The 62,232-nt window shown below is 43.8% G+C and overlaps 1 protein-coding gene across 1 annotated transcript; it reads right to left on the bottom strand.

The window, feature by feature from the left end:
- Nucleotides 1-30,843: 30,843 nt before the first annotated feature.
- On the bottom strand, nucleotides 30,844-61,831 carry LOC140491820 (hepatitis A virus cellular receptor 2 homolog). Its single transcript, XM_072590214.1, has 7 exons — nucleotides 61,725-61,831; nucleotides 59,043-59,390; nucleotides 52,147-52,227; nucleotides 37,780-37,850; nucleotides 33,877-33,979; nucleotides 31,736-31,760; nucleotides 30,844-31,153 (listed from the first exon to the last, which is right to left on the bottom strand). Exons 1-7 carry the CDS (start codon nucleotides 61,774-61,776, stop codon nucleotides 31,087-31,089), a joined length of 747 nt encoding a protein of 248 aa, XP_072446315.1. The 5' UTR covers nucleotides 61,777-61,831; the 3' UTR covers nucleotides 30,844-31,086.
- Between the last annotated feature and the right edge of the window lie 401 nt (nucleotides 61,832-62,232).

Genomic DNA, 62,232 nt, shown 5'->3' with positions numbered 1-62,232 from the left:
AAAAAACGTCAATTTTTCCTATTCCTCAGATGCTGCCTGACCTGCTGTGCTTTTCCAGCACCACTCTAATCTTGACTCTAATCTCCAGCATCTGCAGTACCCACTTTCTCCTAGTTACCAGTAGTGTCCCTGTTGATTGCATCTGCAGGAAGTGCACCTAACAACTGTGTGAGGGAACTGGAGCTGGAGATTAGATGAGATTAGATTTCCTACAGTGTGGAAACAGGCCTTTCAGCCCAAGTCAACACCGACTCTCCGAAGAATAGACCACCCAAACTCAGTCCCCTACCCTATATTTACCCCTGACTAAGCCACCTAACACGATGGGCAATTTGACATGGCCAATTCAACTAACCTGCACACCTTTGGACTGTGGGAGGAAACCAGAGCACCCGGAGGAAACCCACGCAGACACAGGGAGAATGTCAAACTCCACACAGACAGTTGCCCAAGGCGGGAATTGAACCCAGGTCCCTGGCACTATGAGGCAGCAGTGATAACCACTGAGCCACCGCGCCGCCGCTGGATGAATTTCGGATCATTCAAGAGGTGAAGGGTTTATTGAGAGGAGTTACAGGGAGGTAGTCACACCTGAGGTACAAGAAGAAAGTAGATGGGTTGCTGTCAGGGGATGGAAAGGGAACCAGCAGACAGTGCAGGGAACCCCTGTGGCCATTCCCCTCAATAACATGTGTACCATTTTGGATACTGTTGGGGGGAGAACGACTTAACAGGGATAAGCCACGGGGTACAGGTCTCTGGCACAGAGTCTGTTCCTGTTGCTCAGAAAGGAAGGGGAAAGAGGAGCAGAGCTTTTAGTCATTGGGGACTCCACAGTGAGGGGGACAGATAGGAGGTTCTGTGGGAACAAGAGAGACTCACGTTGGTGTGCTGCCTCCCAGTGCCAGGTTTCATGATGTCTGGGGTCATGTTTTCGGGATCCTTGAGGAGGACGGAGAGCACCCCCAAGTCGTGGTCCACATAAGCACCAATGACATAAGCAGGAAAAGGGATAGGGATTTAAGGCAGACACTCAGGGAGCTAGAGTGGAAGCTGAGAGCTAGAAGAAACAGAGTTGTTATCTCTGGTTTGTTGCCCGTGTCACATGCTAGTGAGGCAAGGAATAGTGAGAGAGAGGAGTTGAACACGTGGCTACAGGGATGGTGCAGGAGTGAAGATTTCACATAACTGGATAATTAGGGGCTCATTCTGGGTTAGGTGGGACCTCGACAAACAGGATGGTCTTCACCTGAACCAGAGAGGTACCAATATCCTGGGGGGAGTGGGGGGGGGAGATTTGCTAATGCTCTTGGGTGGGTTTAAAATAACTCAGCAAGGGATGGGAACTCAAATTGTAGCTCCAGTATCCAGGATGAGAGTAGTGAGGTCAGAACTAAGACTTCGAGGTCGCAAGAGTTCACCGGCAAGCACGAAGGTGGTTTGAAGTGTGTCTACTTCACTGCCAGGAGCATCCTGAATAAGGTGGGTGAACTTCCAGTATGGATTGGTATCTGGGACTTGGATGTTGTGGCCATTTCAGAAACATGGATAGGGCAGGGACAGGAATGGTGGTTGCAGGTTCTGGGATTGAGATGTTTCAGTAAGAACAGAGAAGCTGATAAATGATGGGAGGAGGGGGGCAGGGATAGCATTGTTAATCAAGGACAGTAGCAGAAAGGATGTTTGAGGACTTATCTATTAGGGTAGTATGGGCTGTTTTAGTGTGTTGGTGGATTTGTGGGCGACCATGATGCCAAGGGGTCTGAGTAGTCTGGCAGTCATTTCCGAGATGTCTTTGATATAGGGAGAGTGGCTCGGGTTTCTGGATGTGGTCTTTTTCTGTTTGTTTGGGTTTGTTGCTGAGAAATCGGCAGACTGTGTTCATTGGGTACCCATTCTTTTTGAATACACGGTATAGGTGACAGCAGCTAATGAACTTGAAAGACCCTAAACAGACAACAAGCAAAACTAATGTCATTTACAAAATACCGTGCAAGAACTGTAACAAACACTACATTGGACAAACAGGCAGAAACCTAGCCACCAGGATACATGAACACCAACGAGCCACAAAACGACATGACCCTCTCTCACTAGTATCCTCACATACAGGTGAGGAAAGATACCACTTCAACTGGGACAACACATCCATCCTCGGACAAGCCAAACAGAGACATGTATGAGAGTTCCCAGAAGCATGGCATTCCAACTGGAAACTCTATCAATAAACACATCAAGTTAGACCCCAGCTACCACCCCCTGAGAAAAAGAACAGGAAATGACATCATCACAGGAAATGACATAACCTCAGGGAATTATAAGACCAACCCAAAGAAACCCAAACATATAAATAGAAAGCAGGAATCATGTACACTGCTTTGCCTGAGGCCCACTGAAGATGTTACCAAGTAAACATCTGAAAATGAACCTCCCAGCTCACAGAGCAAACCTACATCCAGAACCTCAACCTGAGCTACAAATCTTCTCAAAAAAAAAGCAATTAGGCAAGATTTAGGATGTATAGGATGGGGAAGGAAACTGCAGGGGATCGGCAAAATTGAAATGTGGAGCTTATTCAAGGAACAGCTCCTGTGTGTCCTTGATAAGTATGTACCGGTCAGGCAGGGAAGAAGTGGTTGAGCGAGGATGCCACGGTTTACTAAAAAAGTTGAAGCTCTTGTCAAGAGGAAGAAGAAGGCTTATGTTAGGGTGAGATTTGAAGGCTCAGTTATGGTGCTTGAGCGTTACAGGTTAGCGAGGAAAGACCTAAAGAGAGAGCTAAAAAGAGCCAAGAGAGGACATGAGATGTCATTTGTGGATAGGATCAAGGAAAACCCTAAGGCTTTCTCAAGGTATATCAGCAATAAAAGAATGAGTAAAGTAAGATTAGGGCCAGTCAAGGAAAGTAATGGGAAGTTGTGTGTGGAGTCTGAGGAGATAGGGGAAGTGTTAAATGGATATTTTTCATTACTATTCACACAGGAAAAAAGACAATGTTGTCGAGAAAACTACTGAGATACAGGCTATTAGACTAGACAGGATTGAGGTTTACAAGGAGGACGTGTAGCAATTCTGGAAAGTGGGAAAATAGATAAGTCCCCTGGGTGAGATGGGATTTATCCTGGGATTCTCTGGGAAGCCAGAGAGAAGATTGCAGAGCCTTTGGCTTTGATCTTTATGTTGTCATTATCTACAGGAATAGTGCCAGAAAACAGGAGGATAGCAAATGTTGTTCCCTTGTTCAGGAAGGGGCGTACAGATAACTGTGGTAATTATAGACCAGTGAGCGTTACTTCAGTTGTGAGTAAAGCTTGGAAATGGTTATATTAGATAGGATTTATAATCATCTTAGAGAGGAGTAATTGGGGATAGTCAGTACATTTTGTGAAGTGTAAGTCATGCCTCACAAACCTTATTGAGTTCTTTGAGATAGTGACCAAACAGGTGGATGAGGGTAAAGCAGTTGATATGGTATATATAGATTTCATTAAGGTGTTTAGTAAGGTTCCCCATGGTAGGCTACTGCACAAAATACGGAGGCATGGGATTGAGGGTAATTTAGCAGCTTAGATCAGAAGTTGGCTAGCTAAAAGAAGGTGGTGGTTGATGGGAAGTATTCATCCTGGAGTTCAGTTATTAGTAAGGTACCACAAGGATCTGTTTTGGGGCCATTGCTGTTTGTCATTTTATAAATAACCTGGATGAGGGTGTAGAAGGATGGGTTAGTAAATTCGTGGATGACACTAAGGTCGGTGGAGTTGTGGACAGTGCCGAAGGATATTATAGGTTACAGAGGGACATATGTAAGCTGCAGAGCTGGGCTGAGAGGTGGCAAATTGAGTTTAATGCGGAAAGGTGTGAAGTGATTCACTCTGGAAGGAGTAACAGGAATAAAGAGTACTGGGCTAATGATAATATTCTTGGTAGTGTAGATGAGCAAAGAGATCTTGGTGTCTAGGTACATTGATCCCTGAAAGTTGCCACCCAAGTTGATAGCGTTCTTAAGAAGGCATGCTGTGTGTTAGCTTTTATTGGCAGAGGGTTTGAGTTTCTGAGCCATGAGGTTATGCTGCAGCTGTACAAAACTCTGGTGCGTTCGCTCTTACGTACAGTTTTGGTCACCGCATTATAGGCAGGATATGGAAGCTTTAGGAAAGAGTTCAGAGGAGATTTACCAGGATGTTGTCTGGTTTGGAGGGAAGGTCTTATGAGGAAAGGCTGAGGGACTTGAGGCTGTTTTCGTTAGAGAGAAGAAAGTTGAGAGGTAACTTAATTGAGACATACAAGATAATCTGAGGGTTAGACAAAGTGGACAGTGAGAGTGTTTTTTCCTCAAATGGTAGTGGCTAGAACAAGGAGGTATGGCTTTAAATTGAGGGGTGATAGATATAGGATAGTTGTCAGAGGTAGTTTCTTTACTTAGTAGGGGTGTGGAATGGCTTTCCTGCAACAATAGTAGGGCATTTAAATGGTCATTGGATAAACATATGGATGAAAATTGAATAGTGTAGGGTAGATGGGCTTCAGATTGGTTCCATAGGTTGGCGTAACATCGAGGGCCGAAGCGCCTGTACTGTGCTGTAATGTTCTATGTTCTATATAATCATTGCTCCTTTAGAGGGTGAGGAGGGCGATTTAGTAAGATGATATGAGGAAATGGCCAAGGTATTGAACAGGTATTGTGTGTCAGTCTTCACAGTGGTGGACACAAATACCATGCCAGTAATTCACAGAGAGATGAAGGTAGGTGAGAACTTGAAATTAATCATTATCACAAAAGGGGTCATGTTGGTCACACTAATAGATTTAAGGGTTGCCAAGTCTCCTGGCCTTGATGGAATACATCCCAGAGGACCAGAAGAGATGATGGAAGAAATAGCAAATGCACTTGTGGTAATTTTCCAACATTTGCCGGATTCTGGGGCAGTTCCAGAGATTGCAAAACAGGAAATGTGATGTCACTGGTTGAAAAAGGAGGTAGATAAAAGATGGGGAATTATAGACTGGGTTAGCTTAACCTCCATAGTGGGGAAAATGCTTGAATTTATCATCAAGGAAGAAATAACAAGACATCTAAATAGAAATTGTCTTGTTGGGCAGATGCAGCATGGGTTCTTAAAAGGCAGGTCATACTTAACTAATCTACTGAAATTCTATGAAGACATTATGAACACAGTAGATGAAGGCGACCTAGTAGATGTGGTGTATCTAGATTACCAAAGGCATTCAATAAACTGCCACACAAAAGGCTGCTTCGTAAGATAAAGATGCATGGCATTAATAGCATGGAGAGAATATTGGTTAAATAACAGAAAGCAGGGAGTGGGGATAAATGAGTGCATTTCTAATTGGTGATCAGTGGCTAGTGGTGTGCCTCAGGGATCAGTGTTGGGACCGCAATTATTCACAATTTATATAGAAGATTTGGAATTGGGGACCATGTGTATTGTGTCAAAAGTTTGCTGATGACACTAAGATGAGTGGCAGAGCAAAGTCTGCAGAGGACTGTGAAATTTTACATAGGGACATAGATAGTTCAAATGAGTGCACAAAGATCTGGCAGATGGAGTACAATGTTAATAAATGTAAAGTTGTCCATTTTGGTCAGAATAACAGTAAAAAGGACTATTATTTGAATGGTTAAAATGCCAGCATGCTGCTATGCAGAGAGACCTGGGTGTCCTTGTGCATAAATCACAGAAGGTTGGTTTGCAGGTACAACAGGTAATTAAAAAGGCAAATGGCATTTTGTCCTTCCTTGCTAAAGGGATTGACTTTAAAAGCAGAGAGTTTATGTTGTAGCTGTGCAAGTTGCTGGTGAGGCCACACCCAGAGTACTGTGTGCAGTTTTGGTCTCCTTGCTTAAGAAAGGATGTCCTGGCACTGGAGGGGCTACAAAGGAAGTTCACTTGGTTAACCCCATAGTTGGCGTATGAGGAGAGACTGAGTAGACTGGGATTATAGTCCTTGGAATTTAGAAGAACGAGAGGGATCTTATAGAAACATATAAAATTATGAAGGGAACAGATATGATAGACGTAGAGAGGATGTTTCTACTGGGAGAAACAAAGGCATGAGAGCATAACCTGAAAACTAGGAGGAGCAGATTTAGGACCAAATTCAGGAGGAACTTCCTCGCCCAGAGGGTTATGAATCTGTGAAATTCCATGCCCAGTGAAGTGATAGAGGCTTCCTCACTGAATGTTTTTAAAGCTAACATGGATAATTACAGGGTGACCCCCATATCCGCGGAATCGTTTTCCAAAGTTTCAGTTACCCACGGTTTATCATGGCCGGAACGTTCCAGAGCCAGGACCAGGGGCTACCACAAAGGTATGTTTCCCATTTAAATGAATGATTTTGCTCCTAACCACAGTTTCAGCTTCAGCGGTAGGGTCTTGGAACATCTCCCTCGCTCACCCCTCTCCCCCGTGAGTATAGGGGTCGGCTGTAATGAACAGTAAAGGAATTAAAGGTTACGTAGAACATAGAACATAGAACATTACAGTGCAGTACAGGCCCTTCGGCCCCCAATGTTGTGCCGACCTGTGGAATCAATCTGAAGCCCATCTAACCCACACTATTCCATTCTCCTCCATATGCCTATCCAATGACCATTTAAATGTCCTTAAAGTTGGCAAGTCTACTCCTGTTGCAGGCAGGGTGTTCCATGCCCTTACTACTCTCTGATTAAAGAAACTACCTCTGACATCTGTCCTACATCTATACCACTCACCCTCATGCTAGCCATCACCATCTGAGGGAAAAGGCTCTCCTTGCCCACCCTGTCTAACCTTCTGATTATCTTATATGTCTCAATTAAGTCACCTCTCAACCTTCTTCTCTCGAACAAAAACAGCTTCAAGTCCCTCAGCCTTTCCTCATAAGATCTTCCCTCCATACCAGGCAACATCCTAGTAAATCTCCTCCAAACCCTGTCCAAAGGTTCCACATCTTTCCTATGATGCGGTGACCCAGAACTGTACACAACATTTCAAGTGCGGCCATACCAGAGTTTTGTACAGCTGCAGCATGACCTAATGGCTCCGAAACGCAATCCCTCTACCAATAAAAGCTAACACACCGTATGCCTTCTTAACAATGCTATCAACCTGGGTGGTAACTTTCAGGGATCTGTGCACATGGACACAAAGATCCCTCTGCCCATCTACACTCCCAAGAATCTTACCACACTGAGAGAGAGGGTAAGTGGAGCTGAGGCCACAGAAAGATCAGCCATGATCTCATTGAATGGTGGAGCAGACTCAAAGAGACAAATGGCCTACTCCTGCTCCAAATTCTTATGTTTTATGGGCCCTAACCCTATTGGACCCTAAACCTAACCCTATCCCTAACCCTAATGAACCCTAACCCTGCCATTCTAACCTTTTCCTATCAAACTCTAGCACTAATATGAATCCAAGCCCAAACCTAACCAACATCCTAACCCTCTCTTGACTAATCCTAAAACTTTTCTGACTAACTTTAGCACAACCCTCACCCTAAATCCTAACTAACCCCTAACCCTTAACCCCAAACCGTAAACCAAGCTTAATCCTATCCTGACTAACTTTAGCACACACACAGACACACTCACACGCACACAAAAACACATGCACTCTCACACCAACACACTCTCTCATACACACACACACACACACACACACAAACACACATCAACCCTATAACTAACCCTAACACACAGACACACTTCCTAAATCCTAACCCCTAAGCCTATCGCAGGTGAACTAACCCTAACCCTAGCCCTAACACTAATCCTAACCTCAGCTCTCAAGCTCATCCTTAACCCTTATACAAGGGAGACTAACCCTAACTTGAACCCTCACCCTATCGTAGGTGAGGCTAACCATTACCCTGACTTGAACCTTAATCCTGACTCAACTCTGATATTAACCATGACTCTAACCCAAGCCCTGACCCTAACTCTAACACAAGACTTAACCCCTGAATTTGACACTAAGCTGTACCATAATCCAAACCCTAACATTTAAACTCTAACCCTAACTCTAAACCCTAACTCTAAAACCCTAGCCCTTATCCAAACCAGAATCCAAACCCTGACCCTGTTCCTGACCCTAATCCCTAAACCCTAACCCAACCCTAAGTGTAAGCCTAACCCTATCGCAGGTGAGACTAATCCTATCCCTAATTTCCTATCACACTAGTTTAAACCTTTCTGAAGCTCTGGCAAACCTCCTGCCCTGGATATTGGTGCCCCTCCAGTTCAGGTGTAACCTGTTCTTTTTGTACAGGTCCCAACTTCCCCAGTAGACATATCAATGATCCATAAATCTAAAACCCTCCCTCCTACACCAGTTCTGTAGCCACATATTCTGTTTGTAGCCTCTCTAATCCTGAGATTACTACCTGGTAATTGTGCTTTTTAGCTCACTACCTAACTCACTCAGTTGTCTTCACAGGACCGTTTCCTTCTTCCTCCCAATGTTATTTGTGCCAATATGGTGAGTGAATACTGCCTGTCTTCCCTCCCATTTCAGGATGTCCTGTACCCACTCAGAGACATCCAGGACTCTGGCACCATGGAGGCAACACATCATCTTAGAGTCTCATTCACAGCCACAGAAACGCCTGTCTGTGCACATCACTATCGAGTCACTCACTACTATCGCTCACCGGATTTTGCCCCACCCTGCACCACACCAGAGGCCTGCTGTTGCTCGTACCATCTGCTGAGAGGCTATTCCCCAAACAATATCCAAAATGGTGTATCTGTTTGAGATAGGAATAACCATAGGAGTCTCCTGCACCACCTACCTGACACGCCTGGTGTTCACCCATCTATCAGGATCTGTGGTGTGATCACCTCCCTAAAGCTAGTGTCTATCATTCTCTCTGCTTCCTGTATGCACCACAGTGAGTCCAGCAGCTTCCACAACCGAATCATATGGTCTGTGAGGAGCTGCAGTTGGTCATATGTCCTACACTCATAGTTGCTGAAAATGTGTTGCTAGAAAAGCGCAGCAGGTCAGGCAGCATCCAAGGAGCAGGAGAATCGACGTTTCGGGCATGCGCCCTTCTTCAGGAATGAGGAAAGTGTGCTAAGCAGGCTAAGATAAAAGGTAGGGAGGAGGGACTTGGGGGAGGGGCGTTGGAAATGCGATAGGTGGAAGGAGATTAAGGTGAGGGTGATAGGCCAGAGTGGGGGTGGGGGCAGAGAGATCGGGAAGAAAATTGCAGGTTAGGAAGGTGGTGCTGAGTTTGAGGGTTGGGGCTGAGACAAGGTAGGGGGAGGGGAAATGAGGAAACTGGAGAAGTCTGAGTTCATCCCTTGTGGTTGGAAGGTTCCTAGGCGGAAGATGAGGCGCTCTTCCTCCAGCCGTCGTGTTGCCATGGTCTGGCGATGGAGGAGTCCAAGGACCTGCATGTCCTTGGTGGAGTGGGAGGGGAAGTTGAAGTGTTGAGCCACGGGTTGGTTTGGTTGGTCTGGGTGTCCCAGAGGTGTTCTCTGAAACGTTCCGCAAGTAGGCAGCCTGTCTCCCCAATATAGCCTGCTTGGCACACTTTCCTCATTCCTGAAGAAGGGCTCGTGCCCAAAACGTCGATTCTCCTGCTCCTTGAATGCTGCCTGACCTGCTGCGCTTTTCCAGCAACACATTTTCAGCTCTGATCTCCAGCATCTGCAGTCCTCACTTGCTCCTACACTTGTAGTTGACCAGTTTCCTCAATGTCACTCTCCCCACCTCATCCCAGATCCAACCCTCCAATTCAGCACCTCCCTCTTGAACTGTCCCACCTGTCCAACTTCCTTCCCACCTATCCAGTCCACCCTCCCCTCTGACCTATCACCTCTGTCGGTGGAGTAGTGGACAGTTTAGAAGAATGTTACAGATTGCAGGATACTTGGATAATCTGCAGGATTAGGCTGAGAGATGACAAATGGAGTTCAATGCAGCTAAATGTGAGATGATGCACTTTGGAAAGAATAACAGGAAGGCAGAGTACTGGGTCAATAGAAAGATTCTTGGTAGTGTAGATGTGCAGAGGGATCTTGGAGTACATAGATCCCTGAAAGTTGCCATCCAGATTGATAGTGCTGTTAAGAAGGCATACGGTGTGTTCGGTTTCATTGGTAGAGGGATTGAGTTCCAGAGCTGCAATATCATGCTGCAACTATACAAAATGCTAGTGTGGCCACACTTGGAATATTGTGTATTGTTCTGGTCGTCATATTTCGGGAAGGGTGTGGAAGAATTGGAAAAGGTGCAGAGGAGATTTACCAGGGTGTTGCCTGATCTGAAGGGAAGGTCTAATGAGGAAAGGCTGAGAGACTTGATCCTGTTCTTATTGGAGAGAAGAAGGCTAAGGGACGATTTGATAGAGACATACAGGATGATCAGAGGATTACGTAGGGTAGATAGTGAAAGTCATTTTCCTAGGATGATGACGTCAGCTTGTACGAGGGGACATAACTATAAATTAATGGGTGATAGATTTAAGACCAATGTCAGAGGCAGGTTCTTTACTCAGAGTGTGGTAAGGGCGTGGAATGCCCTACATGCCAATGTAGTTAACTCAGCCACATTAGGGAGTTTAAACAATCCTTGGATGAGCACATGTATGATGATGGGATAGTGTAGGGGGATGAGCCGTGAATAGTTCATGGGTTGGTGCAACATTGAGGGCCAAAGGGCCTGTTCTGTGCTGTATTGTTCTATGTTCTATGTTCTATCACCATCACCCCTTACCTGCACCTCCCTATCGCCTTCTCAGCTACCTTTCTCCCTGCTCTCCTATTTATCTCTCAGCCCCCTTGACCCCACCCACATTCCTGATGAAAGGCTTATGCCCGAAACATCAATTCTCATGCTCCTCCAATGCTGCCTGACCTGTTGTGCTTTTCCAGCACCACACATTTCAACCACAGATGTAGCTGTCAGGGACACTAGACTGCTCACTGATTTCCCACAACTGGTAGGATGAGCATAACACTGCCCTAACTGCCATCTCTGCACTTGCACACTTAAAACAACGAGACAAGAACTTTACCTTGCCTGTCGTCCTTACATTGATCACTGAAGGTGTCCTGTCGGAATGCACACCCCCAGTCATGATGGCTGCAGAGTGGTCTCCCAGAATTCCTCTCAGTGACATCTCTGCCACCCTCTAAGACGGATTTAGGAAAACAAGTTAAGCCAGTGAATTTTGTTAAAGTGGTAAAGGAAAGCAGTTTGGAGGCTAAAAGGTTGCACCAGAATGTACAGCCTGGTCTATTGTTGGCTGAGAAGAAAGTGCCAGATCTTCTTGAACCATTTGCTTGCAAAGGTAAGATTTACTTGCATAAGCCAGGCACAACAGGTAAAGAAATTACAATATTAGGGCATATGGGATCAATCTTTGACATTGAGAGATGAGGAGACATGTAACTCAGAAGGACTATTGCCTGAAAATGTGCTAGTGTGTGGAATTCATAATGAGATGAGACGGGCTCCATTATACAGAGTGAGGTTGGAATGTCCACTGAACAGTGGAGAAGTGGTGGTGGGAGGACAGGAGAAACTCTCAGCTCCAGGAATACAACTTGTCCTTAGTAACGATATATAGCTAGATCACAGATAGGAGTGCTGCCCACTGTGCTTAAAAAGGTCAGTGGGAAATCAGACAACTGAGGTATTACAGGAAATATACCCTGGGACTTTTCCTGATTGTGTAGTAACATTATCATAAAGACACCTGTTGAAACAGGAGGGAATTCAAAGCATACAGATAAGGTAGTCGAAGTAGAATTATCAGAGGCCATGTTTGGGGTGAGATTGGGGAGAGTGAGGGAGTGCGAAACAGAGAGAGAGAGGAAGATAGGAAGAGAGAGGGACAGAGAGAAGCAGAGAGTTACAGGCAGAGAGTGAGAGAGAGGGGGAGAGGCTGGAAAGAGAGGGAGGGAAAGTGGGAGATACAGAAAGAGGCGGACAGAAAGGGGGGCGGAGACAAAGAGTTAGTGAGAGAGCTTGGGAGTATGAGGGAGAGTGAGGGAGAGAGAGAGGGAGAGAGAGGGAGAAAGAGGGAGAGTGGGAGAGAGTGGGAGAGAGAGGGAGGAAGTGGGAGAGAGAGAGGGAGAAAATGGGAGAGTGAGGGAGAGAGTGGGAGGGAGAGGGAAAGTGAGGGGCAGGGAGAGGGAGAGTGAGGGAGAGTGAGGGAGAGAGGGAGGCAAAGTGGGAGATACAGAAAGAGATGGAAGAAAGGAGGTGGAGACAAAGAGATAGTGAGAGAATGAGGGAGAGAGGGAGAAAGAGGGAGAAAGAGGGAGAGAGTGGGAGAGAGAGGGAGAGGGAGGGAGAGAGGGGGGGAGAGAGGGAGAAAGTGGGAAAGAGAGGGAGAGAGAGTGGGAGAGGGAGAGAAGGAAAGGGAGAGAGAGAGTGGGAGCAAGAGGGAGAGTGAGGGAGAGAGAGGGAGAGTGAGAGAGAGAGAGAGAGTAAGAGACAGAGAGAGAGAAGGACAGGGCAGGGAGAGGAAGAAATAAATGGAGAGACAGAGGATTGGAGAGAATGGGAAAGTGAGGCCGGGAGAGATATGGAGAGAGAGGGAGGAAGAGACAGGGAGAGAGTGAGAGCAATACAGGAACATGGAGGGAGAGTGGAAAAAAGGAGAGAGACAGAGAGAAAGAGAGGGAGTGAGAAGGGTACAGGGAAAGAGGTGTGAAAGATATAGATAGAGAATGGGAGAGTGAGGGAGGGTGAGAGAGATAGAGCTGAAAATGTGTTGCTCGAAAAGCGCAGCAGGTCAGGCAGCATCCAATCAGCAGGAGAATCGACGTTTCGGGCATGAGCCCTTCTTCAGGAATCTTCTTCCTGAAGAAGGGCTCATGCCCGAAACGTCGATTCTCCTGCTCCTTGGATGCTGCCTGACCTGCGGCACTTTTCGAGCAACACATTTCAGCTCTGATCTCCAGCATCTGCAGTCCTCACTTTCTCCTCCTGAGAGATGAAGAGAAAGGTTCCAGGTCTTTCTCCCGAGTGCTCCCTTGTGTTTAAAGTGATGCAATGCCATCCTCTGCTGGCCTAATCATGTATTGCACAGGGATGCTGAGGAGCTCACATTTGAAATTGGAGAACTCAATGTTGAGTCCTCCGGGCTGTAGGCTGCCCAAGCAGAAGATGAGGCGATGTTCCTCCAGTAGGAATGGAGGAGGCCAAGAATGATCATGTCGGAAAGGGAGTAGGAAGGGGAATTGAAATGGGCGGGGACTGGGAGGTCCGGTTGGTCCCTGCGGGCCCGGCTGAGATGCTCTGTGGACCATTCCCTCAGTTTACCTTTGGAATGTAGAGAAGGCCACATTGGGAGCACCTGATGCAGTGAACTAGGTTGGATGGGAGGCAGGTGAACCTCTGTCTCATCTGGAAGGACTGTTTGGGGCCCGAAATGAAGGTGAGGGGAATGCTGTACTGGCAGATTTTGCATGTTTTCTGGTTGCAGGGGAAGGTACCTGGGGGTTTCGGGGTGCTGTTGGGGAAAGTGGCACAGACCAAGGATTCTCGAAAGGAGCGGGCCTTATGGAAGACAGGGGTGGGGAGGGGAAGATGTTCTTGGTGGTTGAGTTTAATTGGAGTTGGCAGAAGTGTTTAAGGATGATGCATTGGATGCGGAGACTGGTGGGATTGTAGGACAAGGGGTCTCTGTCCTTATTGCATTGGGAGGAGGGGTTTAGAGCAATGGATCGGGGAATGGAGGTGGTGCGGTGGAGGGCTATCTGGATGACAGAGGAAGGAAAAGCACGTAGTTCAAAATAGACGGACACCTAGGATCCTCGAGAGTGGAATCTCTCCTCATTCGATCAGATACAATGGAGTCAGAGGAATTGGGAGAATGGGATGAAGTTCTTGCAGGATACTGGATGGGAGGAGGTGTAGTCCAGGTAGTTATGGGTGTCCGCAGGCTTTAAATCCCTAGGCCAGATGGGATTTATCCTGGGATTCTCTGGGAAGCCAGGGAGGAGATTGGAGAGCCTTTGGCTTTGATCTTTATGTCATCATTGTCTACAGGAATAGTGCCAGAAGACTGGAGGATAGCAAATGTTGTCCCCTTGTTCAAGAAGGGGAGCAGAGACAACCCTGGTTATTATAGACCAGTGAGCCTTACTTCGGTTGTGGGTAAAGTGTTAAAAAAAGGTTACAGGAGATAGGATTTATAATCATCTAGAAAGGAATAAGTTGACTAGTGATAGTCAACACAGTTTTGTTGAGGGTAAGTCATGTCTCACAAACCTCATTGAGTTCTTTGAGAAGGTGACCAAACAGGTGGATGAGGGTAAAGCAATTGACGTGATGTATATGGATTTCAGTACGGTATTTGATAAGGATCCCCATGGTAGGCTATTGCACAAAATAAGGACTTTTGGGATTGAAGGTGATTTAGCAGTTTGGATCAGAAATTCTTTGAAGAGGTGACAAGTAGGTTAGACCAGGGAAACCCAGTGGATGTGGTCTATCTAGACTTCCAAAAGGCCTTTGATAACGTGCCACACGGGAGGCTGCTGAGCAAGGTAAGGGCCCATGGTGTTCAAGGTGGGCTACTGGGATGGATTGAGGATTGGCTGTCTGACAGAAAGCAGAGAGTTGGGATAAAAGGTTCTTTTTCAGAATGGCAGCCGGTGACGAGCCGTGTCCCGCAGGGTTCAGTGTTGGGGCCACAGCTGTTCGCATTATATATTAATGATCTGGATGAAGGGACTGGGAAAATTCTAGCAAAGTTTGCAGATGATACGAAGTTAGGTGGACAGGCAGGTAGCACTGAGGAAGTGGGGAGGCTGCAGAAGGATCTAGACAGTTTGGGAGAGTGGTCCAGGAAATGGCTGATGGAATTCAACGTGAACAAATGTAAGATCTTGCACTTTGGCAAAAAGAATAAAAGCACAGACTATTTTCTAAACAGTGAGAAAATTCATAAAGCCAAAGTACAAAGGGATCTGGGAGTGCTAGTCGAGGATTCTCTAAAGGTCAACATGCAGGTCGAGTCTGTGATTAAGAAAGCGAATGCAATGTTGTCATTTATCTCAAGAGGGTTGGAATATAAAAACACCATTGTGCTACTGAGACTTTATAAAGCTCTGGTTAGACCCCATTTGGAGTACTGTGTCCAGTTTTGGTCCCCACACCTCAGGAAGGACATACTGGCACTGGAACGTGTCCAGCGGATATTCACACGGATGATCCCTGGAATGATAGGTCTAACATATGAGGAACGGCTGAGGATCCTAGGATTGTATTCATTGGAGTTTAGAAGATTAAGGGGAGACTTAATAGAGACTTACAAGATAATACATGGCTTGGAAAGGGTGGACGCTAGGAAATTGTTTCCGTTAGGCGAGGAGACTAGGACCCATGGGGCACAGCCTTAGAATTAGAGGGGGTAAATTCAGAACAGAAATGCGGAGACATTTCTTCAGCCAGAGAGTGGTGGGCATGTAGAATTCATTGCCGCAGAGTGCAGTGGAGGCTGGGACGCTAAATGTCTTCAAGGCAGAGATTTATAGATTCTTGTTGTCTCGGGGAATTAAGGGCTACGGGGAGAATGTGGGTAAGTGGAGTTGAAGTGCCCATCAGCCATGATTGAATGGCGGAGTGGACTCGATGGGCCGAATGGCCTTACTTCCACTCTTATGTCTTATGGTCTTATGGAAAGAAGGCAGAGGGTGGTGGTCGATGGGAAATATTCATCCTGGAGCTCAAGTACCAGTGGTGTACCACAAGGATCTGTTTTGGGGCCACTGCTGTTTGGCATTTTTGTAAATGATCTGGATGAGGGCATAGAAGGATGGGTTAGTAAATTTACGAATTACAATAAGGTCAGTGGAGTTCTGGATAACGCTGAAGGATGTTGCAGGTTACAAAGCGACAAAGATATGCTGCAGAGCTGGGCTGAGAGGTGGCAAATGGAGTTCAATGCGGAAAAGTTTGAGGTGATTTACTTTGGAAGGAGTAACAGGAATATAGAGTACTGGGCTAAGGGTCAGATTCTTGGTAGGGTAGATGAGCAGAGAGATCTCGCTGTCCATGTGTATAGATCCCTGAAAGTTGCCACCCAGGTAGATAGCGTTGTTAAGTAGGCACACGGTGTGTTAGCTTTTATTTGTAGAGGGATTGAGTTTCGGAGCAATGAGGTCATGTTGCAGCTGTACAAAACTCTGTTGCGACCACACTTGGAGTATTGCGTACAGTTCAGGTCACCACATTATAAGAAGGATGTGGAAGCTTTGGAAAGGGTTCAGAGGAGATTTACTAGGATGTTGCCTGGTATGGAGTGGAAGGGCTGAGGGACTTGAGGCTGTTTTCATTAGAGAGAAGAAGGTTGAGAGGTGACTTAATAGACATAAAAGATGAACAGAGGATTAAAAAGGGTAGACAGTGAGAGCCTTTTTCCTCAGATGGTGATGGCTAGCATGATGGGAGAGAGCTTTAAATTGAGAGGGAATAGATATAGGACAGATGCCAGAGGTAGTTTGTTTACTCAGAGAGTAGTAGGGACATGGAATGCACTGCCTGCAACAGTAGTAGACTCGCCAACTTTAAGGGCATTTAAATGGTCATTGGATAAACATATGGATGATAACGGAATAGTGTAGGTTAGATGGGCTTCAGATAAAGGGCCGAAGGGCCTGTACTGCACTGTAATGTTCTGTATTCTATGTATGTAGTACATGTCCGTCTTGAGACTGTCACCAGATCTGGAAATGGAGAGGTCAAGAAAAGGGAGGGAGGTGTCCGAGATGGACCAAGTGATTTTGAGGGTGGGGTGGAAGTTGTGGGTGAAGTCAATGAACTGCTCCAGTTTAGCCTGGCTGCAGGATGCAGTCATTGATGTAAAGGCAGAAGAGTTGGGGTACAGTGCGCCTGTAGGGTCTGAAGAGGCACTGTTCGATATAGCCAACAATGCGGCAGGTGTAGCTGGGGCCCATCTGGATGCCCATGGCCAGCCCCTGGATTTGGAGGAAATGGGAGGAGTTAAAGGAAAAGTTATTGAGGGCGAGGACCAGTTCAGTGAGGCGGAGGAGGGTTTTAGTGGAGGGGGACCAGATGGGTCTGTTGGAGAGGAAAAAACAGAGGGCTTGGATGCCATTCTTGTGGAGTATGGACGTGTATACGGCTGGGGGCCAGGAATGTGAAGTTGCTAAAGAGATGGAGGATGTGGTTAGTATCACAGGTGTAAGTGGGGAATGCCTGAACCAAGGGGGAGAGGATAGAGTCGAGGTAGGACAAGATACGTTTGGTGGGGCAGGATCATGCCGAGTCGATGGGTCACCCGGGGTAGTTGGGCTTGTGGATCTTGGGAAGGCGGTAGAATCAGGCAGTACAGCACTGGAGGAGATCACCAGAGGCAATGAGGGCATGGACAGCGCGTTCGACTTTGGCCTGATGAGTCACAGGCAAGGGGGAGGTAGGACATGGTGACAAAGAGTTGGCGTTCAGCCTCTGAGGTCTGTTCTCCAGACTACCACTGCCCCGCCTTTTTCAGTGATCTTGATGGTGAACCAGGGGTTGTTGCTGAGCAAGTGGAGAGCTGCACATTTGGAGGGGCTGAGGTTGGAGTGGGTGAAGGGGATGAAGAAATTGAGGCTGCCGCTGTTATGTTGGCAGTCTGTAATGAAGAGGTCTAGACTGGGTACAAGACCTTCAGGTGGTGACCAACTGGAGGATAAAGGTTGGAGGCGGGAGACCGGGTTGTCCGAGGGAGGTTGGGAGTTTTTGTCAAAGAAGAAGGCACGGAGCATGAGTTGGGGGAAGAAGACCTCCACTATGTGGTAGACCTTCAATTCGCTGAGGTGGGAGCAGAGAGGTATAAATATGAGCCCTTTCCTGAGGACAGACCATTCAGCCTCAGAGAGTTCGCAGTCAGGGAGGGGCCGGGGAATAGTGATTTTGTGGCAAGACTTGGGGATGGGGTTTTTGGGGGGAGTTCCGGGGTGGCTGATGGGGGAGGGGGGGAGGATGATGGTATATGGTAGGTGAGGTTTGGATAGGGTGTTGTAGGGGAATGGATGTGGGAGAGAAAGGAGATTGGCAGGGGGTGGACTGGAGAGTGGGTTGGGGGCCTGGGAAGGGGTGGAGGGGGGATAAGGTGAAGAAGGAGAGGTGGAGGGGTGAGGTGCATTGTGGGAGTGGATAGGTGAGGAGGGAGAGCTGGTGTGCTGGCTGGCTGCAGGTCAGCAGTAGGACCCAGGGCTGACCCTGGGAAATGTAGTCCAAGACTTGCTTGCAATAGCAAGAACTCACAGAATGAATAGCTCACAGCAGCAACAACATAGGTAGACACAATCAATGCCGGTGTGGAGAAATTTGCAATTTCGCTGAAACTTCCTCAGAGTGAAACATGCTCATGTTCAGAAATCTAAGTGTTTCCTCTGCAATGTGGAAATGATTTATCTTTGAGCAGTTATCCTGACATTATATACATTAAATGATGTTAATGGTTGTCAAAACTTTTGATCTTCTTATACTATTGACACGGTTTGTGACATCAGCAACATACAAAACATCTTCATTTTATGAAATTTGCCTTTCGCTCAATTAATTTGGTCACAAAACGAAAGCATACTTTCACTAATATGTGATACTTCAAATGACCCAAGATGGAGTCTGAGACTGAAGAATGTTCAGGTCACATGCTAAAATACAGTGATAATGTTATGAACAAGTCTGTTGAAGATATCCTTTACCTCATATTATTAGACTGACATACTGTACTAGCTATAAGACATAATATTATAAACAGATTTGCAAAATAGTGTCAGAGGGAGAGGCTTATGATTAGCATAAACACTGGCTATTGGCCTTTGTCAGAACTGTAAATTCTAATGTAAATTCTATGCAAATTTGATGTAATGTTATTTAAGTTTAAACATTTTAACATTCATTTTAGAAACACTGACATATATGCATGATTCCTACAACTGAAAAATCAAATGCTACACAAGGTGTATACAGGCCAAAATTAATGATTTATTTACAAATTAATGTAATTTGTATTATGTGACAACATAATAAATAACAAAATGCAATGTTGTCATGCATAAAACGAAGCAAGTCTTTAGTATGCGAATGCCTTTTCTTTCAACAGAAATCAGTCTGTCACAATCTTTCAAAGTAGACAGGCAGGAGGCTGGAAGAACACAGCAAGCTGAGCAGCATTGGATGGTAGAGGAGTCGATGTTTCAGGTGTAACCCTTCTTCAGGACTTGGGGGAGGGGGGAGAGCTGCAGATAAAGGGGTTGGCGGGGACAGGGTGGTGAGGTGTGGATAGGTGGAGGGTATGACCTGGTTGGTCACTCGGAGGTGTCAAGACTATATATTCTTTTTAAATATGATGGTCAATCAAGAACAATGCTATTGAGGCATGTCAAAGATCAGGTACTCTTGATGTGTCTCTAAGGTGAAAACATAAAACTCCAGGGAAGTAGTGGACCTTTATGATAATTATACACCTTGGAGGTCTTGTGGTGCAGTGGGAAGTATTCCTGAGCCTGAAGCTCGAGGTTAAAGTCCTACTTTGGAACTTGGTGATCGCTGAAGGTGCACTTATGGTATGGTGAGACAGATTGATTATCAATCTGCAAATCCTTCCATGTATCATTGGCAAGTGGTAAGATTAAAGGACATATGGTCAGCCAGAGATGGTAGAAGGTTACAGGGCACCACTGCGGTATCTTGTCAACCATAATCAGGACCCAACAAATAGAAATCCATTATTGCCAACACCCACATAGGGCGTCATACTTAAAGAGAGTGAAAATGCCTGTTGTACAATGCTACAGAGTAACTGACAGCAAAGTTATCTGAATACTTCTTTGATCTGCTTCAATATGTACTTTATTTTAACCTCTGTTTAATGTTTTTAAGTACATACTGTGATGTTTGTTTTGGAAATAAGTGCTATCCCTTTAAGAGTGCAGATCAGGTGACTCGGAGCAGGGAGCTTGGGAGCCAGTCTCAGTCCAACTGTGTAGCTGTAAAGACACATAATTCAAGTTTCTACAAGCCTATCGCATGGTCTTTAGCAACTTATAATTAGACCCAAACATAATAACGGACAATGAGACTGAGTCACAACAGCACGGTGACTCAGTGCTTAGCACTGCTGCCTCACAGCACCAGGGATGCAGGTTCAATTCCAGCTTTGGGCAACTGTGTGGAGTTTGCACGTTGCCTGCATGTTTTTCTGCTGGATGTTCCAGTTTCCTCCCACAGTCCAAAGACATGCAGGTTAGGTGAATTGGCCATGGGAAATGCAAGGGATGGTGTTGGGGGCCATATTTGAGTGGTATGTTCTTCAGAGGGTGGGTGAATGGTCTCTTTTCACATTGTAGGGATTCTATGAACTGTATGACTGAAATATACCACCTTTTTCAGAAGAAAGGAAGCAGATCAAACGTTGCCCACGCTTTGAAAATGGCATGAGATTGAGGAGGTCGTGTGGTAGAGTTGCTGGAAAACGGATCAAAATGTCATCAGAAGTGAACTTGGGCTGCAGTTGATGCTGGGGAAGCATAGCACTCGCTAGGGAGCAGGACGAGAGTGGTGGTCGTGCGGGGACTCGGGCTATCACCAACGGCTGAAGAGGGGAATGCTTATCTGGAAGCTTAATGAAAGTTTTTCAGAAAGCATTCTCCAAGCGGACTTGGCTGCATGTGACAACTGACTACTTAGACTCAAAATGGTGGGAAAACAAAACAGTGGGCCAATTCGGAGCAATAGGACCTTGTAACATAGAGACAGAAAATTTGATTGTTTACACCGAGTATTTCAGTTCACATTTGAAGGCAAACAGAGGAGCTGAAGACTTAATGGCAACAGTTTTCTTGAGCACCATTGAGAGCAAGACCTTCATGAATCGAAGGAATCTGGTGCAACCAGAGAAACCTGCAAAGAAGGCAGAACAAGACCAACACAAAGTATTGAGGAATTATTTTACATGGAAGCCACTGATGATCTCAGAATGTTTCAATTTCTATAAATGGATACAAAATGCAGGAGAATACTTCACCTAATTCATGGCCAAATAAACAAATCAGTGAAACACTGGAATTCAGAGGCTTCCTTCTCGATGCTTTGTGGGACTGTTGGGTTTGTGATCTCCAATATGAATCCATTCAATGGAAGCTACTCACAAGGAGAGACCCCGATTTCAAGGCCACTTTGGAAATTGTTATCCCAATGGAGGTGGCCACCAGCGAAACAACACAGTTGGGTATCAATGCCCAGCTGCATAAAGAAGCAAAGTTCAACAGAGTGCAGTAGCAACCCTAGCATGCTGCTGATATGACAAGAGCTGTCGTAAGGAGTCAGCGTGTTGGACTCAAGAGGTTCATCGCTGCAGAGGTAAGTGAGTGGACCATATTGCCTGAAATTGGCAAATAAACTCAAGCAAGAGAAGGTGTCTCAAAAGGACCTACAGACCATAAGACTTAGGGACAGAAATTAGACCATTCAGCCCATCGAGTCTGCTCCATCATTCTTCCATGGCTGCTAAGTTTTCAACCCCACTCTCCCACTTTCTCCCTGTAACCTTTGAACCCCTTGACAATCAAGAACCTTTCTATCTTTGTCTTAAATAAATTCAATTCAGAGGACCCAATCTTTGTGTGCAGAACAACACCCACTCCCACCCATTGCGGACTTGTTCAGTGGACTGGCTGGGAGAAAGAAATTCTCAAAACAGGATCTGTTGCCGGCCTAATTGCAGATGGGGGTCACAAAGGAGACCCAGCCTCTGCTGATAGTGATAGATAGTGACACACAGGGGACTGTTCCCCTACAAGGATCAATGAGGATTCTGGGTAAACCAAGATGGAGGATGGAAAAAAATTGTGGCTGTAAGAGCTGCTCCTTTTTTGAAGTAATTTAGGTGTTGGAGGTGATTTCCTTGAATTTCAGGAGCAGCAATTACTGCTTTATATGCTTTTGCATTGTTTTGGAACTTTGGAGGAACAACAGTCAAAACAACGGCATTTTTAAAAGGGAGAAGGACAGACAATAGGCAGCACATGGTCAGTGAAGGAGAGAGGGGAAGAAACCCACACTGCAAACTGACAAAGCAGTGAATCTGCAGTTACTGCCTTTGCTGTTTGAGTTCCTGTATCTCTGGACATTGGAGTGCATCTAGGAAAAATTAACAAACAGCAAAATTCACAGCTGACCTTGAAGGAACCGGTGTGGGAGAGCTCAGAGTACAGGAACAGATAAGTGCATAGTTTTTAAGTGCAGCCTTGTTGCAAATCTACAATAGTGAGTAGAGTGGGTTCTTTCTTGATTATATGTTTTATTGAGATCTGTCTCTTGATAAATTTTAACAACATAAACCATAAATACTAAGTTAATCTGCAGCTGTGTTTTTTTTTTAAGAGCAATTTTCTGGGTCTGTAGACTGTGAAGGAACAAAGATGGCCTTCAGTGGAATGATGTGCTCTTCCCTTCGGATGTGGGAGTTTAGGGACAGTTTCCATGTTACTGATGATTATGTCTGCAATCAAAGTGTCTTTGATTGAAAATCCTATCAGATCACATGGATCGGTTAGAACGACAGTTTTGAAGCAATGAGGAATTTACAAGAGCAAGTGGGTGTAATGGATGGCAGTTATAGAAAGGGAGAAAAGCTGCAGATACAGTCAGGTAGATGGGTTAAACCCAGGAAAGATAGGAGGAGTAGGTAGGTAGTGCAGGAGTCTTCTGTAGCTATTCCCATCTCAAACAAGTATACTGTTTTATGGAAAATGTAAGGGGTGATGGATGTCAGGAAAATGTTGCATGAACGGCCAAATTCCTGGTATTGAGACTGGCTCTAATGCAATGTGGCGTATATAGGGTTCCAAGCGATCGATTGTGGTAGGTGACTGTCTAGTCAGAGACATAGACAGACATTTCTGCAGTCAACAGTGAAAAGTCAGAGTGGCGTGTTGCCTCCCTGGTGCCAGGATCAAGGATATCTCAGGGTGCCGAATGTTCTCAAAGGGGAGAGAGACCTGCAAGGGATTTTTGTATACATTAGAATTAATGACATAGGAATGGAAAAGGATGAGATTCTGAAGGGAGAATGTAGAAAGTCAGGTTGAAAATTAAAAAGGAGGTCCTCGAGGGTCGTAGTATCTGGATACTCCTGTGCTACAAGCGAGTGAAGGGAAGAATAGGAGGATAGAGCAGAGGAATGCATGGGAGATGGATTCTCATTTTTGTGTCTTTGAAATCTCTTCTGGGGTAGAGGTGACCTGTACAAGAAGGACAGATTACACCTGAATTGGAAGGGGACTAATATACTGGCAGGGGGATTAGCTAGAGCTGCTCGGGAGGATTTAAACTAGTAAGATGGGGGAAAGGGGGGAGACACAGGGAGATAGTGAGGAAAGAGATCAATCTGAGATTGGTACAGTTGAGCAAAGGAGCGAGTCAAATAGTCAGGGCAGGCAGGGACATAGCAGAGAACAAGGTAGGACTTATGAATTAAACTGCGTTTACTTTATTGCAAGAGGCTTAATAGAGAAGGCAGATAAATTCAGGGCATAGTTAGAAATATATGATTGGGACATCATAGCAATTACAGAAATGTGGCTCAGGAGTTGGCAAGACTGGCAGCTTAATGTTACAGGATACAAATGCTACAGGAAGGATAGAAAGGGAGGCAAGAGAGGAGGGGGCTATGGCATTTTTGATAAGGGATAGCATTACAGCTGTACTGAGGGAGGATATTTCCATAAATACATCCAGGGAAGTTATTTGGGTGGAACTGAGAAATAAGAAAGGGATGATCACCTTATTGAGATTGTATTATAGAACCCCCCCCACCCCCCAAATAGTCAGAGAGAAATTGAGAAACAAATTTGTAAGGGGATTATAGTTATCTGTAAAATAACACGGTGGTTATGGTTAGGGATTTTAACTTTCCAAACATAGACTGGGACTGTCATATTGTTAAGTGTGTACAAGAACATTTTCTGATTCAGTATGTGGATGTACCTACTAGAGAAGGTGCAAAACTTGATCTCCTCATGCAAAATAAGGCAGGGCAGGTGACTGAGGTGTCAGTGGGGGAGCACTTTGCGGCCAGTGACCATAATGCTATTAGATTTAAAATAATGATGGAAAAGGATCGACCAGATCTAAAAGGTGAAGTTCTAAATTGGAGGAAGGCCAATTTTGATGGTATTAGGCAAGAACTTTCAAAAGCTGATTGGGGCAGATGTTTGCGCATAAAGGAACAGCTAGAAAATGGGAAGCCTTCTGAAATGAGATGACGAGAGTCCAGAGACAATATGTTCCCGTGAGGTTGAAAGGAAAGGCTGGAAGATATAGGGAATGCTGGATGACTAAAGAAATTGAGGGTTTGGTTAAGAAAAAGAAGGAAGTAAATGTCAGGTATAGACAGGATAGATCGAGTGACTCCTTAGAAGAGTATAAAGAAAGTAGGAGTATACTTAAGAGGGAAATTAGGACAAAAAGGGGACATGAGATAGCTTTGGCAAATAGGGTTAAGGATAATCCAAAGGGTTTTTATGTATACATTAAGGACAAAAGGGTAACTAGAAAGAGAATAAGATCCCTCAAAGATCAGCAAGTCAAGCCTATATGTGGAGTCACAGGAGATGGGGCAGATACTGAATGAGTATTTTGCATCAGTATTTACTGTGGAGAAGGATATGGAAGATATAGAATGTGGGGAAATAGATGGTGACATCTTGAAAAATGGAGAAAGTGAGGACTGCAGATGCTGGAGATCAGAGCTTAAAAATGTGTTGCTGGAAAAGTGCAGCAGGTCAGACAGCATCAAAGGAACAGGAGAATCGACGTTTCGGGCATAAGCCCTTATCACTCATGCCCGAAATGTCGATTCTCCTGTTCCTTTGATGCTGCCTGATATCTTGAAAAATGTCCACTTTACAGAGGAGGAAGTGCTGGATGTCTTGAAATGCATAAAAGTGGATAAATCCCCATGACCTGGTCAGGTGTGCCCTAGATCTCTGTGGGAAGCTAGGGAAGTTGAGTGATAGGCCACTTGCTGAGATATTTGTATCATCGATAGTCACAGGTGAGGTGCCAGAAGACTGGAGGTTGGCTAACATGGTACCACTGTTTACGAAAGGTGGTAAGGATAAGCCAGGGAACTATAGACAGGTGAGCCTGACCTTGGCGGTGGGCAAGTTGTTGGAGAGAATCCTGAGGGACATGATTTACATGTATTTGGAAAGACAAGGACTGGTTCAGGATAGTCAACATGACTTTGTGTGTGGGAAATCATGTCTCATGAACTTGATTGAGTTTTTTGAGGAAGTAACAAAGAGGATTGATGAGGACAGAGTGGTGGATGTGATCTATTTGGACTTCAATAAGGCGTTTGACAAGGTTCCCCATGGGAAACTGGTTAGCAATGTTAGATCTCATGGAATACAGGGATAACTAGCCATTTGGATGCAGACCTGGCTCAAAGGTAGAAGACAGAGGTTGACTGTGGAGGGGCATGGATAGGGTAAATAGACAAAGTCTTTTCCCTGGGGTGGTGGAGTCCAGAACTAGAGGGCATAGGGTTAGGGTGAGAGGGGAAAGATTTAAAAGGGATGTAAGGGGTACCTTTTTCACACATGGAGTGGTGTGTGTATGGAATGAGCTGTCAGAGGAAGTGGTGGAGGCTAGTACAATTGCAACATTTAAAAGGCATCTGGATGGGTATATGAATAGGAAGGGTTTAGAGGGATATGTGCCAAATGCTGTTAATGGGACTAGATTGGGTTGGGATATCTGGTCAGCATGGACGAGATGGACCGAAGGGTCTGTTTCCATGCTGTGAATCTCTATGACTGTATGACTAAGTGACTGCCTTTTGGCATCACATCAGTGCCAGCTCTGTTCCAGAGGACCATGAACCAAATCTTCAGTGGATTGACAGGTATCCGGTGTTAGGAGAAAGTGAGAACTGCAGATGCTGGAGACCAGAGTTGGAAAATGTGTTGCTGGAAAAGCGCAGCAGGCGAGGCAGCATCCGAGGATCAGGAGAATCGACGTTTCGGGTATTCCTGAAGGGCTTAAAAACAAGACACGACCCCCTCTCCCTCGTAGCCCTACACATGGATGAAAAAAGCCACCATTTCGACTGGGACAACACATCTATCCTGGGACAAGCTAAGCAAAGACATGCCAGAGAATTCCTAGAGGCCTGGCACTCCAACTACCATAAGACCATAAGACATAGGAGTGGAAGTAAGGCCATTCGGCCCATCGAGTCCACTCCGCCATTCAATCATGGCTGATGCGCATTTCAGCTCCACTTGCCAGCATTCTCCCCGTAGCCCTTAATTCCTCTAGACAACAAGAACCTATCAATCTCGGCCTTGAAGACTTTTAGCGTCCCGGCTTCCACTGCACTCCGTGGCAATGAATTCCACAGGCCCACCACTCTCTGGCTGAAGAAATGTCTCCGCATTTCTGTTCTGAAATGACCCCCTCTAATTCTAAGGCTGTGTCCACGGGTCCTAGTCTCCTCACCTAACAGAAACAATTTTCTAGCATCCACCTTTTCCAAGCCATGTATTATTTTGTACATCTCTATTAGATCTCCCCTTAATCTTCTAAACTCCAACGAATACAATCCCAGTATCCTCAGCTGTTCCTCATATGCTAGACCTGTCATTCCAGGGATCATCCGTGTGAATCTCCGCTGGACACGTTCCAGTGCCAGTATGTCCTTCCTGAGGACCAAAACTGGACACAGTACTCCAAATGGGGCCTAACCAGAGCTTTATAAAGTCTTAGTAGTACATCTCTGCTTTTATATTCCAACCCTCTTGAGATAAGAGACAACATTGCATTCGCTTTCTTAATCACAGACTCAACCTGCATGTTTACCTTTAGAGAATCCTCGACTAGCACTCCCAGATCCCTTTGTGCTTTGGCTTTATTAATTTTCTCACCATTTAGAAAGTAGTCCATGCTTTTATTCTTTTTGCCAAAGTGCAAGACCTCGCACTTGCTCACGTTAAATTCCATCAGCCATTTCCTGGACCACTCTCCCAACCTGTCTAGATCCTTCTGTAGCCTCCCCACTTCCTCAGTACTACCTGCCTGTCCACCTAACTTCGTATCATCGGCAAACTTCGCTAGAATGCCCCCGGTTCCCTCATCCAAATCATTAATATATAATGCGAACAGCTGTGGCCCCAGCACCAAACCCTGCGGGACACCGCTCGTCACCGGCTGCCACTCTGAAAAAGAACCTTTTATCCCAACTCTCTGCCTTCTGTTAGACAGCCAATCCTCAATCCATCCCAGCAGCTCACCTCGAACACCATGGGCCCTCACCTTGCTCAGCAGCCTCCCGTGTGGCACCTTATCAAAGGCCTTTTGAAAGTCCAGATAGACCACATCCACTGGGTTTCCCTGGTCTAACCTACTTGTTACCTCTTCAAAAAATTCCAACAGGTTTGTCAGGCATGACCTCCCTTTACTAAATCCATGTTGACTTGTTCTAATCAGACTCTGCTCTTCCAAGAATTTAGAAACCTCATCCTTAATGATGGATTCTAGAATTTTACCAACAACCGAGGTTAAGCTGATTGGCCTATAATTTTCCATCTTTTGCCTTGATCCTTTCTTGAACAAGGGGGTTACTACAGCCATCTTCCAATCATCCGGGACCTTTCCTGACTCCAGTGACTCTTGAAAGATCTCAACCAATGCCTCTGCTATTTCCTCAGCAACCTCTCTCAGAACTCTAGGGTGTATCCCATCGGGGCCAGGAGATTTATCAATTTTAAGACTTTTTAACTTTTCTAGCACTATCTCTTTCGTAATGGCAACCATACTCAACTCAGCCCCGTGACACCCTTTAATTTTTGGGATATTACTCATGTCTTCCACTGTGAAAACTGACGCAAAGTACTTGTTAAGTTCTCCTGCTATTTCCTTATCTCCCAAACTACAACGCCATAAACAAACACATAGATCTAGATGTCATCTATCAACCCCTCAGAAAATGAACAGGAAATGACATCACCACAAACCCCAGGAACCCCATCCAGGAGAAAGATATAAAAAGAAAGCAGGAGACAACAGCTTCGCTTCACTTGGAGGTCACCACTGATGATGTTACCTAGCCAGGTAACGAAACGTCTGGATATCAAACCTACAGCTCAGCAAGCAAACCTACACCCTAGAGGAGAAATATATCCAAGTGGAAAGGGAAGGATTAGGCATTGTGTTTGGTGTTGAGAAGTTCACCCATTTCTTTACGGCAACCATTTTGTGTTGCTGGCAGACCACAGGTTGCTCACCTCCATTTCCCATATGGGGTTGCGGTCAATGGTGGCAGCACACTGGCAGTGATAGGCACTGACTCTGTCAGCTTACCCATATGAAATCAGATACTGACAAGTGGAGAAACGCAGCAATACAGATGCTCTGTCAAGATGCTGCTACCAGGGAATAAAGATATTCCTAACTGGAACCTGATAATGGTGTACTTTTCCCAGGGTGACAAGGTGCCAGTGTCAGTGATTCAGATGTCAAATGCCAATCGGAATGACCCAGTTTGAGCTGAGTGTGGACTCTGTCTTGAGAGGGAGGACCAGTCATGGAACCCACCCAGAATTACATAGCCCTTACTTGTCCAGGAGGTGGGAGTTTTCTGTATCGGACGAGTGTTTAATGTAGGATATGAGAGTTGTTATCCCTCCCCTGTTAAGAGGAAAGGTGCTGGAACAAAAGTACTAAGGGCACTCCAGTGTGGTGCTAACGTAGGAGATAGCCAGGAGCTACTTTTGGTGCCAAATGTGATCTTCCAGATCGAGGGGAAGGCAGGGTCATGAGAATCCTGCACATCAGTAAGGAATCCACTGGCATTGTCACCCCCTCCTCCATGGGAATGGTCTCATACACCATGGCAGTGGATTTATATTGATTACATGGGACTGGTAGAGAGATGGATGTTACTAGTGGTCATGGATGCCCACTCCAAGTGGCCCAAGGTGGTGGTCAGGAAGTCAGTATCAGCAGAAGCAACAACAGACCGACTGGATGAAATATTTGCCAAATTCAGGAATCCCGAACAAATCATAAGTGACAATGAGTCAAGAGTATGGTGCTGGAAAAGCACAACAGGTGAGGGAGCATCGAGGAGTAGGAGAATCAATGTTTCGGGCAAAAGCCCCAGTTTCACCAGGAGTGACAATGGTCCACAGTTTGTGGTGCAAGAGTTCAAGGAGTTCGAGGAAAATCACACAGTCAGACACGAGAGATCGGCTCAGTGTCACCCTGTGACAAACAGACAGGTAGAGAGATTTGTACAAACCCTGAAGTGGGTCCTAAAGTCTTCACAAGGGGACGGGTCACTAGGAGGGTGATTTAACAAGTTCCTCAGTGTGTACAGCAACACACCACACGCAACCACACAGTAGCTGCCAGCTTCCTTAATGTTTAACCACCAGCTGATAACCATGTTTGACTTACTGCATCCAGAAGAGACCAGAGAGGTGGTAGAATGAAATCAAGAAGGACAGATCTCTGGAAGGGTGGAAACACTAAGGCCAAGGATATTCCAAAGAGACAGTCTGTCTTAGCAAGAAATTATACGTCTGAAGAGAAATGGCTCCCCGTGGTGGTGGTGGCTCAAACAGACCATTGGCCTATGTGATGCAAACTCAGGATGCACTGGTCTGGATGTGACATGGGCACCATTTAGTCACCTAACCTCACCAATGGGTGGGGGTGAGTCTCAACATTAAGAGCCGGGCTAGATGGAACTTGTGCTGTCAACTGAGCAATTGGTCTCTGAGCCAGGGTTGGGAGGAGATAAGAGCAGCATCACAGCCAATCAGAGAGGGATGTTTCTGTTGAATGCATCTAGAGCTTCTGGAAGTTTTGGAGACTATGTCAGAAATGGGTCCTCAGACAAGGAGACGATCTAGAAACTGCTATCCCCTGACAGACTGATCATGTTGATGTAGACTGGAGAAGGAAAGGCTTGCATAAGGTGGGTGGGAGTGGATGTGGTCATTGTCCCATGTTTTCCAAGCTTTTGTAAATATTCCTGACTATATATACATATGTTGGCTACAATGCCTAAATAATATTGACCAATATTAATGGGAGTTTTTGAGATGTAGTTAGGGGTGCATGCTGCCCCTTTATGAGTGTGGTCAGGTGACCCAAAGGCACGGAGCTCCATGGTCATTCTTGTTCAGACTGTGCAGCTGTAAAGATGCAGAATAAACTGTTTCTGGTTCAAGTTTCTACAAGCCTACCTCTTTTATTAGTTTATAATTATAAACCCAAACACAATACTGTACTCATTTAGTGGATTTTGCTTTCAATGGGCTTGTTGGATTAAATTAATGAAAATAATTGCATTAACTTGACTTGTATTCTCTTGAGTGTAGGACAGTGAGGTCTGAAATTGTTGAGTTTTTTAAAGATGTTTAAAGAATTAGTTAAGACAGATGTGGAAAACCTGATGGGGGTGTCAAACACCAGGGGGCATAGTCTTAAAGTCAGAATTTAGTCAGGATTTGAAAGCAGGATTTTTTATGATTGAACAATTTAGAAGTGTCTCTCCAAAAAGCTGTGAATGCTTAAGAATTTTAAAATTCAAGACTGGAATAGATTTTAAAGGCAATACAAATAAACTGCTCTTCTTATTAAATAGTGGAATAAGCCCAAAGGTCAGAATAGCCTTTCCTTGTTCCCAATATCTCTCAAAGACATATCCTAGACAGAGCATCTGTGGCTCTCCATTCTTCAAACAAGAATAGGATACACAAACATCCATCATGTTAAAATGATGTTTGCCTTATAAGTGGTTCTTGTTTTATCGCTGAAAAAAAACTCGAAGGAATATTGACTGTAAGAGGAAAGAAGGATTTATTTTGTAGCTGGATACTAGGGCACTGCTGTGTAGTGAGGTCCATAAATTCATCATTAAATAGCCAGACTGATCATCCTATCTTAGTCAATAAAAGCTAGCTGAGCCAGTGAAACACACATTCCCATGAATGATTTTGTTTCTAAATTGATGCCAGCATAAAGATATATAGATTGCATTATCTGAATTAATTAATCCTGCCATCTACCTTAAAAGCTAAGTCAGTCATTCAACATTATATACGTTTTCTTCTGCCGCATGATGCATGTGTATTCCAATAGCACTTTTTGCACTGTGGGTACAAACAGAGAGTACAAAAATAAATAAACAGTGTTAAAATGAGTAAAGTATTTGCAAGGTTTGTAACTCAGGTTGACGTTTAGGGTGTAGGTTTGCTTGCTGAGCTGTATGTTTGATATCCAGACGTTTCATTACCTGGCTAGGTAACATCATCAGTGGTGACCTCCAAGTGAAGCGAAGCTGTTGTCTCCTGCTTTGTATTTATATCTTTCTCCTGGATGGGGATTCCTGGAGTTTGTGGTGATGTCATTTCCTGTTCATTTTCTGAGGGGTTGATAGATGGCATCTGGATCTATGTGTTTGTTTATGGCGTTGTGGTTGGAGTGCCAGGCCTCTAGGAATTCTCTGGCATGTCTTTGCCAGGAACCCCATCCAGGAGAAAGATATAAATAGAAAGCAGGAGACAACAGCTTCGCTTCACTTGGAGGTCGCCACTGATGATGTTACCTAGCTAGGTAATGAAACATCTGGATATCAAACCTATAGCTCAGTGAGCAAACCTACACCCTAAATGAGTAAAGTATCAGTGATAAAATTTGCTTTCGAAAGAAATAGTTTAAGATTGAAATTTTACCTGTCATCTTTTTGGAAATCTTTCACTAAAAGACAAAAATACACATCAGTTAAGGAATAGCAAACATTTCCACAGCCTCCATTTTGGAACATATTTTTATTTTGTAGTATCATTATTTTTAAAATGACATCTGTCTTTTATTTTAAAGTAAATGGTGGAATATTCCCCTTCCTGGTGTACCATTGGCAATGGCAAGAAAATTGAAAAAAATGGCGAGAGTGAAAAAACATCCAGGGCGGCACAGTGGCATAGTGGTTAGCACTACTGCCTTACAGTGCTAGAGACCCAGGTTCAATTCTCGCCTCAGGTGACTGACTGTGTGGAGTTTGCACATTCTCCCTATGTGTACATGGGTTTCCTCCGCATGCACCGGTTTCCTCCAACAGTTCAAAGATGTGCAGGTCAGGTGAATTGGCCATGCTAAATTGCCTGTAGTGTTAGGTGAAGGGGTAAGTGTGTGGGTGGCGGGTCAGTGTGGACTTGTTGGGCCAAAGGGCCTGTTTCCACACTGTAAGTAATCTAATCCAATTTTAACTGGTAATTTAGGAATTAGGAGTGGTGCATGTCTTATTTCCCTGCATTTGTATTGCATTGTTATCTTAACTCACCTTATTTTTCCACCTCTTCCAATTCCTCTATTCTTCCATGAAAAGTTCATGAGATGTAACTCACAGAGGGCACCTGGTGGCTGTAGCTCACTGAATGATTGGCTCAGCCACTGCTTGCAGGAGGTGAAGGTGTAGTATAATGTCACTGGGCAATAATACAGAACCCAGGGAGATATTCTTTAGATAGGAGTTCAAATCCTATCGTAACAAATGGCAAAATTTGAATTCAGCAAAGATTTGGAATTAAAACCTAGCTTAAGAGTGACTATGCAACCATTGTCATAAAAATGTAAAAACCGTTATTGCCCTTTAGGGAAGGAAGTCTGTCATACTTACCAGTTTGGCTTGTATATAACTCCAAACCCACAGCAATGTGGGCAATTATTAACTGCCTTTGACAATTAGTAATTTGTGATAAATGGCCTAGCCTGAGATTTCTACAGCTCATGAATGAACAAAACAAAATTTCATCATCCAGCTGTGTGTGCAGCCCAAAGTCCCTTCATACACCTTGAACATCACCTTCCACAATTCTTCACTTATGCAGAAACATCTGAAAATCAATGGCTTCTTGGACAAATTCACACACTAACTCAACTCTTTGACACTGTATATTGGAGTCCAGGCACACCTTTGACTTGTACGGTTCTGTCAGGTTGTTTTGCAAGTAGGATCACACATACAAGTCACGTACTTGCAAAGAATATACCTTATAGTTCATTCTTTTCAGTGTTCACTTATGTTGTGTTTACCTGGAGGTGGTCTGCCTATGTGCTTTGCATTGCTTTTGAGCACAGAGATGAAAATGTGTTGCTGGAAAAGCGCAGCAGGTCAGGCAGCATCCAAGGAGCAGGAGAATCGACGTTTCGGGCATGAGCCCTTCTTCAGGAAGAAGGGCTCATGCCCGAAACGTCGATTCTCCTGCTCCTTGGATGCTGCCTGACCTGCTGCGCTTTTCCAGCAACACATTTTCAGCTCAGATCTCCAGCATCTGCAGTCCTCACTTTCTCCTTTGACCACAGAGGGTCAATATCACTTTTTATGGATTCCTGATGAATGAGGCTATCTGCAGTCAAGAAGTCAGTGCTTAAAATGAGTTATACTTGTCCTTTATGGAACTGAAAGTCAATGATGTGAATGGTGTCAACTTGTCAGTCACCCTGCGTGGACCTACAGAGCAGCTGCATACACGTAACAACCGTGCAGCTTTAGAGTGAACATTGCTCCCAATACGATTCCTGAGCCCTGGTCCTAAAGCTTAGTCATGTCAATTATCATACTACACTGTTGGTCTGTCAAAGCCAGCATTGTTGCAACTGTTGATGCCCCCTCCTCCCATAGTACTGCAATATAATCTTTCTTGGGTGGTGGTGCTGGTTTTTTTGTATAGAGCATCAAGATTTCCATTGTCCTGCTGCACTTGCAATTTCCTTCTGTGCTGAATGGTTTCTGCTACTACCATCAGAATAAGGACCACAATGTAAAAGTTCCAGGTAGAGGCAGTAAATCAGAAGAACTAAGATCATTACTTACACTTCTTCTTGAAGATAAATATAGCTATTCCAGTGAGAAAGATTAAAATCCCCAAGCCAATGCCAGTCCAAACTTGAAGATGTGCAGTTGATGAACTTTCGTCCTGGAACACAGTAAGATTAAGTAACACTTACTTGAAATGCATTCTATATGAAGAGATGTCAATGTAAAATTACAGAGATGTTCATTGTCTTTTCTTTACAATTCACCCTTAAACCAAAGAGATATTTAAAAATTCAGACATTTTTGTCCTCTACTTTACATTATGTATTTCTATTGTCGGGAGTAAGTTGCAAATCTTCTCAAAACTCGCTAAGTTGCAAAGCTTTTTCTCAATAATTATACACCATGATAATTGTATTCACAAAAATTCCACATTTCATAATTTCAGTACTTTTCTAGCCCTTCAAAGTAGGTAGAAAAGAAGTCCAGGTGTAAACCACCACAAGTGGACAGTTCTCACTGACCCTCAATGTCAGATGGATCCCCATCAAATCAAAACAGGCTGATTTTGCAATAGTCCTGTTTTTCATGTACTTTCTACTTTACTCCAATTGCTGGTTGCCATGTCCAATTAACTCTTAATGATTAACCTTTAATGGTCTGGTTTGGAGATATTTTTAAAGCCTAACACTATAGATGTAATACTCCCCACTTACTCTATCAGCACTTTAAGGAACTTGATGCCATCCAGAACAATTTAGCCCAATTAATTGGCATCACATCCATAAACAGCTGCTCCCTCCACCACTGATGTTCAGTGGCAGCAAGCATCTACAAGCTACTCTGCAGAATTTCATAAAGACTTTTTCAGTAGCACTTTCCAAACCCATAATATCTACCACCTAGAAGGACAAGGGTATCAGATACATCGGAACTACCAAACCTGCAAGTTACCTTCCAAGCCATGCACCATTGTGAATTGGAAAGAGTCACACTCCTTCAGTATCACTGAATCAAATTCCTGAAGCTCCCTCTCTAACAGAACTGTGGGTCTACCTTCACTAAATTAACTGCAGCCATTTGAGAAGGCAATTCGCCATCACCAGCAACTAGGGATGGCTCAGTCACCAACATCCATACAACTTGAATGAATAAAAATTATGGTGGTTGTTGGTGTCATTGCAACAAAACTGACTGTCTGGAGCTTTCGCAATGATCCACAATTGAGGAATAGGGGCAACTGGCCATAGCGATTATTTCTCTTCGGAGGTTCATCAGTTTTCAAGGTTCTATGACTGTGTATTTTAATCATGTGCACCAAATACCAGAAATTCAAGTTACACAATGATTTGACGTAGTTTGGGAATTATGGACAAATTGGGCTGAATAGAACACAATGTAGAATAGTACAGCACAGGAACAGGCCCTTCGGCCCACAGTGTTGTGCCAAACATGATGGCAAATTAAACTAATCCCTTCTGCCTGCCCATGGACTATATCCCTCCAATCTTTGCTTACTCATGTGCTTTTTAAAAGCCCTTTAAATGTCCCCATCATATCTTCTTCTACCACTACCCCGGCAATGTGATCCAGACTCCTACTTCTTTCTGTGTAAAAAACTTAACCTTCACAAATCCTTTGAGCTTTCCCAACTTACCTTAAATGCATGCCCTCCAGTATTAGACATTTCATCTCTACAAAAAAAGACTAACTGTATAACCTTATTTATGGCCCCCATAATTTGAGAAAGGCCTACCAGGTCTTCCCTCAGCCTGCAGTGCTTCAAAGGAAACAATCTCAGTTTTTCTAGCCTCTCCTTATAACTTACATCCTCTAATCCAAGCAGCATCCTGCAAACCTCTTCTGCCCCCTCTCCAAAGACTCCGCATTCTTCCTGTATGGCAACCAGAACTGAATGCGGTACTTAACTAAGTTGAATGTGGCTAAACTAAAGCTTTATAAAACTGCAACATCCTTCATGACTCTTATATTCAATGCCCTAACCAATAAAGGCAAACATGCCATATGCTTTCTTTACCATCATATCTACTTGTGTGGCCACTTTCAGGGAGCTATGGACTAGGACCCCAATATCCCTCTGTACATCAATGTTGTTCAGGGTCCTGCCCCAAAGGATCCTTCCACATCCGACAGAAGTTTACCTGCACTTCCACACATGTCATCTACTGTGTCCATTGCACCCAATGTGGTCTCCTCTACATTGGGGAGACAGGACGCCAACTTGTGGATCATTTCAGAGAACATCTCTGGGACACCCACACTAACCAACCGCCCCATGGCTGAACACTTCAACTCCCCTTCCCACTCCGCCAAGGACATGCAGGTCATGGGCCTCCTCCATCGCCAAACCCTGACCACCGGACACCTGGAGGAAGAACACTTCATCTTCTGCCTTGGAACCCTCCAACCACATGGGATCAATGTGGATTTCACCAGCTTCCCCACCTTATCCCAATGACACCAACTTGGCACTCCCTTTTTGAGCAGTCCTACCTGTCCATCTTCCTTCCCACCTATCCACTCCACTCTCCTCTCCAACCTATCACCATTACCCACACCTTCATCTAGCTATTGCATTCCTAGCTATCTTCCCCCAGCCAGACCCCCTCCCAATTATATCTCAGCTCCCATGGCCTACAAGCCTCATGCCTGATGAAGGGCTTATGCCCGAAATGTCAATTCTCCTGTTCCTCAGATGCTGCCTGACCAGCTGTGCTTTTCCAGCACCATACTCTTTGACTCCTGCCATTAACTGTATATTTTTCCCTTAACATTTGATCTCCCAAACTGCAACACCTCACACTTGCCCAGATTAAACACCATTTGCCATTTCTCTGTCCATTTCTGCAACTGATCTATATCCCACTGTATCCTTTGAGAACTTTCTGCACTACTCACAACTCCTTTGATCTTTGTGTCATCTTCAAACTTACTAACCCATTGATCTATGTTTTCATCCAAGTCATTTATATATATCACAAACAGCAGAGGTCCCAAATGGATCCCTGTGGAACGTCACTAGCCACAGACCTTCAGCCAGAAACACCCTTCCACCACTACACCCTGCCTACTATGGGCATGCCAATTCTAAATACAAACATTGCTCCCATAGCTCCCATACATTGTAATCTTCTTAATGAGCCTACTATGAGGGACCTTGTCGAAAGCCTTATTAAAATCCACGTAAACAATATCTACTGATTTAGCCTCATTGATCGGTTTTGTCACTTCCTCAAAAAAATCAACCAAGTTAGTAAGACATGACCTGACCTGCACAAAGCCACATTGACTGCCCTTAATTAGGCTATGCTCTTCCAAATGCACATAAATTCTATCCCTAAAGAATCCTGTCAAATAGCTTCTGAACTTCTGATGTGAGACTCAGCGGCCTATAATTTCCTGAATTCTCCCTATTTCCCTTCTTGAACAGAGGAACAACATTAGCTATTTTCCAGTACTCAGAAACTTCTCCTGGAGCTATAAGGAATACAAAGATCTTGGGCAAGTTACTGGTCATGTCCTCTCTTGACTGTCCCAATAACCTGAAGTTTATCCCATCGGGCCCTGGGGACTTATCCACTTTAATGCTCTTAAAGAGACCTAACACCATTTCTTTCTTGACCTCAAAATGCCCTAGCATGCTAGTATACCTCAAATTAATCTTATATCCTCCATATTCTTCTCCTTTGTGAATAAAGGTATACAAGTTTGTAGAAGTTTTCTGAAATATCGATGTATTGTTACCATTAATTTCTTCAAACTTTATAAAATTTGAACTAGGCTTAATACGGAATATAAATCGCCCAGTGGAGCACTAACATTTCATGTAAATATTGAAAGACTGAAAAACAGTATCCCAATGCATACAATAAAAATGTTCCAACATTTTATATGATTTTGGCTTTGTTTTAAAATCTTAAACCTTTAATGTATACTCACAATATTTTTAACAAGGTTGCTGGTCTCTGCAGGAGGTGTTGTAAAAGCGGAATTCAGATTTCCTGTAATGCCTGAAGAGAAATCATGTAAGTTGAGTTGATACCACAGATAATGTGTAAAGTTTGATGTGAAAATAAAGTGGGACATTGAGAAAGTATTCCACAGGAAGGATCCACAATTGTGCTATTGTCAAATTCATTGTGCAATATTCATCCTAAAAATACATTTCAAACATACATAAAACCTATGTTTCATACAAGCTGTAAAATCTATTAGAGTTGTAGAGTCATAGAGATGTACAGTATGGAAACAGACCCTTCTGTCCAACCCGTCCATGCCGACCAGATATCCCAACCCAATTTGTCCCACCTGCCAGCACTCAGCCCATATCCCTCCAAACCCTTCTGTATCAAAATGGTTAGTTCTCCCTGTATTCCATGAGATCTAACCTTGCTAATCAGTCTCCCATGGGGGACCTTGTCGAACGCCTTACTAAAGTCCATATAGGTCACATCTACCGCTCTGCCCTCATCAATCCTCTTTGTTGCTTCCTCAAAAAACTCAATGAAGTTTGTGAGGCATGATTTCCCATGCACAAAGCCATGTTGACTATCCCTAATCAGTCCTTGCCTTTCTAAATACATGTACATCCTGTCCCTCAGGATTCCCTCCAACAATGTGCCCACCACTGACATCAGTGTCACTGGTCTATAGTTTCCTGGCTTGTCTTTACCGCCCTTCTTAAACAGTGGCACCACGTTAGCCAACCTCCAGTCTTCCGGCACCTCACCTGTGACTATCGATGATACAAATATCTCAGCAAGAGGCCCAGCAATCATGTCTTTAGCTTTCCAAAGAGTTCTCGGGTACACCTGATTAGGTCCTGGGGATTTATCCATTTTTATGCATTTCAAGACATCCAGCACTTCCTCCTCTGTAATCTGGACCTTTTGCAAGATGTCACCATCTATTTCCCTACAGTCTACATCTTCCATATCTTTTTCCATAGTAAATACTGATGCAAAATACTCATTTAGTATCTTCCCCATTTCCTGTGGCTCCGCACAAAAGCCGCCTTGCTGATCTTTGAGGGGCCCTATTCTCTCCCTAGTTACCCTTTTGTCCTTAATGTATTTGTAAAAGCCCTCTGGATTCTCCTTAATTCTATTTGCCAAATCTCTCTCATGTCCCCTTTTTGCCCTCCTGATTTCCCTCTTAAGTATACTCCTACTTCCTTTATACTCTTCTAAGGATTCACTCGATCTGTCCTGTCTATTCTGACATATGCTTCCTTCTTTTACTTAACCAAACCCTCAATTTCTCTAGCCATCCAGCATTCCCTATACCTACCAGCCTTTCCTTTCACCCTGACAGGAATATACTTTCTTTGGATTCTCGTTATCTCATTTCTGAAGGCTTCCCATTTTCCAGCCGTCCCTTTACCTGCAAACATCTGCCTCCAATCAGCTTTCGAAAGTTCTTGCCTAAAACCATCAAAATTGGCCAATCTCCAATTTAGAATTTCAACTTTTAGACCTGGTCTATCCTTTTCCATCACTATTTTAAATCTAATAGAATTATGGTCACTGGTCCCAAAGTGCTCCCCCACTGACACCTCAGTCACCTGCCCTGCCTTATTTCCCAAGAGTAGGTCAAGTTTGCACCTTGTCTCGTAGGTACATCCACATACTGAATCAGAAAATTGTCTTGTACACACTTAACAAATTCCTCTCCATCTCAATCCTTAATACTATGGCAGTCCCAGTCCATGTTTGGAAAGTTAAAATCCCCTACTATAACCACTATTTTTACAGATAGCTGAGATCTCCTTACAAATTTGTTTCTCAATTTCCCTCTGACTATTAGGGGGTCTATAATACAACCCCAGTAAGGTGATCATCCCTTTCTTATTTCTCAGTTCCACACAAATTATTTCCCTGGATGTATTTCTGGGAATATCCTCCCTCAGCACAGCTGTAATGCTATCCCTTATCAAAAATGCCACTCCCCCTCCTCTCTTGCCTCCCTTTCTCTCCTTCCTGTAGCATATGTATCCTGGAACATTTAACTGCCAGTCCAGCCCATTTCTGAGCCATATTTCCGTAATTACTATGATATCCCAGTCCCATGTTCCTAACCATGCCCTGAGTTCATCTGCCTTCCCTGTTAGGCCCCTTGCATTGAATCTTACCATCTAGTCTCAGATCCTAGCACCTCTTCCGCAGACTGACACTTGAGCTATGTACTATTAAGTCTGTGGGAAATGTGTTCTCTGTGGGCGGCACGGTGGCACAGTGGTTAGCACTGCTGCCTCACAGCGCCAGAGACCTGGGTTCAATTCCCGCCTCAGGTGACTGACTGTGTGAAGTTTGCATGTTCCCCCCGGGTTTGCTCTGGTTTCCTCCCACAGTCCAAAAATGTGCAGGTTAGGTGAATTGGTCATGCTAAATTGCCTGTAGTGTTAGGTGAAGGGATAAATGTAGGGGAATGGGTCTGGGTGGGTTGCACTTCGCCGGGTCGATGAGGGCCTGTTGGGCCGAAGGGCCTGTTTCCACACTGTAAGGAATCTAAGAAACCTCATATTCCCACAGTTAAACTTTGGAAATGAGCCAGGAGGCCAGGAATCATCTTATGAATTTGAAGAGAAAATTAATACAATTTCATTATAAACGATAGCGAATCAAATAATTTCTGGATTCTCAGTAAGTGAGACATCGAGCAGTTGAATTGTCAGGAGGTTAGTTCCCAGTAGTAAATGAAGTTGAAACGGGCTGTTTATTACCTTTGCTGTGTAGCTGCCTTGCAGCTCATTCAATGACTTTCAGGGAGTCTTTCTATCTGCAAAGTCATAGAGTCCTACAGCAGGAAGACAGGCCCTTTGGCTCAAACTGGTCCATGCTGATCAAAATGTCCGTCCATGTTAACCCCATTTCCCTGCACTTGGCCCATATCCTTCTAAACCTTCCTATCCATGTATTTGTCCAAATGCCTTTTAAATGTTGTTAATGTACCTGCCTCAACCACTTCCACTGGAAGCTCATTCCATATGCGTAACACCCTCTGTGTAAAAACATTGCCCCTCTAACTTAAAACTGATGCCTTCTAGTCTCGATTCCCCAAACCTGGGAAAAAGACTGAGTGCATTCACCCGATCCATGCCTCTCATGATCCTTATACCACTCAGTCTCCTATGCTCTAAATAAAAAGGTCCTAGCTTGTCCAACCTCTCCCTATAATTCAGACCATTGAGTCTAGGCAGCATCCTTGTAATTTTTTTTCTGCACTCTTTCCAGTTTAATAGCATTGTTCCTATAACAAGATGACCAGAACTGAACAGAATACTGCAACTGTGGCCTCACCAATATTGTGTGTAAATACAATATAACTTCCTAACTTCTATACTCAATGCCAGTGTGCCAAAAGTCTTCTTTACTGCCCTGTGACTCCACTTTCAGAGAACTGTGAACCTGAACTCCAAGATCACTCTGTTCCACCACAACCCTTAAGGCCTTAGCATTCACCATGAAACTCCTACCTGGATTTACTTTCCAGAATGCAAGACTTCACACTTATCAACATTAAACTCCATTTGCCATTTCTCGGTCTACTACCCCAGCTGATCAAGGTCCTGCTGCCATTTCCGATAACCTCTCTTATTGTCCACGATACCTTTTATTTTAGTGTCATCAGCAAAGTTACTAAACACACCTTGTGCATTCTCATCCAAATCATTGATATAGATAAGTAGCAGCAATGGGCCCAGCACCAACCCAAGGTACTCCACTAGTCACAGGCCTTCAGTCTGACCAGCATCCTTCCACTATTACCCTCTGCTTCCTACCATCAAGCCAATTTTGTTCCCAATTTGCTTACTCTGGATTCCAAGCAATCTAACCTTCCAGAGCAGCCTACCATGTGGAACCTTATCAAAGACCTTACTGAAATCCAAATAAACAGTCTACCACCGTGCCCTCATCAACCTTCCTGGTCACTTCAAAGAATGCTAACAAATTTGTAAGATATGATCTCCCATTCACAAAGCCATGTTGACTACTCCTAATCAAATCCAATCATTCCAAATGCATGTACATCTTATCCCTCAGAAACATCTCAAGTAACTTACCCACCACAGATGTTAAGCTTATTGGTTTATATTTTCCAGGCTTTTCTTTGCAGCCTTTCTTGAACAATGGCATAACATTCACTACCTTCCAGTCTTCCAAGACCTCACCCGATGCAAAAATATCAGCCAGGGTACCCACAATTTCTTGAGTAGCCTCTTGCAGTATTCTTGCATATATCTAATCTGGACCAGAAGATTTATCCACTTTCATACATTCTAAAACATCCAACACGTCCTCTACTGTGATATGGACTGTCCCCAAGATATCATCACTAATTTCCTCAAGTTCCCAAGTCTTTATGTCTTTCTCCATGATAAACACAGGGGAGAAATGTTCATTGAGAACCTCGTCCACCTCCTGTAGCTCTAAACATACCATATCCACTCTGGTCCTTAAAGGGGCCTATTCTCTCTCTAGTTATTCTTCTTCCTTTAACATACTTAAAATATCTCTTTAGATTCACCCTAATCTTCCCAGCCAAGGCTATCTCGTGCCCCCTTTTTGCCCTCCTGATTTCCTTCTCCAGTAAACCCATATACTCCCTTGATCCCAGCTACCTGCACCTGAGCCACACCTCCTTTTTACTAGTCAAAGCATTATTATCTCTTGTCATTCAGGGTTCCCTATTCCTGCCAAACTTGCCCTTCACCGTCTTAGGAACATATAGACCTTGACCTCGAGTTATTGAGTTGATTGTTAATGTTTTAACAGCAGGCAACAAATCTGGCAACTCACTCATGATCAAGTCTAAATTCCTTTTTTTCAAATAAGGTGATGTGTTAGGTTGATAAATATCCTGTGCTGTGCCTTTTCATACCTTGAGATTTTGAGAAAGCTAAGGTATTTGTGTTTTATGATGGAGATGCAGTCACATTCGTCCAACACACATTGAGTTTCAACATGATGTTTTCTCAAGGAAAACAGAAAGATCAGTCAGCTGGAATGCTAGAGGTCTTCATATTGATGGTTGAACACTTAACTGAAGTGATTTGTGCATGTCCCAGAAACTCTGGAAGTCTATACTTAATTTTCTTGAGTTTCAGCATTATCTAAAGCTGATACTAACAAAAGTAATTTGAATTTCAGTAGCAATTGTAATAACTGTGTTCATATTTTTAAATGATTTTTAAATTAAGGGAATGTTCTGAGGATGTGAAAAGCAAGAGATAAATGCAGGTTTCCTTTACTAGGTAATAACTGGAAGCTAGGAGAAAGTGAGGACTGCAGATGCTGGAGATCAGAGTTGAGAGTGTGTTGCTGGAAATGCACAGCAGGTCAGGCAGCATCTGAGGAGCAGGACAATCGACGTTTCAGGCATGAGCCCTTCATCAGGAATGAGGCTTGTGGCCCAAGGGAGCTGAGAGATAAATGGGAGGAGAGTTGGGTTGGGGGGAAGGTAGCTGCCTTCTCCCCCACCTTCATCGATCTATTGCTTTCTCAGCTACCTTCCCCCTCAATCCCACTCCTTCCCATTCATCTTTCAGCCCCTGGCCCATAAGCCTCATTCCTGATGAGGAGCTTATGCCTGAAACGTCGATTCTCCTGCTCCTCAGATGCTGTCTGATCTGCTGTGCTTTTCCAGCAACACACTCAATAACTGGAAGCTGTATATTAGTCACAACAGAAACTGAAATTGCTGAAGAAACTCAGCAGGTCTGGAAGCAGCTGTGAAGAGCAAATAGACTTAATATTGCAGGTCCAGTGACCCTTCCTCAGAAGATTTTGAAACTGTATTTCATTAAGATATTTGGCAGAATTAATGCCCTAGACTACAATTCAATACATATTTAAAGCTGAGCTAGATAGATGTTTGGTCTCACTGGGAATCAAGGGATTGGGATGTAGGTGGGAAAGTGGAGTTGAGGCCAAAGATCAGCAGTGATCATAATGGGTGGCAAAGCAGATTTAATAGGCTATCTGATCGAATTGTGCTCCTAGTTCTTACATTTATGTATTCAGGGATTAAATTTGACATTATCTATTGAAACGTTTCAAGATTTAAATATTCTGAAGTGTGATGATGCTGTTCCTTTAAAAAGGTGATGCTGTCCTTGGCTTTTTGTTTCTGAGAGTTTGTAGAAGACACAGACTCCAAAAAGTCTAAGTTGAAGGGTTTTAGGGCCAATCTGGTTATAGCTAATAGATTCTGCCTCAGGAAGAAAGGTATTCAAGTTTTTAAAAAAACCTGTACAATGAAAGGGGAGTGGCCAGTTCTCCCAGTTCAGCCTATCACTGGTTTGGTTTGGTCTGGCTATTCACCGAAAGCAGTCAGGAAGTGTTGATGCTGCTGGACTCAGAAAAGTGGGTCCATGCTGATCATCCATCTCTCTGACTCTCTCCTGTAAGACCCTGGGTTTGATTTACCTGTTGTGCCAAGAGGTGTTTTTTTGGGGATTGTTGCAAGTATTTGGAACAGCATCATGAAGTTGGGACAATTGGATAAGTTAAATTATTTGCTATTCTGTTCACTTTGTTTGTGTTATACTCAGTAATCTTGTAAATAAATTCTGTTTTAGTTAAAACTATGTGGTTTGACCAGCTGCATCCCTCCTGGAATATCCGTGTTACGCCTGCTTAAGACAACTAGCAAGGTTAGGGTCTGGGCTACCTTCTTAAAGTATTTTAGGGGGCCTGGCCTTTGATAAGAGAAATCATTTTGAACTTGCACTGAAGTATGAGTTTCTCACTAAAAGGGATTAACACAACACATAGGTACTTATGGCTATTTTTACAACAGGTGCTAAAACAATGCAACAGTAGACGTTGCTACTAACATTGTGTTGTTAAACGTGTTGCCAGAAGTGATACTGTGGTAAACATGAGTAAGCAGCTGCAAGGCAGGAAAGCAACAACCTCCACTAATCTATACTGAAACCCTGAAGGAATAAAGAGGCTACAGTTGCTTTAATTTTACTCATTCATTCTCGGAATGAAATGAGGAAGATGTCCTGTTTCCTAGTTCCATTCTCAATAAGCACCAGTTCCAGGTATTCTCCCTCCAACTTTTCAATACATCCTGTACTTTCCATTCTCTGAAATGGTGCACACTGCAAGTAAAAGATGATTGAATAACCTACAAGAGCATTGCTCAATGCATTGGGAAGTTTTGAAGCTGATAGCACAGCAGGTAGTACCAACCTGGAAAGTTGCTGTTTGAGGGGATGGAGTGGGGAAGGGCTGACTTGTGCTGGTTCAGACAATAAATGTACTCACATCCTGAAATGTGTGATTTGTAGGACTAATTCAATAAAATGTGCTGGAACAATGTGTCATTTTGACGAGTATTTTTGGTTGTTTGGGAGGCCTACAATGGAGCCACTAAAAACTGAAGATTAGATTCAGGGATTATTTATTTATCTCAATGCAGGTTTATATTCTGTTTATAGTGCAAGTGTCGCAGCCTCCCTTTCAGCCAACACAGTGTATTTTTGCACAGGCGTGGTACACAGTTGTGAAATAATATCTATTGCATTTCATTCTAGCACTTGTAACCAACCAGAACAAGATCTTCACATTAAATATAACATAACAATATGAAATAATATGAAATGCATCATTGAAATGCATAAAAAAATCTCAAAGCCACTGACTTCCCACAAGAAATATGGACAAAGTTAGTTTCGCTGTACGAGGGTTAAAAATCTGTAATTAAAAGCTAATCTTCTGCCAACTGTGGTTTACATCTTACATTTTTCTGGCCAAGTCTGAATTATTTGGAGCATTTTTCACCACAAGACTGAGTAAATTTACACACTATATCATATCAAACTCACCTCATAAACTACTTATTCCCTGCTATCACATCCCTCATGTCCAATTCCAATCCCATCATACCACTCACAATTCCCAGAATTTCTCACCACTCAGCAAACATCTGCCATGGGTCTAGCATTTCTTACACCTGCACTATCTTTCAAACATCTCTGTTCACCTGAATGAGCACTGTCATTCTACAGCAGAACTCCTTGGCCAAGGATGTTTGCAGAATATTTCAGAGAAGTGGAAAAGGGCACCATGATTCTCCAACAAGGGCTTGGAGATTCTGTTCAAAGATCACTGCTGCCTCACAGCCCCAGAGACCCGGGTTCAATTCCCGTCTCAGGTGACTCTCTGTGTGGAGGTTGCACATTCTCCCTGTGTCTGCGTGGGTTTCCTCCAGGTGCTCCGGTTTCCTCCCACAATCTAAAATTGTGCAGGTTAGGTGAACTGGCCACGCTAAATTGCCCATAGTGTTAGGTGAAGGGGTAAATGTAGGGGCATGTGTCTGGGTGGGTTGCACTTCGGTGGGTCGGTGTGGACTTGTTGGGCCGAAGGGCCTGTTTCCACACTGTAAGCAATCTAATCTAATCTAATCAGGTGGTGCCAAGGAGAGCAGGCTGAGGAGGGTGCATCACCAAACCCTGGCAGCCTGGTCTGAGGTCACTACCTGGGTCAGTCTCTTCACCAAGTTCTGTAGGAATGGCTAGCAATGCCACAGAAGGTCAATGACTTTCTCTCCTGTGCCAAGTTAAATGCTACAGTCTTCTTTCTGCTACCTCACACTCACCAGTTCTGCTACTGCACGCATCCCCCATCAAGGCTGTAATGATACCACTCTCACTATTGATTGCTACATACTCTCCTACTTGCTTTTGAAACCCCAACCTTCCACACCATTAACCCTGCATGCTCTACTCATCTCCTTGACAAACCTCACCACCCTTCACCCAGCTATATCAGTAGCAACAAGCTGTGTCACCCATTCTCACCTCATTCAATCTCTCCCTTTCTCTCATTACAGGAGAAGACAACCCAGAACAAGACAGACTGAGCCCATACAGTTGGGCTGTCCAACATTCAGCCAAGCCATGTATGCAGCATGCACCAGACAGAGATACATGATCCCACCGCAAACTGATGGGTCTAAACTCTGCAGCCCTGTCACATCCAGTCATGAATGGTCGCAGACTATTAAACCACCAATAGGAGTTTGAGACTTCATCTTTAACAATGGAGGAGCCCAGCACATTAGCACAAAAGGCAAAGATGAAACATTTACAGCAATATTCAGTCAGAAGTGGATGATCCAACTTGACCTCTTCCTTTAGTCTCCAGCACCACCGATGCCAACCAGAAGCCATGATTTGGAGATGCCGGATATTGGACTTGGGTGTACAAAATTAAAAATCACACAACACCAGGTTATACTCCAACAGGTTTAATTGGAAGCACACTAGCGAAGCTCCGAAAGCTAGTGTGCTTCCAATTAAACCTGTTGGACTATAACCTGGTGTTGTGTGATTTTTAAATCAGAAGCCAATGTGAGTCACTCCAAATGATATCAAGAAATAGCTAAAAACATTGCATATAGCAAAGGCTATATATCCTGACAACATTCCACCAATTGTACTGAAGTGTTGTGCTCCAAAACTAACCACCCCCATAGCCATTGTGACCAGTTCAGTTACAATACTGGCATCCACCCTGCAATGTGGACAACGCCCAGATATGTTCCGTTAGCAAACATCAATCCGGTCAATTGCTACCCGATTGGGGTACTCTCAACCATTAGTAAATTGATAGAAGGGCCATCCAGTGACATTTACTCAACAACAATCTGTCCATTGATGCTCATCTTGGTTATACTTATCCCCACGTCCTCCATAAACATGAGGCCTAACATGAACCAAGAAGCTGAACACAAGAGGTGAAGTGAGGTGATTATCTTGATAGTAGAGCAGAATTAGATTGAATATGGCATCAATGAGACCTACATTACACCCTTGACTTCAGTTGAGGTTCTCCAATTCCCATCCAGACAAATATTCCAAGCTCTTAAGCTCCCAGGTAAGGCGGATGAATTCACTTTCCTTCTCGGTTGTTTGCAATAAGATTTATCTTTTAAAAAAGGATCGTTTCCTTTGTTGACACATTTCTACCAGACTTGCGTTTTAAAGGGGACAACTTACACAGGCATTTTTTTGAAAATCAGTGAGCTTATTATTTACTACACAAGAAGGAATATTAACACAACATACATGCACACAGGTTAGAAATAAGAAACAAGCCCAAAAAACATAAAAGCTTTGTCTTTAAAATATACAGATCAATCTCTGAATTGTTCACAAAGAGCAGATTGTTTAATATTGTGGCTCTTGCAGTGAATGATACCAGCAATATTGTTAACTTAACATGTGGTTTCATGATCTTAGTTTTACAGATTAATTGAAATTCTGTACTTTTGATTCATTTTAAATGTGATTGAATGTCAGCATTTTGGGATAGAAAAAGTATTTTTTGTCCTGTTTCCTTTTATCTGGACTGCAGCATTCATAGTGAGATAGTCTTTACCTATAACTTAGAGTTAACTGTAGCATGCCTTGACCACTGTAACCTTCACAGTATGCTAACTTTCAGAATCAGACTGGTACACATGGGAGTGCTTAGCTCCACAAACCCACTCCAGCAGAGTTGAAACTGTGTTTTTTTTAACCACTGTCCTCTTTAAAAGGAAAAACATAAACAGCATCTGCTAATTCGGACACTCTTATCAGGTGGTGACTTGCTGTTGAGCAGGGGATCATCTGTTCCTCATTATATTTGTAATCACCAGAGATCACTGTCCAAACTGCTTGGACTTGCCAGTTTCTTGTTTTGAAGGGCTGTTGTTTGAAGTCCCCTTTGTAACTGTAGGTGTGAAACCCTGTGTGCAAGTCTCTCTTAATTTACACCTGCAGCCTTTGTTGACTTTAACAAACCTATTTTTAAAAAGAAAAATTGAATTATATATTAAAATTTTCCACAGCACTTTAAGGTGCTGACCCATGGTCATGAACCTAGCAAAACTGGAGTCAATGGGAATCAGGGGTTGGACCTTCTGCTGATCAAAATTGTATCTTACACAAAGGAAGATGGATATAGTTGTTGGAGATCGGTCCTCTCAACCACAGAGTATCTCTGTAGGGCTTCCTCAGCATCGATATTTTATAATCAACCTGTAGAGGGAAACTTTTAAAAATGTCTGGAGCAGGTGGGACTTGAACTCAGGCCTCCTGATTCAGAGATAGGGACACAACACTGCACCCCAAGAGCCCCCTAGCACTTTCCCGGCATCATGTCATAGGCTCAATCATCATCAACTACTCCATCAATGTCCTTCTCTCAATCATAAGGTCAGGCAGGACATTGTTCAATATTCCGTACCATTTCAGACTCTTCGGATACTGAGGCAGCCTGTGTGCAAGTGCAGCAAGATCTGAACAACATTCATGCCTGAGCTAATAAGTGGCAACTAGTATTCATGCTACACAAATGCTATATAATCACAGCCTCCAACAAGAAAGTAATGAACATGTCTTCATGGCAATTAATGGCAATTCTTGGCAGAATCTCCCATAATCAACATCAGGGTTGCCATTGACAGTAACAGAACTGGACCAACCATAGAAATATGTTGACTACAAGAGCAGAATAAAGGCTGTGATTTCTGCTCTGAGTAACTCATTTCTTAACTTCTCAATGTCAGTTCACCACCTACAAGGCACAAATCAGAAGTGTAGTGCAATACTTTCCACTCACCTGGATGGTGCAGCTTCACTAACAGTTAAGAAACTCAATGCCATTCAGGTATATTGGAATACCATCTGGCAAGCTCACCTCTAAGCTACTCACCATCCAGATTTGGACATTCATTTCCATTCCTTCATTATCATTGAGTCAAAACCTTGGAACTCATTCCCTAAAAGCGATGTTGATCTATCTACATTACATCAACTGCTGTGGCTCAAAAAGGCAGCTCACCATCACCTTCTCAAGGGCAATAATAATGAGAAATAACGCTAACCTAACCAGCAATGCCCACATCCCATGTATGAAGAACAATAGTTATCTTGTTTCCATACATTTCAGCTTAGGCTGTTAAATTACAATCAGAGAGGGAACACTGCTCTGATTTCCTTCCCTGTTCCAGAGACAGTGAAGCAAATGTAACAACATTGCCAGGCCCAAGAAACAAAGTTAATTCTGTGACAACATCTTAGCCATGATAGAATTATGAGCCAAATTAGCACCAATTGCCTGAAGATAGTTTGCATTTTGACGAATCAAAACTCTAACCCACAACTTTAAATTGATAGAAGCTGTTACTGACCGTCTCAGCAACCAGGCACCAAGATGGAGGTTCCCCTTTTCTAAAACTATCTCATTATCAGTCAGAGTTATTACAAAGAAAAATCTCCATTTGCAAATAAATTGACAGTTGATAATTGACAATCAACCAATCAGTTAACCATCGTGCCCACACCCAACGTTTGCAATATTTGACTGAATTTAAAACCATAATATTTCTTTAAATTTAAAGTCTAAACATTGAAGTAAAATCATGTGTTTTACTTTTTTACATAAGACATTATATATCAGATATTGGAAATAACATAAAAGTAGCAGAATAAGCTTAGTAGGTTATGCAGCAACCATGAAGGGAAACACCCTTTCAGACTGACCTTCTGAAATGATGGGCAGAACCTTATCGGGGTCTGAGAGTCATGGACTATGGTGAGAAGTTCAGTGAGAGCTATCTTGACGTTGAGATCATCTCACCACTTCATTTACACTTCTCTCAAGCAGTGCAGTGAGGATCTCACCAGGCAGCAGTGAGATGCCATTATTGATGCTCATTATTACTTAGGAACTTAGGAGTTGCTAACAATACAACTCTCCTAATTAATATTCTGGTTGCAATTTTACTAAGCTTGCAAAACAAGTAGCTGCAGGTAAAACTGGAGAGATGGAAACCAGAATGGGTTCTTGGTGGGTTCAACTTGCTGCTTACTCCAAATGACCTCTGTGTTGGATGTCAGATATCAACATCTTAGGGTTCATGTGCACTGGCCATATGTATCCCATGTCCGTGGATATTAGCATCCGATACTTGCCATTCTCTGTGAATCTCATGTCACATCTCCAATACCCATACAAGGACACTTCTAATCTCAAAAACTGCACTGTGCGCTACACCAGAAAGTATCATTGTGACACTGCAGCAAGCATACTCTGTGTTCAAGAACACGCACCCAGCTCAGGGATTGGACCTCTGAGCTCTTCACTTGTTGACATAGCACTCATGCACTCTGGCCTTGGCTTACAGCATTGCCTTGGCTTGTCTTTTAACACCAGGCCTTTCAAATGTACTGTTTAGCAAAAGCACAAAGCCAGAAAACTTATCATAGCTGTTGGGAGCCCTCAGTCAAGTCATAGGGGGGATAGTACTCACTGAAGGGTTCATGGCACAAAAGACACATCCAATAGTAGTCCAGACTCTGCTCAGGGCAGTCACAGTCAGAATCCACTCTTCAGAAAGGGTGAGGAACCAATTGACAGGAACCACACCATTCATCTTGGCTCTTTTTACCTTATTCTGGGCCATTGTGAGAGAGGTAGGTATTACAGAAGAGGAAAGTGGGTGGCACAGCTGTTACTCCTTGTTGTAGGTAGGGAGGTGATCTGAGTGAGTGAGTAGGTAGAATGTTGAAGGGTATTGGGGAGTGAGAGTATGGGGGGAAGGTGTTGCAGGCAATAATGAGAGTAGTAGCACAAGAGCCTTCTTGGGAAGTGGGCACATTGGTAGAGGTCGACTAAGTGTGCGATATCGAAGAGAAGGTGGTTGCATTACAGTTGTAGAGTGGAGAAAGTCATTGACATTTTCCAGTGCTGAGCATTTCTCCAGTTGACTAAGACTGCTTTAACCTGGGTGTGAATCTTAGACCAGGCTGGCCTGGTCTGGTGTTGGGCCTCCTCTGCGGCCCCTGGGGTAAGAAGTCCTGTAAGAAGTCCTTTTGCAAGGGATGCTGGTCAATTCTGGGATATCTGGTGAGTGTGTTGTTCCAGGAATGTCACATAGTAAGATGGGGCAGAAATCAGACACAATACTCATTGGGATGGAATTGCAGTTAATGCAATGGTTTCTGTAAGGTTTAACAAGAAAACGTGTTTGCCCTCGCACTAGGAATCAATCCATCAAACTCAATGTGACTCGCAGTTAGCTGAAACACTGTAAGATTCAGTCCATTAAGTTCATTTCTGTCCATTATGCTACCTACCATTGAGCTTCTCCAGTTTTTTGTTTTCTTATTACTTTAAGCATACACTTTGTTAACTTGATTATCAAAAATCAGATGGTCTCAAGACTGTTCACATGCAAATGAATATGAAATACTGGTGTGTTACAGATTAAAAGATGACATGGCATATCTTACTGCAGACTTACTTTCAATTGCATTTGAAGTCAAACAGTTACCACAGTCTGTAGTATAGAATGTAGTCGAAGGTGGAGGAGGTGTGCTGGAGCCTGTAACAGAAACAAATGTATTACTCTCTTGTGCTAATATTGTTGTAGACCTGAGTCATTCTCACTTGCTACTTAGCCCCACATTACATTAACCAATCTAAAGGTAGCAACCACTTGCAAATCAATGCAAAAGCTACATGTAAAATGACCTTTCAGATATGTGGAAAAGTAAGACAAATTAGTATCTTATTCTCATTCCTTGCTTTGAAGAAAGTGGTCACCTCTGATCAGAATGTTGTTTTGGCATCAGATTTATAATGAGGAAGACAATAAACCTCAAACCCTGGAGCACATCCTGTTCTCCTTTCATTTCGCTTATTTTTAGTTGCAATTTCTATTGGACAGATGTGTCTTCTGTAGACAGGAACCTGTGACTTCTATGTTCAGGAAAATGGAACACACTTTGTCAAGTCATTTGCAGTGACTGGAAGACAGATTTGTGTTGCACACTACAAACTGGATTGAGACTTTCTAAAGTAATTCATGGATCAAAGCCACACAGAATGTAAATCTCTATCCACTGATTTACAGTCAATCAACTTTGGGTAAACAGCAGAATCAACAATCAAAAAAAAAATTCCCACAACCAGCATATCAAATCAAAGTTCAGCAACACTCTCTTATGCATTTATGCATTGTGATGGACAATAAAACAACAAACAAAAGAAGAAGCCTCCACAAACACCTTGATCATCAGTGCTGGAATAATTCAGCACATCAGTGATAAAGGCAAGGTTGAAACAGTTTCAGCAATGTTTGGTCTGCGTGGGTGATCCACCTCAGCTTCCTCCTGAAGGTTTCACCACAACAAAACAATTCAATTCAATTCAATCCAATCCATCAGATATTAAGAAATAGCCAAAGGCTACTGAGTATAAGAAGTATTTGGATCTGACAATATGCTTGCAGTTGTACTAGAACATAGAACATAGAAAAGTACAGCACAGAACAGGCCCTTTGGCCCATGCGTTGTGCCGAGATTTAATCCTAATGTAAAATATAGTAACTTAACCTACACACCCCTCAACTCACTGCTATCCATGTGCATGTCCAGCAGTCGCTTAAATGTCCCCAATGACTGCTTCCACCACCACAACTGGCAATGCAGTCCAAGCATTCACAACTCTCTGCATAAAGAATCTACCTCTGATGTCTCCTTTATACGGTCCTCCTAATATCTTCAAACTATGACTTCTTGTACCAGTCAATCCTGCCCTGGGGAAAAGTCTCTCGCTATTGACTATATCCAAGCTTCTCATTACCTTGTATACCTCGATCAGGTCTCCTCTCTCCCTCCTTCTCTCCAGAGAAAAAAGTCCAAGCTTATTCAACCTTTCTTCATAAGGCAAGCCCTCCAGTCCAGGCAGCATCCTGGTAAACCTTCTTTGCACCTTCTCCAAAGCCTCAGTATCTTTCCTATAATAGGGCGACCAGAACTGGACACAATATTCTAAGTGTGCTCTCACTAGGGACTTGTAGAGCTGCAGCAAAACCTTGTGGCTCTTAAACTCGATCCTCCTGTTAATGAAAGCCAAAACACCATATGCTTTCTTAACAACCCTATCCACTTGGGTGGCAACTTTGAGGGATCTATGTACTTGCATACCCAGATCCCTCTGTTCCTCCACACTGCCAAGAATCCTGTCTTTAATCCTATATTCAGCATTCGAGTTTGACCTTCCAAAATGCATCACTTTGCAGGTATCCAGGTTGGACTCCATCTGCTATTTCTCAGCCCAGCTCTGCATCCTGTCTACGGCACGCTGCAGCCTGCAGTAGCCCTTTATACTATCGACGACACCTCCAACCTTTGTGTCATCTGCAAATTCACTAACCCACCCCTCAACCTCCTCATCCAAGTCATTTATTAAAAGTACAAAGAGCAGAGGCCCAAGAACAGAGCCCTGTGGGACCCTACTGACCTCCAGGCAGAATACTTTCCATCTACCACCACTCTCTGCTTTCTGTCAGCCAGCCAATTCTGAATCCAGATAGCCAAATCTCCCTGTATCCCATACTTCCTGACTTTATGAATGAGCCTAACATGGAGAACCCTATCAATGCCTTGCTGAAGTCCATGTACACCACATCCACTGCTTGATCGTCATTGACACCTCCTCAAAGAACTCAATAAGATTTGTGAGGCATGACCTGCTCCTCACAAAGCCATGCTGACTGCCTTTAATCACACTATGCTTTGCGAAATAGTCATAAATCCTATCCCTCAGAATTCTTTCCAAAACTTTGCTGACCACAGACGTAAGACTGACTGGTCTGTAATTGCCAGGGATTTCCCTATTACCCTTCTTGAAAAGAGGAACAACATTTGCCTCCTTCCAATCCTCCAGTACAACTCCTGTGGAGAGTGATGAGACAAATATCCTCGCCAGCGGCTTAGCAATATCCTTTCTTACTTCCCGGAGCAGCCTAGGATAAATCTGGTCTGGCTCTGGGAACTAATCAATCTTAATGTTTTCCAAAATATCTAGCACACCAACTCATCAATCTTGATCTGGGTCAAAACTGCATCCCAGCTCCTCTAAATTTTCATTTACAACAAGACTTGTGTGTCAGAACTAGCCTCATCCTTAGTCAAATTGTACCAGTATAGCTATAATGCTGGCAACTACCTGGCAATGTGGTCACTTCTCTAACACCAACAATGTAGCGGGTACCACTTGAGCAGAAATTTAAATGGGCCAGCTTTATAATCACTATGGCAATGATCAGGTTAGAGATTCAAGATTTGGAGGCAAGCAACTCACCTCCTGACTCACCAGAGTCTGAGCAGCATTTATAAGGTTACAAGTCAGGAATGTGATGAAATATTCTCCATTTGCTCGGTTGAGTGCAGCTCCAAAAACACTCAAAAAGATCAACACCTTCCAGAACGAAGCCTCCCACTTTATTGGCAAACCATTTACCACCTTGAACACTCACTCTCTCCACCTACAGAGCACAAAGTCAGAAGTCACATAACACCAGGTTATAGTCCAACCGGTTTATTTGAAATCACAAGCTTTCAGAGCATATCCCTTTGTCAGATGAAGTGATGAAGGAGCACCGCTCCAAAAACTTGTGGTTTCAATAAACGTGTTGGACTATAACCTGGTGTCATGTGACTTCTGTACTTGTAACACAGATTCAGTGATTTTTACACACATAAAGAATATAATCCCAATAATCATAAAATATCCCTTTATATTTATATAGTACCCAACCCACATCCCTAGTACTGTACAGATCCCAAAATCAAATGTTGTAAAACTCCCACAGTACTTACACCAGAGACCACTTTAATAGATTTAACTCACTTGTGACTTTAATGTATAGATTGATACTACTGATATCTTCTTTCTGGAACAATTCAGGCATGACACTTCTTTTCTGGAACTAACATTAACCCCACTTTAAGGTAATCAGTTTTACACAAACTCCCTCATTGTTCCAAACTGCACAGCCAAGTTCCCTTGAGAGGGAGGGAACAGCTTTACTTGCTTTCGTGTCAATGTGCTGTTATGTTTTGCAGTCGATTCAACTGCCATGAAAACTGAAGGTAGTGCCACTCTCTTAAGATCCATTATTTAGCCAGTGTTTCACCACTTTCAGATGATGCAGGCATCATGGATCAATGACGGTATCAGGTCTATTTCAAAAATGACTACAATTCCATCAAACTGACAGTGAAACAGACTGTGGGTTCTGCAGATCTTGCCAATGTTCATCATTAAGATCATCAGTAATCGTCATCTCATGTACTGACCTCAGTTTCGGGTCCCTTTATTCCTATTTTCTTCAAATATCTTTCTGATCTGTCCAAACAGATAAACAATGGACTCCATTTCAATCACTACCTTTGGTGTTGCTTTTCACAGTGTTACAACCCTCTCTGTAGAACCTATGATAGGGTTAGGGTTAAGGTTAGGGTCATTATCTGAACTGATATTGATCTTTTCTGTTCATCAACAACATGGGATTGTTGTAAGGAGAGCTGGTTATATGGGAACTACATGTGGGAGTTTCTACTTGAGGGAACCATGGCAACCAGTGAGAGCTTTCAGTGCTATCCAACTAATGTCTCTGTACCACAGCAAAAATCATTGTCAGTTATTTGAACCAAAAAGACTGAAAAATGTGAAGTCTGTGACATAGTGTTTTAAACCTCACTTATGTAGAGAGAGGTAAAAGTCACACACCAGTGCAACTCGTTTATTTGGAAGTACAAGCTTTCAGAGTGATGTTGCTTCATTTTTCCAGCCTGCAAGACATTATCGATGAGGATGAGCATTTCACCAAAACTTTCCCTAAGCCTTCAACTTCTCACCTTTTAAATAACCGCTAAATCTTAAGCTGATCATTGTTCACAGCAAACTTCCCAGCCTTCAGGACAACATCGGACAGAACAGCACACAACCCTATCATGGCAGTAACTGCAAGACTTGTCAGAGTGTGGACATGGATACCACCATTACACATGGGGACACCACCCACCATGTATACAATAGGTGCTCATGTGACTCGGCCAACATTGTGAAACTAATGCGCTGCAGGCAAGGATACCCCGGGCATGGTACATTGGCGAGACCAAATAAACACTACAACAACAGATGAATGGACACCACGCAACAATTTCCTGACAGGCATGTTCCCTCCCAGTTGAGGAATACTTCAGCAGTCAGGGACATTCGCCCTCAGATCTTCGGGTGCCTGTCCTCCAAGGTGGACTTCGGGATACGCAACAACAGAGAGTTGTAGTTCTGTTCGCCGAGCCAGGAATTTGTGTTGCAGACGTTTCGTCCCCTGTCTAGGTGACATCCTCGGTGCTTGGGAGCCTCCTGTGAAGCGCTTTTCTGTGATCTTTCCTCCGGCATTTGCAGTGGTTTGAATTGACAATCGCTTCACAGGAGGCTCCCAAGCACTGAGGATGTCACCTAGACAGGGAACGAAACGTCTGCATCACAAATTCCTGGCTCGGCGAACAGAACCACAACAATGAGCACCCAAGCTACAAATCTTCTCACAAACTTTGAACAACAGAGAATGGCCAAGCAGAGGCTGATAGCCAAGTTCAGTACCCATGGGGATGGCCTCAACCAGGACCTTGGGTTCATGTCACAATACAGGTGACCCCATTACACTATACTCTCTCACACACAAGCACAATTATACACACATTCTTACATGCTCACACACTCACACAGATCCTCTCTCATACATACGCCATCTCTCAGACACACACACACACCTACACCCCACATACTCTCACCCACATGCACACCCTCTCACAGCCTTATACTCTGTCACACTAAAACACACACTCTACCAAGCATGCACACACATACACACTCTTACACTCACACAGACACACACACACACTCTCTCTCTTTCTCCCCCTCAACATTCACACACACATACATATATAAATCTCCGGGTGAATTTGCATTTGCAGAACTGTATTTGCAGATACATTCTATTCTGTTCAAAAAGCACACAATCTGCAGGCAGTCAGGCAATGTAACATTTTATAAATTCCTACTTTGGAAATAGAACCAGTCTGAGTCAAGATTGAAATACAGGCAGACTTTAATGCATTGTCTGAGCTGAGATGTCACCATTTTTTATAAAATCTTAAGTTATCTCACAAATGTGACTTAAAAGAAGCTCTGAGATTTACATACTAATGAACCAAAACCTGCAACCCATTCTAAAAGATGAAAGACTTAACAGTAATCTAGGTTTGTTCAATATATTGTTTTAATTGCATGATCTTTTGCTATAAATTCTGTGTATTATGATCCTGCCCCACTAGTTACCTGATTGAAGGAGCAGCACTCTGAAAACTAATGTTTCCAAATAAACCTGTTGGACTATAACTTGGTGTTGTGTAACTTTTAACTTTGTCCACCCCAGTCCAACACTGGACCTCCACATTATGTAGTGGGGCTTTGAGTGATTAGTTTTTACAAAGATCATTGTGCCAAACTCAGCATTTATTGTCTCTTCTGTCTGAGTTGCATTGATTTACCTTCAAATTATGTTCCTCTCAATCACAAACATTCAACATGTTCAGAACCTCATAATGAATACCCAGTCCCATCACTTGGTTTGGCATAACTGGAATATCAGCAGAAAGTAAGGAAAATGAAGTCAAACTATTGGCAGGGAGAACAACTGAATAATTGTAAAATGGAGGTTAAACCATCAAAACCAGTAAAAGAAGAGAGCAAAGTCAAGGAAGAAGGAAATAAACTGAAGCATGTGTTCGATTTAATCAGCCTTATGAGCAGAATTAGACCTGTATACATGCCTTATGGAAAGACATTGCAGTGTGTAACATGAGAATATTAATGGAATGATTTATTTTATACAGTGAGCTCAGAAATCACCCATCAAAATATTAATGTGAATGTAAATATTAGTTATACTTCTAATGCATAAGTTATGTACATGCAATGCATTGTCAGCAACAGTTGATTGCTTCAATATTGCTGACAAACATTTCAATCTCATCCTATTTTCAGCAAGTCATGCAGGAGAAACCTGAGGATTGAGTTCACGTGCTTCTAGCTGTGAGAGAGAACAGGGCACTGAGTAAAATCAATCTCTTGTCCATGTACAGTTACAGGAACAAATACACAAAGTCCTTTGCATAGAATCGTAACAGATTCATTGTCAGCTTACACTAAATCTGCTGCACATTCCTCTGCATTCCATACACTTACTATATCCCATGCTACTGAACAGAGATATCAACAGCTAGAATCTGTATCAATATGACAGAACCATGAGGAATAGATAATATTAAAGTGACTTACTCTCTGAAACCACGAGGTTGATGCTCACTTTCTGATCATTAAAAAGACCAAACATCTGTACACGACAGCAATACCAACCACTGTCTCCTTTCTGTAGATGGTTCACTGTGAGCGATACATCTCCTTCCTCTATTTTACCATCCATCTGGTGTTTTGTGAGTATTGGTGAAATTACAGTTTTCCCATTTGTTCTCAACAATAGACCTGAACAGCCATTTGAAGGGCATTGGCCCCTGCCCCAGCACATTTCAGTCTTACCGTGCTTTTGGACAGAGTATGTGCACGGCAGTGTGACTGACTGTCCCAGGGTTCCTCGCACTTCTAATCCTCTCACACAGGTGGCTGGGCCTGAAATATTTAAACATTATAATCATTCAGTTTTCATGGCAGTCATGGTAAATTGTACAGTATACAGAGGAACCTCGATTATCCAAATGTCAATTATTCGAATATCAGATTATCTGAAGGAGATCTAGAGGTCCAGATAGAAACATTACATCAAACACGTATTTCCAACACTGATCTTGTCTTTTGTTTACAGTGATTACACAGGCACCACCGCCAAATGACTGATCTCCCGCTCTCTCTCTATTTCCCCCACACTTTCCCTGGAGTTCTACGCAGGGGTGTACCCAAAACCCTCCTTCCCCAGATAATCTGTCCCACAATATACAGTACAGGCAGGGGTGGAACCTGTCAAAATGCTGCAGTAAAAAGGTATGTGTGTGTGTGTGTGTGTATGTGTGCGCGCGCGCTATTTGGAGACTCACCCCCACCACACACAAAACGCAGCAGTAGCAGCAGCAGTTTTGTTGTTGATGTCCATTCTGGCTGTCCCACAGACGTGGCGGGGTCAGACGGGGGAGGGAGCACAGGTTGGGTGAGCAGGGGTGGGGATTTTGGATGGGGTTGGGGGGGGGCAGGCAGGAGGCAGGGTTGGACAGGGGCAGCGGAGGCAGTTTTGGAGGCAGGACAGGAGGCAGATTTTTTCGGGGTGGGGAAATGGGCAGGGGGCGGTTTTGGACAGGGTGGGGGAATGGGCAAGGAGCGGATTTGGACAGGGTGGGGAAATGGGCAGAGGAATGGGCAGGGGGCAGTTTTGGACGGGGTGGGGTAATGGGCAGGGGGCAGTTTTGGACGGGGTGGGGGAATGGGCAGGAGGCGGTTTTGTACAGGCTGAGGTAATGGGCAGGAGACGCTTTTGGACCTGGTCGGGGAATGGGCAGGGGGCAGTTTTGGATGGGGTGGGGGAATGGGCAGGGGGTGGTTTTGGATGGGGTGGGGGAATGGGCAGGGGGTGGTTTTGGACGGGGTGGGGAAATGGGCAGGGGGCAGTTTTGGATGGGGTGGGGGAATGGGCAGGGGGCAGTTTTGGATGGGGTGGGGGAATGGGCAGGGGGCAGTTTTGGATGGGGTGGGGGAATGGGCAGGGGGCAGTTTTGGATGGGGTGGGGGAATGGGCAGGGGGCAGTTTTGGATGGGGTGGGGGAATGGGCAGGGGGCAGTTTTGGATGGGGTGGGGGAATGGGCAGGGGGCAGTTTTGGATGGGGTGGGGGAATGGGCAGGGGACGGTTTTGGACGGGGTGGGGGAATGGGCAAGGGGCAGTTTTGGATGGGGTGGGGAATGGGCAGGGGGCAGTTTTGGATGGGGTGGGAGAATGGGCAGGGGACGGTTTTGGACGGGGTGGGAGAATGGGCAGGGGACGGTTTTGGACGGGGTGGGGGAATGGGCAAGGGGCAGTTTTGGATGGGGTGGGGGAATGGATGGGGGTGGTTTTGGACGGGCTGGGGGAATGGGCAGGGGGCATTTTGGACGGGGGAGTAGCAGCTGTTTTGGATGATGCGGGCAGGGGCAGAGTTAGACGGAGTTGGGGAGCCTGCACGGTGCGGGTGAGGGTGGTTTAGGATGGGGTGGGGGGGGCGCGGGGGCTCACATGCGCTGTGCTGCTGTCTAGTCTCCTGAATGGGGAGCAACCTTAAATAACTCTGAGACCCAGAGGAAAGGCATTTAATCGATTAACCGAATAATCGGTTATCCAAACAAAATAGTACCCATCCATCTCATTCAGATAATCGAGATTCTTCTGTATTCACATATTCAATAATCACATCAGTCACCAACCATTAATATGTATCACTGGAACAGTGACATTTTAACACAAGAACATTCTGTCATTGAGTCTGTTCCAGGATTTAATTACTGTAGATTGAGACTGATCTGCAGCACAATTCCACTTAACCACGTTTGCTTCTAATGCTTCCATAATTCCAATGAACAAAAATTAATCCATTTTTATTGAGCCCAGATCCAGAGAGATACTTCCAGATTTTTACTGCATTTACTTGTGATGTAGTTCCTGCTGTGCTCATCCCTAAATGGGTTTTCCCTGATTTAAGATTGGGCCCAATTGTCCTGAACTCCCCACAGGAGAGATAGTTTTTCTTTCTTTAGTTTTGAGTTCCTTTATCTATTTAAAAGCCTTCAATAATTCATCCAACATTCTAAACTGAAAGGAATACAAAACGTAGTCTATGCAGCCAAGCCCTTGTTATTTAATCTTGTAACCTCACCCACACAGTCTCTGGTAAAATTGGACTGTATCCTCTCAAAATGCAAGAAGAATTTGTGTTAATATAATAAACAATGTATGAAAATTCAATTTTTAAATTCACAAACTTACCTAACATAACAAGAAGTGCAGATAAATGAGCCACACACCCAGTATTAGACATTGTGCTGGACACTGGAAACTGGAACTATCTGAGTTACAGCTGCTGCAGAATCGTGTGGTCAGATTTAAACTTTCTGTTTCTAGTTCCAGTTATTGCCGACATCAGTGCTGAGAGTTTCCTTTATACATTCACGGGTTGCACTTCCAGTAATGTATAACCCCATGAAATGAAGCAGGCATCTTCATTCAAATATTTCCTGCATTGGCTTTACTACTGATACACAATGGACACAAAATTAATTTTCATCACAAGTTTATTTTGAGAAAAACTTATCTCTGTATGGTGAAGTTTCAGTTTGGGTCTGTTGGAAAATCTCTGAAAGGTCAGTTCTGCTAAATTTGCATCACTGAGCTCAAACATGCAACCACCAACACTCAGAAAATGTGAGCCCCTTTTATTTTCAGAGGCCCACTCATTAATATGTCCATTTCAAAGCTCATGGAAAATGGCATCATG

This window comes from Chiloscyllium punctatum, chromosome 20 (assembly GCF_047496795.1).
Source record: "Chiloscyllium punctatum isolate Juve2018m chromosome 20, sChiPun1.3, whole genome shotgun sequence".
Classification (NCBI taxonomy): Eukaryota; Metazoa; Chordata; class Chondrichthyes; order Orectolobiformes; family Hemiscylliidae; genus Chiloscyllium; species Chiloscyllium punctatum.
This window is presented reverse-complemented; position numbering and strand designations above follow the sequence as displayed.

Coding starts and splice junctions, on each gene's coding strand:
- LOC140491820 (XM_072590214.1), bottom strand. CDS start 61,776: ATGTCTAATACTGGGTGTGTGGCTCATTTATCTGCACTTCTTGTTATG. Junction 59,391..61,724: donor TGCACTTCTTGTTATGTTAG/GTAAGTTTGTGA, acceptor TAAATATTTCAG/GCCCAGCCACCTGTGTGAGA. Junction 33,980..37,779: donor GCAACCTTGTTAAAAATATT/GTGAGTATACAT, acceptor ACTGTGTTCCAG/GACGAAAGTTCATCAACTGC.